This window comes from Pelobates fuscus, chromosome 2 (genome assembly GCF_036172605.1).
Source record: "Pelobates fuscus isolate aPelFus1 chromosome 2, aPelFus1.pri, whole genome shotgun sequence".
Classification (NCBI taxonomy): domain Eukaryota; kingdom Metazoa; phylum Chordata; class Amphibia; order Anura; family Pelobatidae; genus Pelobates; species Pelobates fuscus.
The window spans coordinates 188,817,673-188,878,620 of record NC_086318.1 but is presented as its reverse complement, the minus strand read 5'-3'; the positions used below and the strand labels follow the sequence as shown (position 1 = coordinate 188,878,620).

General features: G+C 41.5%; 1 protein-coding gene across 1 annotated transcript; it reads left to right on the top strand.

The window, feature by feature from the left end:
- Positions 1-6,591: 6,591 nt before the first annotated feature.
- Positions 6,592-49,466, top strand: SH3BGRL2 (SH3 domain binding glutamate rich protein like 2). The gene is made up of 4 exons (XM_063441142.1): positions 6,592-6,980; positions 21,286-21,471; positions 48,510-48,590; positions 48,948-49,466. The coding sequence occupies exons 1-4, from the start codon at positions 6,936-6,938 to the stop codon at positions 48,960-48,962; spliced, it is 327 nt and encodes a 108-aa protein (XP_063297212.1). The 5' UTR covers positions 6,592-6,935; the 3' UTR covers positions 48,963-49,466.
- The last annotated feature ends 11,482 nt before the right edge of the window (positions 49,467-60,948 follow it).

Below are 60,948 nucleotides of genomic sequence, written 5' to 3'. Positions count from 1 at the left end.
TTGTAAATCCTCAAATGAGCGTCAGCCCCGAATGTCACAGACATAGTAATACCCTCTGTATGACTCACTGTAACATGCAATTGCAAAGTCTACTGCTACTTGGGAGGCACATGATAGCCTTCATTAATGTATATACAACTTACGCAAAAACAGGCAGCGCTCCTCATTATACGTAATTGCTACAAGCTCACTAGATAATAAGCTTCTGGTCCTTATCCTTATCCTCGCTACTTCCGAGCTAAACTCATCAATGTTTCTATGAACCAAGCAACTCACTAAACTATGTACAAGTTTCTTTCCCACCACAAATATGCTCGTACACTTGTAACCAATGCGCTTGTTAAGGCTGTTGTGGCCATACAAGAAATGTTGTGATCTTTCATGCACCATAAAAATAAAAAATATGAAGTATGAAAAAAAAAAAAAAGAAAATGGAACGTTCTATATTTGACCCTGTAACTTTCCAAAACACCATAAAACCTGTTAATGGGGGGTACTGTTGTACTCGTGAGACATCGCTGATTACAAATATGTGCATTTTGTTGCCGTAAAACCTAACAGTATTATGACATTTACAGCTAAAATGTGAGGCGGAACTACAAATTTAAAAAAAAAAAAAAAATTCTCAGTTTTTTTAAATTTTATTCATAATAAATTGTTTCAAATACAAATATTTTATATGAAATGAAAGCCCTGTTTCTCCTGAACAAAATGATATATAATAAGTGTGGGTGCATTTAATATGAAAGAGGGGAACTACGGGTGAACAGACATATAGCGCAAATTCCAGTTTTTGTTTACGTTTTGTTTTGATCAGAACGTGTACTATTTACTCCGTCCTGAAGGGGTTAAATTCTCTGCACTTTCTCCCTGTGTTGTCAGGCATGTCAATCAAATTTTAACCCCTTGAGGACGCAGGACGGTTCAGGACCGTCATCGGCATTTTTGCGTTGCCGACCGACGACGGTCCTGAACCGTCCTAAATTTAAAATGTACTTACCCGATCGCCGTCGTTCCCCCGGCGGCGATCGGCGGTGCTCCCGTTGTGGGGAGACTGCCTGCAGCCCAGACAGTCTCCCCATGGCGGTTTAGGACCCCTGGGGCCATGTGATCGCCCAACAGGGCGACCACATGGTCACAATAGGTGTCCTAGACTCTGCCTGCAGGGGGACTGTCTGTGCTGACAGGCAGTCTCCCTGCAACTGTAAAATCAAAAAAAAATTTAAAGTTATAGTTAATAAAAAAAAATATATTATTATATATGTGTATATATATGATATATAGACATATATTATACCTATATAATATATGTCTATATATCATATATATAATGTCATGCTAAGTGTATTTTTATATTAATATGTACATATATTAATATAAAAATACACTTATAATTAATTTTCACACGTATATATATAATATATATAATAACTATATATATTGTATATATATATTATTATAAAATACGAATAATAAATAATTTAAATTAAATTATAAAAATTAAAAATAATAATAAAAAATTGAAAAAAAATTATATATCTATACGCAATTTTATTCTAACTGTATTTTGATATTAATATATATATATTTATATCAAAATACACTTAGAATGAAATTGTATATATATCTATGTATATTTAAATAAATAAAAAGAATGCGAACTATTCATATGTCGATATACAAAATTACATAAATAATTATATAAATATACACGTAGACTTCAAATATATAAATATGCATATATATTTAAATTCTACGTGCGTATTTAGGTAATATTTTTACATAATTAAGTTATTTTATTGATTGCAATTTAAGGGACCTGCCTGCCAACCCAGGCCGAAAGACCAGAGAATTTAATTTGCTATCACTGTATTTTACCCTGTAACGTTCTACGACACCCTAAAACCTGTACATGGGGGGTACTGTTTTACTCGGGAGACTTCGCTGAACACAAATATTAGTGATTCAAAACAGTAAAACATATCACAGCGATGATATTGTCAGTGAAAGTGACTTTTTTTGCATTTTTCACACACAAACAGCACTTTTACTGATGATATAATTGTTGTGATACATTTTCCAGTTTTGAAACACTAATATTTGTGTTCAGCAAAGTCTCCTGAGTAGAACAGGACCCCCCATGTACAGGTTTTATAGCGTTTTTGAAAGTTACAGGGTCAAATATATAGGTCAAATATTTTTACATTGAAAATGGCCAGGTTGGTTACGTTGCCTTTGAGAGCGTATGGTAGCCCAGGAATGAGAATTACCCCCATGATGGCATACCATTTGCAAAAGAAGACAACCCAAGGTATTGCAAATGGGGTAAGTCCAGTCGTTTTTAGTAACCACTTAGTCACAAACACTGGCCAAAATTAGCGTTCAATTTAGTTTTTTACTTTTTTCACACACAAACAAATATGAACGCTAACTTTGGCCAGTGTTTGCGACTAAGTGGCTACTAAAAAAGTCTGGACATACCCCATATTGAATACCCTGGGTTGTCTACTTTTAAAAAAATATGTACATGTGGGGTGTTATTTAGCAATTTATGACAGATAACAGTGTTACAATGTCACTATTGATACATTTTAAAAATGTATGTTTTGAAACCGCAATATCCTACTTGTACTTATAGCCCTATAACATGCAAAAAAAAAGCAAAAAGCATGTAAACACTGGGTATTTTTGAACTCAGGACAACATTTTGAATCTATTTAGCAGTTTTTTTCATTCGCTTTTGTAGATGAGTAAAAGATTTTTCACATAAAATTCAAAAAACGTGTATTTTTTTCAATTTTTCATCATATTTTTTCATTTTTTTTAAATTAAGTTAGATGAGATTATATAAATAATGGTATGTAAAGAAAGCCCCTTTTGTCCTGAAAAAAACAATATATAATTTGTATGGGAACAGTAAATGAGAGAGCGGAAAATTACAGCTAAACACAAACACCACAAAAGTGTCAAAAAGATGCCTGGTCGCAAATGTACAACATCGCAAAAAAAGTCCAGTCCTTAAGGGGTTAATTAATCAAATGACATAATTATGTTAAAAAATTACTTAAATATACACGTAGAATTTTAATATATATGCATTTATAGGTATATAAATTCTACGTGTATACTAATGTAATCTTTTATGTAATTATATGTATTTATCTCTATATATATATTTGCAGTTATTTGTATTTTATATATAGATAGATATATATAGAATGTCATTCTAAGTGTATTCTGTTTCCAATATATATATATTAATAACAAAATACAGTTAGAATGAAATTACATATGAATATATAATTTATTTAAAATTTTGTTTCAATATTTTATTTATTTAATTATTTTATTTATTTATTATTGTAATTATATATATGTAGATCTATTATATATATATAATATATATACATATTATATATATGTAACGTCATTCTAAGTGTATTTTAATACTAATATATATAGTAATATTAATATTAAAATACATTATGTATGACGTTACATTTATATAATATGTATATATATTATATATATAATATATATACATATTATATATATATATATATAAAAAGGCATTTAATTTATTTTATAACATTTTAATATTTTTTTTTTACACTTCCTACCAGCAGGGGGACTGTCTAATATTTTAGATTCCCCCTGCTGGCAGATCCATAGCCAGCTATAGGGGGCCATGTGATCGCTCTTTGAGAGCGATCACATGGCCCCCGGGGGCCTCATTTGCCAGAGGGGGGCTGCCTGGGCTCTCAGGCAGCCCCCCAGAAGAGGATCGCAGCGGAGGTGAGTACACAGTACCTCCTGGGGCTGCAAGCCGTTACGGCGTTCTATGCCGCCGCAACGGCTTTAAAGCCCTTTAAAGCCGCGACGGCATAGAACGCCATAACGGCGTTAAGGGGTTAAAAAAGTGTTGATGTGAAGCTTAAGTAAAGAAAGTCTTAAGCAAATACGAATCCTCCTGTCATGTTATAAAATTACATACACCCATAAAAAGGTATACTGACCTAAAAAACAGGAGACGTTTTGGCTCTTAGGCCTTCCTCTGGGGGACCTCTCCCTATTAATTAAAAAAAATATTGAACTCCTAGGCATGAGAAGGACTAATATATAAATCTATTTAGTAGTAAATGTTAAATATCCTAGTTGTTATTTAAGGTATTATAAGAAAGACTTTTATTAATATATTTATTTATTACTTGATAAGATTTCGGTGTAACTAAAACAGCTTAAGTGCCAATATAGCCCTAGTGATAAACACACAAGTGATTAACCCCTTCAGGACCGCTGACGGTTCAGGACCGTCAGCGGTAAAACGTGCGTTTGGACCGCTGACGGTCCTGAACCGTCATAACGGTTTTGGGCTACTTACCTGATCGCCGTCGGTCCCACGGCGGCGATCAGCTCTCCTCCCGGTCCAGGGGGACTGCCTGTCTGCCCGGGCAGTCCCCCCTCGGCAGATCAGGACCCCACGGCCATGTGATCACTCGATCACATGACCGCAATAGGGGTCTTTGTATCTGCCTGCAGGGGGACTGTCTGTGCTGACAGGCAGTCTCCCTGCAAGTGTAAAATCATAAAATAAAGTTAAAAAAAAAACAATCAGTGTAAAAAAAAATTATAATATGTGTATATATATGATATATATACATGTATTATATCTATATATATAATATATGTATATGTATCATATATATAATGTCACACTAAGTGTATTTTTATATTTATATATACGTATATTAATATAAAAATACACTTATATTTAAATTACACACGAATATATACAATATATATAATAACTATATATATGGTATATATATATTATTATAAAATACAAATAATATGTTAATAAAAATAAATAACAAAAAATAAAAATAATTTTTAATAATTAAAAAAAAATTATATATATATATTCAATTTTATTCTAACAGTATTTTGATATTGATATATATATATTTATATCAAAATACACTTAGAATGTAATGATATATATATCTATGTATAAATAAATAAATAAAAATAATACGAAATATACATATGTCCACATACAAAATTACATTATTAATTTCATAAATATACACGTAGACGTCAAATATATAAATATGTATATATATTAAAATTCTACGTGCATATTTATGTAATATTTTTACCTAATTAAGTAATTTTAATGATTGCAATTTGAGGGACCTGCCTGCCAACCCAGGCCAAAAGTCCAGATAATTTAATTTGCTAGCACTGTGCTTAACCCTGTAACTTTCTATGACACCCTAAATCCTGTACATGGGGGTACTGTTTTACTCGGGAGACTTCGCTGAACACAAATATTAGTGTTTCATAACAGTAAAACATATCACAGCGATGATATTGTCAGTGAAAGTGAAGTTTTTTGCATTTTTCACACACAAACAGCTCTTTCACTGAGGATATTATTGCTGTGATATATTTTACTGTTCTGATACACTAATATTTGTGTTCAGCGAAGTCTCCTGAGTATAACAGTACCCCACATGTAGAGGTTTTATAGTGTTTGTGAAAGTTACAGGGTCAAATATAAGGCTTGATTTTTTTTAATTGAAATTTGTCAGATTGGTTAGGTTGCCTTTGACAGCGTATGGTAGCCAAGGAATGAGAATTAGCCCCATGATGGCATACCATTTACAAAAGAAGACAACCCAAGGTATTGCAAATGGGGTATGTTCAGCCTTTTTTAGTAGCCACTTAGTCACAAACACCGGCCAAAGTTAGCGGTTTTTGCATTTTTAACACACAAACAAATATAAATGCTAACTTTGGCCAGTGTTTGTGACTAGGTGGCTACTAAAAAAGACTGGACATACCCCATTGTAAATACCCTGGGTTGTCTACTTTAAAAAATATGTACATGTTAGGTGTGTTTCGGGGATTTATGACAGATAACGGTGTAACAATGTCACTATTGATACATTTAAAATATATATATATTGAAACAGCAATTTCCTACTTGTATTTATAGGCCTATAACTTGCAAAAAAAAAGCAATAAAGCATGTAAACACTGGGTGTTTTTAAACTCGGGACAAAATTTTGAATCTATTTAGCAGTTTTTTTCATTAGCTTTTGTAGATAAGTAAAAGATTTTTCAAGTAAAAGTCCAAAAACATGTTTTTTGTTTTTTTTTTCACCATATTTCATTATTTTTTTTAAATACAATATATGACATAATATAAATACTGGTATGTAAAGAAAGCCCTTCTTGTCTTGAAAAAAACAATATATAACTTGTATGGGAACCGTAAATGAGAGAGCGGAAAATTACAGCTAAACACAAACACCACAAAAGTGTTAAAACTGCTCTGGTCCTTAACGTACAAACATCGCAAAAACAGGCCGGTCCTGAAGGGGTTAATGTGATCATTCATGTGAAACGAATAGCTATAGATATCCACCAGGTGGCGCTCATATTCCATAAAGCCTTACCTGCAAATAGCAATGATGACGCTCTTCGATTTTACCGAAATACAGAAAGTACTATACCCTGTGACACAATAACAAATACTATTGTAGAGCACTCCTTTATTACACAACAGTCCCTTCCACTGAAACCCTGTCTAGAATGCCAATGTAGTGCAAACTCCAATGACCATAATCCTTTGCTGCGGACTCCCCTCCCCTGGGTATGTGTCTGGGAGGAGTTGAGGGTGGTAGCTGTGTGTACACTTTGCTTTTCGGTGTGTTCCAGCGCTGGAGTGTCTGGGTGTTTGAAATATCCCGGCTGTGCACAAGGAATCTCCCCTTCCAGCAGTGATCTCACCAGTGGCACAGACAGAGCTGTGCTGGAGTAGCTGGCTGCATCCTTGGACAGCTGATAATCAGGACCCCTGTCACACCTGCTGCAGAGGGAGCACAGGATCTCCTGTCCTTGCTGGGTTGGCACAGAGGGGGGAGAGAATGGTCATTAGGGTCTTTTTAGCATCCTCATCCTGCTCTGTCTCGGTGAGTAATTGCATTTTATCCCCTGTATTCACACAATTATTTTTTTTTAAATCATTATGTTTTTCCCCCAGTAGCCCTGATGTCTGATTTTGGATTCTTCAGACTGTTTCATTAATTGCTGCTAGTTCATTTCTGTTAAATTGTGAGGTAACAACCTAACCTGTTGTAGATGCACATAATATGATGAGTGAGTTGATGCACAGGTTGCTGTACATGTCTGTACCAGTAAAAAGAGAATGTTTGGATATTGCAATTTGAGGGGTTCCAGTCCCTAATTTACATGCTTCACTGCACCTAAAGACTTACACTTACCAGGGTGGGAATCAAGTCATTAGCAAAGCAGTGTCATGATTCATACTCCGTTTGGGCAGGGTCTATAGAGGCTTGTCCATGGGGTTGGGTGATCACTTCCTCATTGTGTTTTTTAAAATGAAAGATATGGGATAATTTGGAGAATGCACTCTGACAGGTGGCTTAAGTGGCTCCATGGTATACACATAACTGTGTCAGCTGATGTTGAATAATTTACATGTCAGAACTGTTGCTGACATTATTATTCATTTTGTATGTGCATAAAAATCTATGTGAATTGTTTATTTTATTTTAAATTTTTTTTTATTATACGTTTTGTTAAACTAAAAATGTAAAACTAACAATGCTTAGTGAAATTGTATAATCAGAGGCAAAAATATCAGTCATGTTTATCAGTATTGAAGATGTATAATAAAGTTGACTAAATTTAAACTTTCTTTCAGTAACTGTGTTGGCTAACTTCTATTATGAAATTTAAATGTGATGTATCTTTTTTTAATTGAATATAAATGAAGGCTTTAGATATGAATCAGATATATTATCTGGATCTGTTAAGGATAACTGGTTCCTAATACTCATTCACATTATGCAAGGTCCAACCCTTCAGCTAGCAGAGATTTTAATTTTTTATTTTTTATTTTTTTAGCACCATATAACTTATTTTAAGCCCCATATTATCTCACACTGCCCCCCTAGGGTGTGAAATAATAGAAGAACCATAATGCCCAGTTCCTACTTGTATCCTTGCTAATTGTGAAGCCAACCAGCGTTAGTGGCTAGTTTAGGAATTATGCAGGAATTAATTCCTGAGCAATTCTTCAACTATTTTGAGGCACTTTCACGGTCAGCTGGACCAGTTAGGATGGGTTCTAGATCAAAATCTCCTCTAACTTAATTTTTAGGTAGTTTGGTAAATTGTGGAGGATAGTAAATTTAACAACCTACCTCCATATTCTTCTGTATTGTAGATTTATGTTTTGTTGAGGCAAAATAAAAGTTTAGTGAAAAATTACAGGGACTGTTAAACTTAGTAGACCATATATGAATGGGATCTTTGTTTTGGTCTATATTACAAGTAGTGGTAATAATGTGGAGCCAGGGGGTGTCTGGTGGTGTCTTTCATTGATCATGACAAGCGGCATAAGCCTCCATAACAGACTATAAAATGGCCGATACCGCAAAATATATACTTCAACCTGGTGCTTGTGTAACCTTTGATTCTATTAATGAAGCAGAAGGAAACTTGGGGAAAAAAAACCTCTATTGAATGGCAGTTAGAACCAGAATAGTGGGTTTTCAGAATACCGCCTACATGTTTACAATAGAAACGAGTATATCAAGAGCAAGTATATCCTTAATAATTGCACACATTCCACATATGAATGTGTTTAGGCATTGTTGTGGGTAACTGTTTCAGGAGTTATTCTAGAATTGGATATGTTTGGCATTATGTAATACAAGGGGGAGGGAAGATTACACAACAATGTGAAAATATCTCTAAACTTTCTAGATAACAAGTTTTATGTGGGAGTGCCAGCTCTACTGTCTTTATTGCAGATTGTATTGTTTTGTCTGAAGTTGCACAATGTTTAATCCCCGACTGCCCATTGTACAGCAGAAAGGAGTATGTTGGTTCACTGCTTTGTAAGTCATAAATGGCCATACTTGGATATTGAGGGTGTATGTAACAAATTAAATAAAAGAAAATGTTGAATTAAACTGAATTTCTATATGTAGACTAACATAATTGAATTGGAAACACTCTCCAAGTCACTTATGTTTCCAGTCTGACTATATTTTGCCTAAAACTTTAAATTCATTTTGAATTTCAAACAATTCATACTTTCATTTTATAAAAATATTTCACTCTGGGAATACGGATTGGCCAGAATTGTGTTTGGCTCAGCCTCCCCATCCCTGTCCTCCTTGGCTGAGATTATGAATTATGATGATCTCAGCCAAGGAGGTGGATTATGAGCAGAGCCAGCGATGTAATAAGAGGGCTGAGGGCCTAGATCAGGCTTCCCCAAACTCCGTCCCTCCAGATGTTGCTGAACTACAACTCCTGTGATTCTATGAATGAAATAGATAGGCTGGGAACATGGGAGTTGTAGTTTAGCAACATCTGGAGGGCTGGAGTTTGGGGAAGCCTGGCCTAGACTGTGGTTTTTATCATTATAGGGTCAGGAATACACAGTTGTATTCCTGATCCTTTAGCGTTCCTTTAACTCTGTAACTCAGATACAGAAAACCTAAATTGCTTCTTATTTTTGACATCTGTCTTTCCTAAATGCAGAGGTCAAATGTGGGGAAAAAACAAGCCACTATTGGGAATTTGTCCCCTCGAATTGAGTGCAAAACGTTGCCTGCCCCTGGTCAACTTCAACTCCTCTTGTGCTCAGAATTCTAGCCGAGGCTGGTGGGAGTTAGAATACACTTTTGATACAACGGAATAGTGAAAGCAACCAATATCTAAACGGCTTATGTAGAATATAACTCCAGTCAACCTCATCCAGTGGTATACTGAGTGAGATATGAATTTTAGTCCTCAATGGCTTTATATAGCAAGTCACCTTTTTAATGGATGCTAAACATGACTGCTTAAAATTGCACTTAATCTAAAACGGCTCTTAACATATCAACTATTGTATTCATATCCCTGGATCTCTATAATGTCTCCCATCTTTGATAAGTGTTGGAATAGAGGCTTGTCCTCTATTAATTAAACAATGCCAATCACTAACAGAATAGGTGCTGGGCAAAAAGGGATTGTCATTGGCTGTAGAGACCAGTTGATTTTTTGTTTGGGGGGCAGGGGGGTAGAAAACATTTGCAAATATGTAGTAAATGCATATTTATTCAGAGAATATTTTTTATTAAAAAAAAAAAAATTGGTAATTATATACCTTAAAACTGAACTATATATATTTATTTATTTGAGAGAGAATTGCCATTATTGAACTGGAGAGTAATATTATTTATCGTGTGTGTGTGTGTATATGTGTATATATATATATATATATAAATTAGTTTAGCCTGTCAGTCATAAGAAGAAGAAGAAAAATAAACATCACTTGTTACATATTCCAGATCAAAATCATAGCCTGCATCTTTCCTACACACGCACACACTGCTTTTGCTGTATGTTAAGGAATTTAAAATATTTTTGTTTGTGCCGTAGTTTTGCGTTTTGAATGATTTTGATCTGGAATATGTGACAAGTGGGTTTTTATTTTTTTTATTCTTCTTCACGTGACTCTCAAAGGCTGCACTGTTAAATATTATGTACATATAACTAATTCTATATAAATTATGAGTAATATTACTCTCCAGTTTAACACTGATAGACCAAATGATGTAACATTTCACCTAATTTGGAGCTTCCTCTGAAGTCTGCTCCTTCTTATAACTCTGGTATTGTTCACTATTCCCCGTCCTTTGACCGCCAATACATAGGTCCTAACAGTGAGGGCATACTTTTAATATCCTCTCAGTGCTTTAAGTCAGCTGCAAAAGTCTTTCAATTTTTAGTCTGTAATAGCACACACAGCTGAAATCTTGATGTAAGAACTTTTTCACTGACTTCCTGAGTTGTGTTTCAAAGCTGTTGTATACAGCAGACACATACTCCAAGGAATCCATTTATAAAGTGGAATTATGAGTGAGGCAAAAATGTGGTTCTTTGTTGAACTCATTTGCATACACCTACCTAGAATCCCTTGCAGTTGTGCACTGTTAACCCCTTAAAACCGGAGGGCGTACTATTACACCCTATTCTAAGCGGCTCTAAATGCCGCAGGGCGTAATAGTACGCCCTCCGTTTTTTGTTTTTTTTTTACTTACCCGGTCGCCGGCGATCCCAATATAAAAAAATATGTAAATACGTTAAAAAATAATTAATTAGGATGCCTAATACGTTAAAGAATAATTAATTCATGGGCTACTATACAGACTCAAAGGCAACGTAACCAATATGGCGAATTTCAATTTCAAATGTAACGTGCTATATTTGATCCTGTAACTTCCCAAAACACCATAAAACCTGCACATAGGGGTACTGCTTTACACGTGAGACTTTGCTGAATACAAATATGTGTCTTTTATTGCAGTAAAAGCAAACCGTATTATGACATTGACAGTTAAAATGTCATGTAGAACTAAAAAAATAACAATATTTCTTATTTTCTCCCATTTTTTTCATATTAAATTATGTTTCATAGCTAAATATTTGATATTAAATGAAAGCCCTGTTTCCCCTGAATAAAATGATATATAATAAGGGTGGGTGCATTTAATATGAAAGGGGTGAATTACGGTTGGACAGACATATAGCGCAAATGCCAGGTTTTGTTTATGTTTAGTTTTGTTCACGTATGCATTTGGCTCAGTCTTTAAGGGGTTACAGTGGGATTTCTGTGGGAAAAGCAGGTCTTATGGCTTGACTGGTGTGTGTATTTGTGTTTAGCAATGCATTAACTATTTTAAATATTACAAATACGGCATTTTAAAACAATATTAGAGATTACTACTCCTTTATTTTATTTTTTCCCTCTGCACATTTGAGTAGATTTTGGCAACCTAGAAAAGAGCACATTTACAAAGATAAACATGTGCTGTTTGTACTTGCATTATTTTGGTTAAAGACAGCAATCTTCTTTGATAATGTCCATATGCTCCTTCAGCTGACAAATGCTATGTGCAATGGTATTATCAAGGCTCTTGCCCATCCTTACAGAAAAACATATTGATTTTTCTTTAGAGTATATGCTCTCTGTGTCACAATGCAAAAGGAAATAACACTTTGTATTCCGTCATATACTCGTCTAGTGTAGCAGTGAAGGAGACTATACCAGAAGTTAATTAGGAGATTATAAGAAACAGTGTTTATGTAAGTCCATGGTGTATTGGAAATCAGTAGGTGGCTACCACAATCGATTATCCTGTTTTAAGCTAAATAAATTTGGTAAATTAAAGGAACACTATAGGGTCAGGAACACAAGCATGTATTCCTTATCCTATATTGTGAAAACCACCATTTAGGTGGCTTGCTCCCCCCTCAGCCCCCTTTATAGGTAAAAAAAAAAAAAGACTTGCCTTATTTCTGCAACTCCTTAGCCCCCTTGAAAGGGTAATAAAACGTACCTTATTTATGCAGGTGCTGGCCTCATCTCCGATCTGCCTCCTTGCTGACATCATCCGAATTTATGATTTCAGCCAATCCAATGTTTTCCCAAAGGGAAAGCATTGGATTGGCTGAAATCGGCAAGGAGACGGGACCAGGCAGGGACAAACACCGGCTTGACCAATAAGCATCTCCTCATAGAGATGCATTAAATCAATGCATCTCTATAGAGACGTTGAACGGCAGTGCTGCACACACTGACTAATGAAGCATCTTCAGTGGCCCACTGAGGAGGGGCCACTGGAGGTGTCCCTAGGGGGCAATGTAAACACTGCATTTTCTCTGAAAATGCAAAAAGCCTAAAGGGAATGATTCTATTCACCAGAACAAATGCATAAAGCTGTAGTTGTTCTGGTGACTATAGTGTCCCTTTAAAAGGTTTAAAAAGGTTTTGTTTTAATTTTTTTTCCTGTGTGATTTCAAGAGAAATTTAATGTAATCTATAGTTGAAGAAATAAAATAAATAATTTAAGTAAATATTCTTATTTGCCCAAAAGTCACTTCCTTGCAGTGAAATTAATGCAACACTGGGGGGGCGGGGCCTGACGGCTAACTGAACGGACGCACATGGCAAGTGCTCCCGGGTCGCACAAGCCAAAACCGTGATTAAAAGCTGCCAAGCTACGGGAACCGAGCCAAAAACCCACTGGCTACAACCAGGGGAAAGCAGAGATCCAAACGGTACCAAACTCGGTATGATACAACCCCGAACAACCTACCTGTGACCCATTGCGGCCTACGACTACAGTAGGCGTCGGGGAGACGGCCGCTCTCCGGCGCTGATTGCTGATCACCGCAGTGGGTATTGGTATCCCCCCCCCCCCATTGGACAGGGGGGATATCCCGGTCTCAGGAGATACGCTACTATTACCCCTGATGCCTATTGAGCAACACCACGGAGCACGACCCGAGATGGCGGAGTGCCCAAACAAACCCACGTTCGAGGACCAACTGGCGACCACACAAGAGAAGCTGAACCTAATCTTTGATAGGTTCTGGGCACGACTGGCAGCGCGACAAACTGGCGCACCGAACCCAGAACTACACACGGCAAAAACAGCAAAACCTCTGACCAACCAACGTGGAACCACAAACCGCCCCAAGCCATCAAACGCCCAGACTAACCTGCGACACCACCGCAGGAGACCCCGAACCTGGAGACCACACAAGCCTGTTATCCTGCAGAAGCCCGATGAAATCAGCAGGAAGCACAGGGCAGAGAGAACCTATGGCGAGCACCGACACCTGGGGACTCAAGCAATCACAACCCCTCCAGGCGGCAAATCAATATGGCGGAGCACCATGAGGCACACAGAAGGGGTACAGCCTCACTCTTCACTACGACACAGAGCCTCACACGAAACCAGCCTAGGGCAGAGCGCTCAACAGCACACCTATAGACGCGGAATTGGATGAGCGGGCAAGAAGACCCGGACTGCCTGCTGGCCAGCTCCGGTGACGACACCGGCACAGACAACCCTTGAAACCTGACACACATGGCGGACTCCTGTAAATAAGCTTACACTAACGGACACAGACTTTTGCTTGTTAATATTATCCCTAGCACTGCAACCATGCTTAGCCAGACACACTGTCTTAAGATAGGGTGCATAGAATGTCCAACTTGAAGCAAACCCGTAGCCTGTCACTATATTCCATGCCTGTACACCTAGACGAGCTCACTCACTCAGTGCATAGGGCACCCATGTTCGTAAAGACAGCCTGATTATCAAACCATAGAGACTCCCCTACCTACTGACACCTTGCATTAGCTTATCATCACTCGTTTGTCATCATAATACAATAAATATGTAATCCCTACTATGACTAACGACAGTAACCTATAGCAACGCAGTAATCCATTATTTAAGTTCAGCATGTTTTTGTCTAGTTTAAACCTGTACCTAAAAATGCGCACATAGCGCTGCCACTGTTTAGCACGTTGAAATGCACAAATACGCTGTTGTGGCGTTTGCCAATTTTTCTTTTTTTTTTTTTTTAATTCTTTATTTTTGTAGTGCGTGTAAACGTAACAGAGCGTACATGCGGTACCCCAAAGGCAATCCACATGTTTTGGCAAACATTAAGTACAGTGAGGTATATAACAGTTGTTGCACATTTTTTGTGTTAATTCGAGTAAGATTAGGATATAACAGGACTTTACATCATGCTTGGTATAGTAGGTACGATCTAAACAACTGGTTATGCAACAGCGTCTAATAACAGTGGTTCTATCATGTTCTATTCTATTGAAGCCGTTGACTTCGGAGTGTATGCTTAAAATTATGCTTATAATTAGGCTTAGTCTGCTCGTCTGCCTATCTGTTGACAACACAAATCATGCATACTTAAGGATTCAAGTGATTGCTATAGGCTGGCACCAAGAATTGTCTACAACTCTAAGCGACAGGTTATATGGCGCACGTTTATCAGATCTAAGCCGTAGCAGGAAGATTAAAAATTAAGAAAAAAAAAAAAAACCAACAGGTTAAACAATAACGTCTGATCTCGTGGATTCTATTATATACTGCTTACGCTATTGACATTATAACTTGCACATTTTTTATAAGGGTTACTCATAGTGGGTCACTTCATCGCTTAGGTACAGTAGCTTATGATTTAAAATAATGAGTGTCATCGCTTTAGTATCTCGACATTAATATAATTATGCTTAACTATGTTTTACTATGCTTAAGAGAGAGACATGTATTTTGTACAGTGTCAGTAGGTCTAACTAGCCATAGCATACAATAGGTAAAACCGTGAGTTTACATTTCGCTCCACTTGTGTTACTTGCATTACGCTTGGTGTCTGTGTTATATTTGGGGCTATAATGCCTCTCTGTGTAAATATAGGTTGGCTAATGTTTGGTCCCGGGATTTAAGGGGCCATGGGTATCAGCCTGTGTCGTGCGTGATATCGCAGCCTCAGTCGGCAGGGTGTCGAATTATAAGCAGCACCTGGGTGTCATACAGTGAGGTGCGATTAGTTCAGGTGCAGCGATGTGTTATCGCGTGAGTGCCTGTGTGTGCTTGGTGTGTGTCTGTTCTGTGTTGTGGTGCGTCGGTGGGTCTGTGTGTGCAGATATGTATCTGAGGTCTAAGTGGGATAGTCCCTCTGGTTGCGCTTAATTGCCTGTCCCCGTTCATCTGATGTCTCGGCTTGGGATCCAGCTGGAGCTATTAAGTGTCCGCAGGGTGCAGTGTTCCGATGGCTTGTCATTGCCACGGGCAAGGGAGAAGTTCTGCTCCCGGAGGATGAAATAATGTGCCCTCACAAATGAGGTACAGGGCTCCTCTGATAGGGGGTAATAAGATGTCCGGGTATGCTGGGTCTGGCTATAGTGACGGCTTCTCCGTGCCGATGGCTTTTATGCCAGGTACCTCTTTCAGGTGAGATGCAATCTGAGCAGTGCAGCAGTGAGTCTGTGTTAAATGGATTGTCCCCTTAGTTCTCTGCTGGTTAATGATGGGTTGTTCCGGAGTCTGCTCTTTATTGTCAGCCGGCCGATTCCTGGGGCAGGCTGTCATGATGGTCGGTTGGTGTTGGATAGTCTCTCCCGCGTTCTGCTTGTTTGTGCTGGCGCGTTGCGCACATGGCTGACATGCGGTGGCCATTTTGAGGAGCTCTGCCCGATGAGCTTTTCTGCGGCATGGTGGGTGTCGGGCCCAGATCAGCACAGCAGTAGCAGCCCATGGAGACCGGGATAACCCCCCCGGTCCAAAAGGGGGGGGGGGCGGTGAGCGAGACGCCGGCCGGAGAACCGGGAGAGCGGCCGTCCCTTCCCGGCTCAAGCTCCATTGCACTTCGGGCCCAGTCGAGTTACTTTGGGTGCCAGTCAGGGTCGAGAGGGGTATCTCCTTGTGCCCCAGCAGCTGGAGGTCACCGTGGGTACCAGTAAGGGATTATGGTTGCTTTTGGCTCCGATTTTGGCTACGATTTACAGGCCCTGAAGCGGGAGCTCAGACAGGCACGTCTGATCCCGTCGGCGGTCAGGCCCCGCCCCCGTTTGCCAATTTTTCTGTACCCACCTGCACAATAAAAATAAAGAATAAAAAATAAAAAAAAAGAAATAAAAAAGAAATTAAAGCAACACTCCAAGCACCATAGTTACTTAAGTGCAGGGCTTAGCTCATGAGAACTAAACTGACGTTTCTGCTTAGGTTCTTCAGGCTCTCTGTAGTTCGTATTGGAGGTGGGGAGCAGCACTATAACTATTACAGTGAGCTGTAGTAGTTACGGTGCTTGGAGTGTTACTTTAATTAAAGCATACTGCACCCCTCATGACCATAGCTTACTGCTACGTGGAAAGATCCGTATGTGGATTAACACATTGGTGGTGACACTTCTAATCAATGAAGGGGTTTAATCTATATTAAATGTTACCCAAAGGCTAATTTAGTCAGATTTAGAGAGTCCAGGCTGGGAACCCCCCTCCCCCCACAGATCTTAAAGGTTGAATTAACATAATCCCAGGATTTAACATTTTATGCTTACTTATTCCAATATTTAACATTATTTATGTGATGTGAAACATTAAATTAGAAATCCATAACATTTTATATTTTTTTCCTGGGTGCAATCATTTTACCTCCCTGTCAATCATTGTTATAAACTCCGTCCTTTCCACGTGGCAGTCAGCATAGAAAGACTTGAAACCAGGTGGCATATTTATCAAAGTGTTATGAAAAGTGGTGGTTAAGCTCTATTGTCTTCATCATATTTATTAAAGCGATCTACAAATATGATGGTTTTCTTCATAGTAAGTTTGTCAGTTTTTACAGAAATATAAATTTTAGAAGATTGTCAAATTTATAGTGGTTGAAACATTCTGCCACTTTTATGCTGGGAAAATGCATACATCTGTTGGGGGGGTGGGGGGCAGTGGTGTAAAAAAGCAACATATGAGAAAATGTGTCCGATTTTAAAGCATCATTGTCTGGAGACCCCACCATGGTGACATCGCTGCTGGGGTTTTGGTGCCTGGTGTGGGGTCAGATGAGGATGAGACTTACTTACCTGAACTTGCCCCTTGCGGGTGCAGCCATTTTTTTCGGTCTGCTCTGACATCACTGCTGCAAAGAATTGAGGTCTAAAGAGGATTTTTCAAGACCGTAGGATCCCCTACAGACAGCCAATCCCCTGTAGCAGTCACTGGTAACGGCTGTCGTGATTGAATCTTAGACTCCAACCTGAGTCTAACAAAGTCACGTGGAGGAGAAATACAGAAACAAAGTAGTCATTACTTTGTCTCTGTATAATTCTTGACTGGGATGGAATTTCTGTGAAATTACAACCGTCAAAATTAGTATTTCATTAAGATTTATAAATGCCAGTAATTATTTTATTATTATATTTGTGTGGGACTCCTAGTTGTAGGCAGTTTTGTTATTCTGTTCCTTTATGTATTTTATGCAAATACTTTTAGTGTGTTGTGCTTACTGTAAATGTTGTAAAACTGCATAATTAGTGTTTTCATGTCTGTTGTATTTGCACAATTTGCCGTGGTGACATAGTTGTTTTTAGATGTGTCAGCATGTAAATTGTTATAGTTTTAAAAATAAATGTATAGCAGCCATTTAGTCAGCTATGAGTAACAAGGTAAAACCAAATGAGACATTTCGTTTGTCAGAGTCCAGACTTAAATCCTAGTGTAATGTGGTTAAATCCATGTTTAACACATGGTTAGTTTTAAGTTGATTCATCATTTTTTTTTTGTGCCTCCCAAAACAAGGTGTGCTCAGTGATGTTTGTTAGATATTTCTAAAACTACTTTTATTAACCTTTTTATAGCACAGCTTAAATTTGTGAACCAGCTTTGCCAATTCTAATGGGTTGTGACCCTGTAATGGGGGAACCATAAATATTGCTTGCTTATCCCCTATAGTTAATAAATATGTGTTTTTGAGGTCTGAAAATAGAATTAAATATAGTTACTCTGCTGTATTTAGCTTTAGTTTGTAACTGAGCACATCCATCTTGGTTTCCTGTCACTAGTAGCAATAAGCCCTGCACTTTTCTGAATTTAGAATTGTATGTAGAGGTGGAGAAACAGAAACCTTGAGTTATGTATAAAGACTGTTGTGTTCTTAAAAGTTGTCTAAAGTACTAAAAGTTTGCAATTGCCATAGAAACCAGCAGGCTAATTTAATTGGTAACCCCGCCCCTTTTCTATATTTGAACCCATTTCAGAAAACACTTCTTCTTATACATACCAACCAGATTTCCCATTAGGCAACAGCCTGGGGCAAATGCTCAGACAGGGGCTTGGTGGCAGGGCCGCCATCAGGGGGTGACAACCATGATGGTTGTCACGGGCCCGGCGGCTCGGCCCCACGTGTAGCAGCGGAACTGCCACCGGTGCAGTAGCACTGGGACCCACGCGCTGATGCGGTCCATCATGTGGCCCAAGCATTTAGGGTCACCCAATGGGAACCCTGTCAGTGCTGCAGCCGTGTAATAGTGCCATAATCTACACCATTGGGGGCCTTGAGGGGTAGATTCGAACCCATTATTATATAGGTATACACAACCAGTTCTACACAATCAATGGTATGTAATACATTGCCCCAAACAGGCAAACAAGCACAGACAGTTTAACTCACAGATAGCCATGTAGCCCACTTGGCTGAAAGGTGGTCACTTACAGCACTGAAAGTCATCTATAACCTGTGTTCACCTTTTTCCAGGGAGGCTCAGTTTACTTTTAAAAATGTGTGTTTTAAAAGGAACACTCCAACCACAATAACCATCACAACATCCTGTAGCAGTTATGGTGCTTTGAGTTTTCCTTTAAAAGATTTACCTGGGTACACATTGAAAATTAATAGGAAAAATAAACACTTTCATTTATCTTCCTATGAAGTCAAGGGCAAAGACAGGGCTTTTAAACACAATTCACAGGGTACCAAGGACGAGATGCCTGGTTTCATGATAAAGAGAAGTGAATTACTTCCATTTATACATTTTAAAGCTCACAATATACAGATTTAATGGAACGGAACATTATAAATCCTGGAATGGGAGTTCTTTGAAAGACAAGTCAGTCTAGAATGTTTTATAGAAATATGTAATTTTTCTCTGTTATTTAATGCTACAAAAACTTGCTTAAAGGATCACTATAGGGTCAGGAGCACAAACATGTATTCCCCCCACCCCCCTAGCAAATAAAAGTTTTTAAAACTCACCTTAACTCCAGCACCGCGCGGGTCCACCGGCGCTGGCTCTGCCCCCTTTGTGACATAATTGAAATGGCCGATAAAGCATTGGATTGGCTACAATCTGCATGGGTCGGGGCTAAATGCCGTTTTGGCTAATCAGGATCTCTAATCAGGATCTCCTCCAGGATCTCCTCTATGAGGAAAATTCAGCGTCTCCATGCAGAGCGTGGGGATGCTGAACAGCAGGGCTGCTTACTGTGCAGCCCTGAGCCAGGAAGCCCTTCCAGTGGCCATCTAAGGAGTGGCCACTTGGAGGTGTCCCTAGAGGCAATGTAAACACTGCCTTGAAATGCCTGAAGGTAGCTATTATACTCACCAGAACAGCTACATTAAGGTGTGTGTGTGTGTGTCTAAAGTACAGAGAGCAAGCAATGTCCCCCACATTGACTATATCATAATCCTCGTGCCATTAGGGAGCACACAGCCCAGATATAATAATACAGCATGCATTCCATGGAATTATAGCAAACACTCACTTTCCCCTGTCGGGCAGCTGAGCTTCCTGCCGTTTTGCCTGTCATGGCAGGGCAGGGGGCGCCCGATGTCCTGTGGGCGGGATTTGGAGGCGAGCACCTGGGCGCCCAGACCTTGACCTTGTTAGGGGCCCAAAAACTTCTGATGGCGGCCCTGCTTGGTGGACGCCTGTCTGCATCCAAAGTGCCAGCTTTGACTTGAGGGGGAACCCTGTGCACATTGAAGGAGCATTGTGGTCTGCACCTCTATCGGATGCAGATCACTTTAAGAGCTCCTTTGAGGTCCTGACACTTTTCAATGGTGGACCGCTGCAGCGAACACTCAGTCATTGACTGAGCGCCCAGACCATAAGAGGTAAAGTGATCTGAATCTGTAGTGCAAACCACAAGGCGTCCCACCGACCCACCAGGAATCACGCCCAAAATGTCCCGCACTGGAGCACCAGGTATAATATGTGTAAAAATTTAAATATGAGGGGGCACAAAGAACCACCACACAAAGCCACTCAAACTCCCCACCATATACACACACGCAATGTTCTGCCACCACACTCTCATACACCTAACATTTAGTCTTCCCCACAAACAAACTCCAACATCACACACACACAATTCATGGACACGTCACATATTTGTATACTGTAAGGACACATAGTTAAAGGATTACTCCAAGCACCCTGACTACTTCAGTAATGTGCAGGCTAGTGTAAATTCTGTGCATCTTTCCTTGCATAGAATGTCAGTTGCAGAGAGTGTCAACTGACCACTCTCAGCCAAAGAATGTACACTGCCACCGCTTTCAGCTTCTGTAACTCTGCAGAAACCAGAAGCACATTACTGGATCACCACGGTGGCAAACTGTTAAATGGGAACTTACTCATTCTTAGGTTATGGTATAACGCAATGTACATTGTTTCTTTAGCAACGGCCCCCGATCTAGAACTGGTTATTAAATGCTCATTCCAGGCACCATAATCGCTGTAGCTTGCTGTACAAATCTGTACCTTGCATTGTAAGACAAATTTACCCTACATTAATTGGTAACTAATTTATTGTAAGACTTCTTGGTTTGCAAACCTTCCAAATAACGCAACATGTCCATTCCATGTCTTTTACAGATAAAGAAAAGTCAGCAAGATGTGCTGCAGTTTTTGGAAGCCAACAAGATAGAGTTTGAAGAAGTGGATATTACTATGTTAGAGGAACAGAGACAGTGGATGTACAAAAACATTCCAAAGGACAAGTTGCCCACTCAAGGCAATCCTCTGCCTCCACAGATCTTTAATGATGACATCTATTGTGGGGTGAGCATTCATGTAACTGATAACTAACGTGATTTTATTTTCTTGTTTCACCCTGTCTGAGGCGGAACAAGGGTCATTTGCAAAAGATGAAAAGCTGTTTTATATATAATGAATATATGGTTTCCAACATTTTGATGATACATATCCAGAGACTCTTTTCAGCACAGCAATTATGCACTTTACAGCAATGCTGTTCACACCCACTATCCTCCATCCCCCACCCTAAAAAAAAAAAATGCAATGTGACAAGTCGTATAATTTATGGTTCTACCAATATTTAATATTACAGGTCTCCCAGCTGCCCAAACCCTTACAACAGTGTAGGTCAGCTTGGAGGGTGTAATTACAGGTTGACATTAGTAATGTTACAAAGACCCATGTATTTTAGAAAAGACAATGTTACAATTATTTAAAAAAAGAAAAAGCAATAAATTATTATTATTGAAGGTGTAATATTTATATAACACAGCAGGGCATATTGCTGGTCAGATTGAATTGTATATCTTTGTTGTATCCTGATGTACAGTTGGATTACAGTTTTAGTTCATGAACACTCCTCACTGCGCCTTTATAATTAACTTGTGTGAATTTCTCTTCACACAAGTTAATTTCTCCTGTACCACTCCTGTAACTTTTAAACGCAACAGTATATTTCATTCAAATCATATCATGCCATGTCTGCGCATTCACTTTGAAATGGCTTTCACTTTTTATGACCTACGAATCAATGCATTCTTTGCAACTCTTGGTCTGTTTATACCTGGTATCCAAGAGCGGTATAAAACGTAGCTATGGCAGCTATTGTTTTGATACAGTCTGGTGAGTTCTGAGTCTATTGCCCTGACAGCCACTTAAACACCAGGAGGACTAAGCAATCCAAGGTCTGAAAAGCAAGAACTTCTATAAATATAGTTGTTTTTTTTGTGCCAAGCCTCGCTCAATGTGTGCACTACTGATAAGTCCTAATTCATTGACATGCAGATTGTGATGTTGATTCTTGTAGCAATATGTGTGCACGATATTCAAGGAGTTACAAACTGTTGCATCTCCTAAATACTACTAGAAAGGTTGCATATTTCACACCCATGGTGTGAATTAAAGTAATTAAACTTGATATGAAGAAAATATCACTTGCAGTTTAAAAGGACAAGAACAGCATTCCCCCACACGCCCCCCCAAAGATTGCACACATTAATTTTTTTATGTCTGATTTTTATGGTTGTAAGATAAATTATGTACATACCGGTAATTCTATGAATACAGCCATTTATATGATGCATTACATAGTATCTCTAACAAGCCTCCATGGATGTGTAGTGGAATGATGCCCACATGTGCAATGTGAACTCAGTCATCATAGGAATTGTATTTCCGTGCAGCTTCTACCAGTACACATCAGGCTGGTTTCATCTTGTGTTTAGTATAATCCATGAACAGATGTAATCATAGGAAGTATCAGTAGTGAATACTTTATGTGATCTGGTGCTTTATTAATATTATTAATTGTAAAGCGTCAACAAATTCCGCAGCACTGTAAAAAGGGTTTTAGCCTCAAAATTTCTGGATGGTAGTGGGAATTTTTACATTTTATAAAAAATATTTTACACTGATTCTTAGTCGGGTCCTTTATCCATTTAGACAAATGACTGAAATTAACGATTTCTTTAATGTAACATCTGATTTCCAAAGTTGGTTCTAATAATATTAGTGTCATAAAATGATTGTTATAAATGTTATTAATATAGGGACAACTCTTATAATACCACTTATTAAAAGACATTTTCAAGGATTTGTTAAATCTTTTTAAAGGAACATTATAGGGTCAGGAACACAAACCTTTTTCTAATCCTATAGTGTTAAAACCACCACCTAGCCTCCTTTTCCTCCCTAAATATAGTAAAATCGTACTTGTATTCAAGTCTGCAGCTGCTGCCACTGATCTGCCTGCTGGCATCATCAGAAGTGGTGGTCTGAGACGATCACAATGCTTCCCCGTAGTATTGGCTGAGACTGTCAAGGAGGCAGATCAGGAGCAGAGCCAGCACATGTCAAACACAGCCCTGGCCAATCAGCATCTCCTCATAGAGATGCATTGAATCAATGAGGAAAGTTCAGTGCCTGCATGCAGAAGGTGGAGACACTAAATGGCAGTACTGCACAGTGTGCAGCTCTGGCCCAGGAAGCACCTCTAGTTGCCTTCTGAGGAGTGGCCACTGGAGGTATACGTAGGCTATTAATATAAATACTGCGTTTTCTCTGAAAAGACCGGGTTTACTACAGAAAGCCTGAAGGGATCGATTCTACTCACCAGAACAAATACAATAAGCTGTAGTTGTTCTGGTGACTATAGTGTGACTTAAAATTTAATTGAAACTTGATTTATTGTTTGTTTTTATTTTGCCATTATTTCACATATATTTTACTGATGAAATGACTGTTATATTCACCCTGAAAACAATATGAATTTATTTACTGAACTAAGAATTATGGTGAACTGAAAACAGAATTGTAAAAACCAGGCTAAAATAGCAAAGCTTTTTGTGCGTGTGTGTACAGATTACGGTCTACTGTTTAATAAACCTCAGTAGTACAAACAAAAACATTTTTTTCCCCAGGAGAGTTATTCCATAAACATAGTGATTCCCTCAATGCACTAAACGAAGCTTAAAAATAACATATACAACATAATGCATTGTATTACTGATGACCTGAATGAGCCACAGATTCAATTAGAAAATTCAATGACCTTCTGACCATTTGTGGGTCCGGAGGACATGTTTTAAGAATGTTGGAATATGTGATACACATGAAACTCTTATATTGTAGAGACAGTCTCCCCCGTGGTTGGAGGCTGTGAGCCCCAATCTGTTGTCAGGATATAATAAAGTAACCTTGTAATTGAGGGGAGTTTTTGTTTAATTATTTTTTTGGTTGTATTTTTCTCTCCTGCTGTACGAGAGCATTACCACCTTTGTAAATTAATTTTATACTTGAGTGGATATGCATATTTTGAGGCATGTTCAGTTTGGTATACAAACACCGCTCCTGTTGCCATAAGTCATACTAACTGGTGCTATTTGTTTTTTAAGAGTTAGATAAGATATGTTCAGTTGAAACACAGTGTGGATTGATACTGGATGTGCAATCTATATCGGATCACACTCCTCTGTAACATTAAGAATAATGCAATGTTTGGATTTTTTGTATAGCTCATTCTCACTGTAATATCCAACCATTGCTGATGGGCATTATAGAAAATATTTAGATTTGTGAAACACTTTATGCTAATCATGTCACTGTGTTGAGATGGAAAGAACCAGGAACTGAATTGGATGTCATTTTGAAATCTCAATGTCCATTACAATTTTTTTATAACTTTGTTACTTTCCTCATCTTTAAGCTAGAAAACACCTAAACAATTTTAAATGTGTTAGTTTAAAGGGACACTATAGTCACCAGAACAACTACAGCTTATTGAATTTGTTCTGGTGAGTAGAATTATTACCTTAAGGCTTTTTGCTGTAAACACTTTCTTTTCAGAGAAAATGCAGTGTTTACATTACAGCCTAGTGATAACTTCACTGGCCACTCCTTGGATGGCTGTTAGAGATCCTTCCTGGGTCATGGCTGCCTAAAATGCATCCAAACATTCAGTGTCTCCTCCCTCTGCATGCAGACACTGAACTTTCCTCATAGAGATTCAATGATTCAATTCATCTCTATGAGGCGATGCTGATTGGCCAGGGCTGTGTTCGAATTGTGCTGGCTCTGCCCTTGATTTGCCTCTTTGTCAGTCTCAGCCAATCCTATAGGGTAGCATTGTGATTGGATCAGACTACCACTTCTGCTGATGTTAGCAGGCAGTGGGCAGGTCTAAAGGAAACGGGCACAAAGCATGCAGCTGCAGACTTGAATAGAAGTAAGATTTGCTATATTTAGGAAGGAATGAGGGGACTAGGGTGGATAGATGGTGGTTTTAACCCTATAGGGACAGGAATACATGTTTGTGTTCTTGACCCTACAGTGCTCCTTTAAAGAGTTAGTTTCAAGGAACACTGTATTCCTGACACTATAGTTTTGAAATGTAGGGTTAGGTCCCTGCCCCCTCCCCCCCCCCCCCTTCTCTAGAGATTAAAGGTTATTTTAGTAGTGGCTGACCCCGCCAGTTCCTGCCTCCTTCATTTTTATGATCTCATACAATGCTTTTCCATAGGAATACATTGGGAGGCTATTGTACATGAGCAGCAAAATACAGGACTGCGCCAATCAGCATCTCCTCATAGAATCAATGCATCTCTCTGTGGAACATTCAACGCCTCCATGCAGATCGTGGAGACACTGAACAGCAGTGCTGCAAACTGTGCAGGATTGACACAGGAAGCACCTCTACTGGCCGTCTGTGCCACTAGAGATGTAACTAGCCAAAAATGTAAACACTGCCTTTACAGTGCTAAGGCTGCAGAGCCATGCTATAGATAACACAGCCACTACATTAACCCCTTAAGACCGCAGCCAAATGTACAAGTTGTGAACGATACAAAATGTAAACAAAACCTGGCATTTGCGCTATATGTCTGTCCAACCGTAATTCACCTCTTTCATATTAAATGCACCCCCCCTTATTATATATCATTTTATTCAAGGGGAAACAGGGCTTTCATTTAATATCAAATATTTAGCTATGAAACATAATTTAATATGAAAAAAATGGGAGAAAATAAGATTTTTTTTAATTTTTTTAGTTCTACATGACATTTTAACTGTCAATGTCATAATACTGTTTGCTTTTACTGCAATAAAATACACATATTTGTATTCAGCAAAGTCTCACGTGTAAAACAGTATCCCCTATGTACAGGTTTTATGGTGTTTTGGGAAGCTACAGGGTCAAATATAGCGTGTTACATTTGAAATTGAAATTCGCCAGATTGGTTACGTTGCCTTTGAGACTGTATAGTAGCCCAGGAAATAAATTTACACCCATAATGGCATACCATTTGCAATAGTAGACAACCCAAGGTATTGCAAATGGGGTATGTCCAGTCTTTTTTAGTAGCCATTTGGTCACAAACACTGGCCAAAGTTAGCGTTAGTATTTGTTTGTGTGTGAAAAATGCAAAAAACGCCAATTTTGGCCAGTGTTTGTGACTAAGTGGCTACTAAAAAAGACTGGACATACCCCATTTGCAATACCTTGGGTTGTCTACTATTGCAAATAGTATGCGATTATAGGGGTCATTTTCATTCTTGGGCTACCATAGGGTCATAAAGGCAACGTAAGCAACCTGGCGAATTTTAATGTGGAAAAAAATGAAACACAAGCCTTATATTTGACGCTGTCATTTTTGAAAACACCATAACACCTGTACTGAGGGGTACTGTTGTACTCGGGAGACTTCGCTGAACACAAATATTTGTGTTTCAAAACAGTAAAAAGTATTGCAGCAATAATATCGTCCGTGTAAGTGCTGTTTGTGCGTGAAAAATGCAAAATACGTCACTTTTACTGGCGATATCATCGTTGTAATAAATTTTACTGTTTTGAAACACTAATATTTGTGTTCAGCAAAGTCTCCCGAGTAGAACAGTACCCCCCATGTACAGGTTTTATGGTGTCTTGAAAAGTTATAGGGTTAAATATAGTGCTAGCAAATTAAATTCCCTATACTTTCGGCATGGGTTGTCAGGCAGGTCCCGCTAATTGTAATTAATTAGGATACCTAACTATGTAAAATTATTACATAAATATATGTGTAGAATTAATATATGTATATATATATACATATGTGTATATATACGTATATATATATATATATATATATATATATATATATATATATATAATTTTTTTAATATTTTTATTTATATATAGGTATATATATATAGTGATATATACGTATATATTTATGTATATAGATATATATATTATTTCGTTCTACGTGTATTTTGATATAAATATATATATATATTAATATCACAATACAGTTAGAACAAAATAAAATACATCTATATATTTTGTAATATTTTATTTTTAATTATTTTTTTATTTTATTTTTTACGTATTTACATTTTTTTATATTATATATAAATATATATATAACAATAATTATATATATATTTAATCAGTATCAGTCTACGTGTAATTTGATATTAATATATATATATATATATATTATTAAAATACACCTAGACAGTGTATGTGTATGTGTGTATATGTGTATATATATATACTTAGATCATATATATATGATCTAAGTATATATTTATTTTTTTAGTCCCCCTGCTGGCATTGCACCAGGCAGCAATCCCGGCCATATGATTGTGAGGTCCTCGCAAGGACCTCACTCTCACATGGCCCGGGGGGGGCTGAAGAGGGCAGACGTGCCGCGGGGGGCTCCCTGGGAGTCCCCCCAACCGCGATCGCCGGCGTGGGATCGCCGGCGACCAGGTAAGTAAAAAAAAACAGAGGGCATACTATTACGTCCTGCGACGTTTAGAGCCGCTTTAAAAAGGACGTAATAGTACGCCCTGCGGTCTTAAGGGGTTAAGCTGTAGTGGTTCTTGTGGCTATAAAGTCCCTTTAAGCACCATAAGGAGTTTGCATTACTGCAAAGGCATGGTACTTATTGTGGCAATAATTTGTAAAGAAATTGATACTTTTAGAAGACTGCCTAAAACACTTAGTTCTGGGTTATCGGTATCTATTTTGTGTTGTGCATACTAGAGAATACTCTCTCTCTCTATTTCCTCTTTGGAGAGTTAAAACATGGGGCACATGTTCAACATAGACCCCACAGAGAGTTTGTAAACGGTAGCTGTGCTGGTCATTTCCTTCTCCAAGCTGTAACTAATAAAGTGTATGCTGCCTTTTTGATCAATTAGTTGGATCATGATCATTACAAAAGTAATGTTCACACAGTCTTCAAAGTTAAATTATTGTGCATGTGAGATTTTTTTGTGTGTGAATGTGGACTGCAAATTTACTTACCATAGAGAGGAGTCTGGCAGATGATCGGTGAGAGGTAGGAGGCCAGATCAAGATCCGTATTGGAGTGGACTGCAAATGCTGTGGGGTATAAGTCCCCAGATATACAAGTTTCTATCTATCTGTAGATCCTTCCCCTTTTTAAATAAAAGTAGGATAATCTAATTTCTGTGCATTTCAAGGAAGAGTTTTGGATGTTTTCTACTGTTATTAAAACCACAATTTAGCACTATTTCCCCTTGGAGATAATTTGACAGTTCTTTATTTGCAATGAAACACACACAGAACAGACTGTGCTAATATGCCAGATCTAGACACAGCTGACTCATCCCTTTTCATTAACCAGGAAGTCTAGCAAATAGAGCGTGCCCTGTTTTCTGATATTAATTCACTAGCTAAACTTAACACTAAAATAATGATATGTCAGACTGTATTGTGTGATCTTTGTGCAGTTAAAGGTTACATATGGGCTCTCTGAGGCTAACCGTATATAGTTACCAAATTTAAGGGACTCTCCAGGGAGGAGATTTTACTCACCTCGTTCCAGCGCCGGGAGCCTCGTGAAGCCGCGCCCCCTATTTCGTCAAAATGACGAAATAGGCGGGCGTGAGCAGGGAGCAATCAGACACTTCCATTTGGAAGCATCATTGCTCCCTTGTGCGCATGCGCGGCTTCGCGGCACATTTGCACATACTTCAGAGGGCGGCATTTGTGCCGCCCTCTGAAGTGCTGAGCTCACTACCGCGCATGCGCGCGGTGTGCGCGCCCGCGAGCTGAGCTGAATGACAGCTCAGCTCGTGGTCTTTGCCCGCCCCCCTCCTCCGCTGACAGGCTGAAGAGAGAAGGCGCGCACACAGTGCCTTCTCTCTCCTGAACACGTCAGACGTATTTTAATTCGTCTGACGTGTACAGGGCCTTTTTAGGGCCCTGCGTGATAGGAAGTCCCTCTAGTGGCCGTCTGAGTGACGGCCACTGGAGGTATTCCTATCAATTAATGTAAACACTGTATTTTCTCTGAAAATACAGTGTTTACATTAGATTGCCTGCAGGGAGCTATAGATAATACCTGAACAACTACATTAAGCTGTAGTTGTTCAGGTGACTATAGTGTCCCTTTAACTGAAGGTACGCAGACTCACTCAGGGCCGTCTATAATATGAATAGGACCCTGGGCAAAGTATTTTCTTGGGCCCCCCGGGCCCTGTCCCTGCGCCACCCCCCACCCCCACATTACGCCCAACCCCCAATCACACTGACAGACACATACACACACAGACAGACATATTAAAACATTTGCAGATACATACTGACACACAAATATATACTGGCAAACATATTGACACACATTTAGACATACTGATCCATAGATACATACACACAAAGACACATACACTGACAGAAATACTGAAACAGACACATACACACACACACTCTGACATACAGACATATACACACACAGTATGTCTGTGTGGGTTAGTATGTCTGTGTGGGTTAGTATGTCTGTGTGTGTCAGTATGTCTGTGTGTGTCAGTATGTCTGTGTGTGTGTGTGTGTGTAACGCTTTAACTCCTTATGGCTTTGTTACGTACTCATGGCGACATGCTTTCCAGCTGTAACAGTCTGTATTTGACCTCACACGATGTATTGTACACAGCTAGTGAAGACCCCTTGGTGTAGTCATCTATACAATCTAAAACTTTGTGTTCATAGTGTTTCTTTAATGAATAAACACCTTCAAATTACGAGTACAACACCACCCCAGCTTTTAATCAGTCAGGCATGGTGGTTTCTTCCTCTGCCGTTAGCGCCATTATGTCAATGGTAGGTGTGCTTGGCTAGAGTTTGCCTGTGTTCACCCTGTTTAATAAGTCTTGATGAGCTCAATCCAGTATCTCACCCCAAGCTCTGCTGTGTGTGCATGTATATTTTATATATATATATATATAACAGTAATAATTTAGGCACTCACCCCTGAATAGAATACAGATATATCCTGCCTTTGGTGCATCCGTCGTCCAAATATATACCAAAAGATAAATTGGAGCACTCAGAAGGACTTTTCCAAAGTGGGTTTATTGGTGCAAAAAAAGTTACATCAAAGTGTAAATCCTCTGTTTCGACGTTTCGACCCCTCAGGGTCTTTTTTTCATATATTTTATTTATATATATATATATATATATATATATATATATATATATATATATATATATATATATATATATATATATATATATATATATATATATATATATATATATAGTGTACACTGTTACACAGATACGCACACTTATATTCATTTTTGCAAATTTCTAAATTAATAAAATAAGCATCTGGTTACCTTCCCTGCAGCATAATTGTATTCTTCTGAAATACTCTTAATATTCTTCTGAAATACTTTGTTCTTTACATAGTCGAATGTGCTGACAACAAAATCACACAAAAATTAAAAAATGGAAATCAAATTTTTCAACCCATGGAGGTCTGGATTTGGAGTCACACTCAAAATTAAAGTGGAAAAACACACTATGGGCTTATCCAACTTTGATGTAATGTCCTTAAAACAAGTCAAAATGAGGCTCAGTAGTGTGTAATGTGGCCTCCACATACCTGTATGACCTCACTACAATGCCTGTGCATGCTCCTGATGAGGTGGCGGATGGTCTCCTGAGGGATCTCCTCCCAGACCTGGACTAAAGCATCTGCCAACTTCTGGACAGTCTGTGGTGCAGTGTGACGTTGGTGGATGGAGCGAGACATGATGTCCCAGATGTGCTCAATTGGATTCAGGTCTGGGGAACGGGCGGGCCAGTCCATAGCATCAATGCCTTCGTCTTGCAGGAACTGCTGACACACTCCAGCCACACGAGGTCTAGCATTGTCTTGCATTAGGAGGAACCCAGGGCCAACCGCACCAGGATATGGTCTCACAAGGGGTCTGAGGATCTCATCTCGGTACCTGATGGCAGTCAGGCTACCTCTGGCGAGCACATGGAGGTCTGTGCAGCCCACCAAAGAAATGCCACCCCACACCATTACTGACCTACTGCCAAATCGTCATGCTGGAGGATGTTGCAGGCAGCAGAACGTTCTCCACGGCGTCTCCAGACTCTGTCACGTCTGTCACATGTGCTCAGTGTGAACCTGCTTTCATCTGTGAAGAGCACAGGGCGCCAGTGGCGAATTTGCCAATCTTGGTGTTCTCTGGCAAACGCCAAACATCCTGCATGGTGTTGGGCTGTAAGCACAACCCCCACCTGTGGACGTCGGGCCCTCATGGAGTCTGTTTCTGACTGTTTGAGTAGACACATGCACATTTGTGGCCTGCTAGAGGTCATTTTGCAGGGCTCTGGCAGTGCTCCTCCTGTTCCTCCTTGCACAAAGGCGGAGGTAGCGGTCCTGCTGCTGGGTTGTTGCCCTCCTGCGGCCTCCTCCATGTCTCCTGATGTACTGGCCTGTCTCCTGTTAGCGCCTCCATGCTCTGGACACTACACTGACAGACACAGCAAACCTTCTTGGCACAGCTCGCATTGAGGTGCCATCCTGGATGAGCTGCACTACCTGAGCCACTTGTGTGGGTTGTAGACTCCGTCTCATGGTACCACTAGAGTGAAAGCACCGCCAGCATTCAAAAGTGACCAAAACATCAGCTAGGAAGCATAGGAACTGAGAAGTGGTCTGTGGTCACCACCTGCAGAACCATTCCTTTATTGGGGGTGTCTTGCTAATTGCCTATAATTTCCACCTGTTGTCTATCCCATTTGCACAACAGCATGTGAAATTGATTGTCACTTAGTGTTGCTTCCTGGACAGTTTGATTTTACAGAAGTGTGATTGACTTGGAGTTACATTGTGTTGTTTACGTAATCCCTTTATTTTTTTGAGCAGTGTATATACAATTTACCATGTACCTCTTTCTATCTCTTCTTTGTCAGTCTTCTTTCTTGTTCTCGTTATTTTCTATTATTTGCTACCTTTTTTTTTCCACTCTGTTCTGTTCCTTTATCCACTACAGCCACCATACTTATGTGTGCTTCTGTTCAGCTCACAAAATGCATTTGGCATCACATGTCTACAGTACAAGAGCAAAGCACTGGGAGCTGTGCTGAATTTGCACATATGTGACTAAGTAGGAGGCAGACCAGGGCAGCAGTGTTCTGTGCTGCTTAAGAGTAATGAACAGGTTTTTAATTTTAGAACGGGAGTAATTTTGAAGTATTGGAAAGACCTACAAGTGACTTTACAGCTTCCTAAACACTTCCTGTAAAAAAGTGGTCTAATCTTTTAACTTCCTTTATTGCACAGGTTCATTAATTTAGAATTTCTTATCTCCTGCACTGCTACCATAATAGCTTTCTAGACCCTCCAGGAGCCTACTGTATGTAATTAAAGTTCAACTTATACACCAGGAGATACAAATTAACATCAGATTAAAAATGAAACCATTTTGTTTTGTGTCAGTCACAGCAAAGGGAGGTGTGACTAGGGCTGCATGAACAGAAACAAAATAATTTAACTCCTAAATGGCAGAGAATTGAGCAGTGAAATTGCAGAGGCGAAAATTGGCATTCAAATTAGTTTTATGCATTTTTCACACACAAACAAATATTAAAGCTAACTTTCAAATTTCAATGTGAAGTAACTGAAAATTTTGACACGCTATATTTGACCCTGCAACTTCCCAAAACGCCATAAAAAAACCTGTACATAGGGGGTACTGTTTTACGTGTGAGACATCGCTGAATACAAATGTTTTTTTGTTTTTTTTTTGTTTTGTTTTTATTGCAGTAAAAGCAAACAGTATTATGACATTCACAGTTAGAATGTCACGTAGAACTAAAAAAAAAATTTAAATTATTTTCTCCCATTATTTTAATATTTTATTCATATTAAATTGTTTCATATCTAAATATTTGATGTTAAATGCAAGCCCGGTTTCCCCTGAATAAAATAATCTATGATAAGTATGGGTGCACATAATATGAAAGAGGGAAATTACGCCTGAACAGACATATAGCGCAAATTCAAGTTTTTGTTTACGTTTTGATCACAACGTGTACATTTGGCTCAGTCCTTAAGGGGTTAATACAAAGATATTTAAAGTTCAGAAAGTTTTTTTATGTAAAAGCTCTGTTTTTAAAGCCGTATGCACAAAATACATAACAGACGATGGTTAAACATTTCCATGTGGGAAAAGGTGGGCCAGACTAGGGTTGCTCATCTATTGCAGGGAATAAAACAATTCACAACTGTCAATAGTTGGCTATTAACGTTTTTGTAAGGATAGCTACTATTTGCAACTGTCTGCCTGAAAATTTGGTTAGATCAAATTTGCTGGCAGGCAGCTGCTAATTCTCACCATTCTTTTATTTGAGTGTTAGTATATTTCTACCATGCTCTGCGAGACCTCAGCCAGGACAGCATGATATCCAATCAGTGTTCAAGGTAAACTAGAAACAATATTTGCAAAATATCAAGATTGATTGATAGTGTTATCAGTGTCTGGATATTTGTTGTTGCAATGTCTCTTGATGGAACTGGATTACTTATAATCTGGACTGGGGCATTTGGCAGTAACTCCTTTGGAACAGAACTTGAAATGCCTAAAAACTGTTTGCATGCCTTGCGCACCAGGTTGGGAACCATGATTAGCATATCATTTGAAAGCAGATACATTAAATGATGAACTAGTATACATATATAATTTTCAATACAAACTTGTAAGAATCTGTCTTTCTGTACAATAACATCTAGTAAGAAAACGTGTGTACGTGTATATTTGTAGGCGTTCAACTTTTTAAACACATTTGGATGGTTTGTGTATAATATTAAAACACGTCATTTAAAAATCGCTCTTTGATAACTACTAGTTCCCTATGAAATCAGAGGTATTCTGTGGAAAGAGAACCTGAGTAAATTATACCTTAAATTATTTTTTTAATTATAGCTTAGTATTAACTGCCGCTTGCGTCACACAACTAAATAAGTACTGCTGCTGGAAGGCTTTCTGGGACTTAAATTGTGTGAACCATACAATGAGCAGAGACATCTTGGCGAAAAATAGTTTTCAGGAGGGAGTGGAGGAGTTCTCATCAACACATGCTTAGTTTAAATTTTTTGGCTGCAGGACAGTTAAGTTCTCCATTTGTTCATTTAGCAAGTCTGTTTGAAAGATTGCAATGCATACCAAAATTATTCAAACTGGAGCTGATCAAGGGGCCTGTCCCTAGACACCTCCTTGTCAACCGTCCCAGGTAAAGAATTGTGCACAAGTATTTCTATCTACAACTGTCTCCTATTTTACTTTCTTACACATTGTAGTTGACTGGTAATACATAAAACTACGTTATTTCCTGAAGCAGTAACATCCAGATAAATAAATAGAAGAAATAATAAAAAATCAAGTATTTGATCCATCAATAGGTTTTTGTTTTGTTTTTACAGATTTTATACCAGCTATAGGAGTGTAGCTATATTGAGGCAGTTAAGCAGTTGGAAATGTTCATTTGTTCTGAAAATGCATGTCTGACAGCACTGCCCTTTATAGCATCAATTATGGTTGTTTAGTGGAGGGCAAGCATTCAGATGTTACCTGGGTAGAACAGCATATTTTACTATGTGCAACACAACTATGAAAACACATTTTCTCCCAAGACTGTTTCTTTAAGAATTTAGGGGGCGGGGGGGCTGTTATCCTCTTTCAATCCATAATCCTGTGAAATCTTTCTAATGCTGCATTCTTTGTCGGAGTGGGGCTCGGATCAAATTCACAGATGTCTTTTGTATAAGGAAATCCCCAATCCTGTGAAGTTTAAACTTGGCTGTTCATTTTAGTGTTTTGGGCATGAGACATTGACCTGAATAATGCCCTGTTCCTGCTCATTATGTATAGACATGCTGATTGTCATCTAGGCTAAAAGACGGTAATACTAGATTATGGAAGCTGCAAGCAACATGCCTATTTTGCCGTTTGATGCCATAAAGAACACCTACATTTGACAACAAAGAGGTTTATATAAATTGCACATAAGAACCTTGAAAACATATTCAATGTGTAGAGATCAATTTTATTCGGACTGGTTTAAAAAAAAACAAAGGTTTTACAAAGGTATTTTAAGTATTACATCAGAATTATAAAAGAATTTGTTTTCTGAAGCTTTTTACTCATCAACAGTCTGTGGGGAAAATTTTTTAATTAAACTCCTGATGAAACTGCTACTGAAGAGTTATTTGCGTGGACCTAATGGTGAGTTCCCTTTATCCTGCTTGAAATCTGTCCATAGATTAGAATTGCTGGGCAAATTTCAATGTTGGACATGTCCCAAGGACACATTTTTGAAGGGACAGTACCTCACAATGTGTGACTGCCAATTTAAGACTGTTGCAGTGGCGGATCCCGGGGGGGGGGGGGGGGGTGTTGATACCGGAGAAACTGACGGAAGCCAAGCACAGAGAGATGGACACAGGTTTCTTCAGGAAGGAAGAGATTCTTTATTGGATCACCGATCGGGACTCAGAGGGACTAGCGTCACCAAAATACAGCAAAGTCTGAGTACTGAATACATAGAGTACATTCCTTATATAGCACTGTAGCTCCTCCCACAATTAACTACACCCACACATACCCTTAACCTATTTAATGAATAGAGTCTAAACTCATCCATCCGGTCTAACCACGTGGCTCATCTGATACAAAGGAGAGGGACGCGTAATTCCAGTTCTTACATTCCTGCACCTGGTCAGTACAGTGATGACAGTATCTTAGCTACGTGTAATTAAGTAACTGATACTACAAACACATATACATACATATGCCTTGTGGCAATCTTAGCCTGCTAAACTTGTATTTTACTGGAATTACATCACATTCCCCCCTTTGATGCCTCTGATATTTCACAATTACTTGAGGCATCACTTAACCTTGGTTTGCATATACCTCAGGTTACCATGAACCAGACCAGACTTTTCTTATGATGTGAATCTTTTCAACACTCATCTTCCTGCATAGTTTCTCCCTGATCTAAAGCCTTATACTTATATATGGCCATTATCTGTGCAGCAGCCTTCCTCTCTGCTATAGTTCCTATCAGGCTTTGCACAGACCTAACTACTAAGGGTATAAGACACGGCAGGAGTAGACACAACATTAAAATTAGTAGGACTCCACCTACCACTGCCTTAAGCCCTCCAAACCACTCATACCAGCTACCAAACCAACTACTTGGATTATACCCTTTCCATACCTGAGTAGGCACATGCGCTAGTTTAACCATATGGCTAGTAAGCTCAGCTATTGCTTGCCCTTCGTCATCTATTTGAAGACAGCAATTACTTAGGTTAAACTTCCCACATACACCTCCCTCTACTGCCAAAAGGTAATCCAAGGCTAATCTATTTTGGTAGACTGCTGTCCTCATCCTGGTGTTATGCTTCGCTAGAAGATTGAGCGCTTGTGATGTCTCATTTGTGATAATCTCAACCACCGCCTGTAATCTTATAATACGGTTGAGCATATAAATAGGGGTTCTATAACCAAAGGTACCATCCTCAGCCCACGTGGCTGGCCCATAGTAATCTATAATACGCTGGGGAGGCCATTCATCATCTTCCCAGGCGCCTATCTCTATGGGTCCCCTTTTCTTCCTATGATTCACATCATACACTTTAACACCTAAAGTCTCACCTGTTTCAATCGGTAACAAGAAGAAGGATGGTTTGAGCATACCTAACACACATGCCCCTTCCCAGTCCTGTGGCAACTCCGAATAGGCTTTCTTACCACAGATCCAGTACAAATTTGCTGGGGCTCTCCAGGTAGATGTGATGGATAGATCAAACCACACATCCTTTAAATTGGCATATCTAGCAAACGGGTTAGATGGTTCTGAGACATTTGAAGCCGACCACCAAGTTGTATTCTTTGTATCATCATCATAAGCTTTTTGCCCTAGACAAGTTAATTCTCCTACAGAAGTATTATACATTATTCCTTTCCTTGCTATGCAAACATAACCTATGATGGAGGTCTTTAATCTCCACTCAGATTTACCTCTAACACTCATATGATAATCGGCTTGTGTAGATATTAATTGGTCAACTGCCTCAGAACCGGACATTACCTCCTTTGCTTCCCAAGGCCATTGGTCTCCCATGTTAGTACCTCCACACACATAGCAGTTGGTAACATTAAGACTACCGGCAATACTTTCAGCTAAATCGATGAACAGGTTTTTAGCATTATGGGGGATCTTATTATCTATACTCATCTCTGCGTAAAAGGAATGGTATACTTGATGAGTCTGGGAGGATACCGTATCAGTCTCTATTCCTATAAACAATAATGTCCCAGGATCTAAACCCGTCCCGTATATTTGAAACCCAAATAAATTTCCATACTTATCTAAGAACTTGTCGGGGTTATTAATGAGTATATGGACTGGGTTGCATTCCATAGACTTACAATAAGGGCTAGTCGGCAACTTAGTCACTATCATGTCTTTGTCTACTGTCTGTCCCCAAGTTGCCCACCCCACACAAGACCAATATGGGCAAAAGTTATAATCTCTATTTGGGCATCTAGGACTTACATATTTATTTTTGCTACTGAGACAAATATATTTATCGTTAGACCCATACGTCCTCTCCCATCTAAGATCCCCACATACATTCCACGGCTTTCTACCACTCGATATCGCTTTACACGCATCAAATAGCAGAACACCCGAAGAATGTACGGATTCTAACACCGTTTTATTAATTAGGGTCCCCTGAGGATCTCCATTCCTGAGAGTCAACCAGATTGTACGAGGCTGATACTCCGGACTGAAGCACTTAGGTTCTCCTACTCCTAAATGGCACACACTATAATCTATATTTAAGTATCTACATCTCGATACATCTCCTTTACATTCGTATTGTGAATGCCAAATTAGGGTTTGGGAAATATGGTTACCTGTTCTCGTAGTCTTAATGCATACCTCACAGCTAGGAGTGTCGGTACCTCTACCTTCCTGAATATAAAAACACATATAAATAAACACTATCAAAAGCACATCTTTCGCCGTCATCCTCAGTCTTCGTCCGTGCGATGGCGCCTCAGCTTCCAGGATGTGAGGGGCTGCAGGGAATGGAGTTCTGCTCATCTTCACAGGTGTCCCTTCGAGACTTTCCTGGCTTATACACTATGTGATGGTAAGCGGACAGGCTTTATTATGGCCTTCTCACTCACACCTGTAACAATAAAATTTGTAATCCACAATAATTCCTCGTTACTCCGACTGAGTAGTGCGTTTTAACCGGATCTTGCAGGGATTCTCTGGATCTGCTGTAACTTGCCAAGAATCGACTGCTGCTGGTTTAACCCTGGAGTGATGTATCCACGGAGTCACTTCTGCTACTTTTATTGCTGTAGGGGTAGACAAAAGAACAACATAAGGACCTCTCCACTTGGGCCCTAACGGTACAGTATTCCACTCTTTAATCCACACTTGGTCTCCTGGATGGTAACTATGAACAGGGGGATAAATATTCACAGGTAATCTATCTTGTACCCATTTCTGTACCTCCTCCATAGTTTTACCCAACTCTACAACCTGCTGCCGAGTAATTCCTTCTCCCAACTGACTCAAGTCCCCCCTTAAGTTACCAAGTACGGGAGGTGGTTGCCCATACATGATTTCAAAAGGAGAGAGGCCCATCCTTCTGGTAGGGGTACTGCGGATTCGCAATAAAGCTATGGGTAAGAGAACGTTCCACTTAAGTTGGGTTTCCTGACACATTTTAGCCAACTGGTTCTTTATAGTTCTATTCATTCTCTCTACCTTACCAGAACTCTGGGGTCTATATGCAGTATGAAGCCTCCACTTTATACCAAGCATATGAGTCAGTTGTTGTAGGCACTGGTGAACAAAAGCTGGACCATTGTCCGATCCTATAGAACAGGGTAGTCCATATCGGGGTATTATTTCTCGTAGCAGGAATCTCACAACTTCTCCTGCTTTCTCTGTACGAGTAGGACATGCTTCTACCCAGCCTGAATAGGTGCACACAATTACCAGCAGGTAACGATGTCCACCCGATTTAGGCATCACTGTAAAGTCTATTTGTAGATCGGACATGGGGAGTCCCCCCATAAACTGGACTCCTGGTGGCTTTACTGGTCCTTGTCTTGCATTATTTTTAGCACACGTTACACATCTACGTACAATGGCCTGAGTCAAGTTGGACAATCTTGGTATGTAGAAATGTTTTCTAAGAGATTCTTCAGTACTGTCTCTCCCAGAATGTGTCCCGTTGTGATAATTTTGGACAATTTCTACCGCTAGCGATGCTGGTATAACTATTCTTCCATCTTCTAGCTGATACCACTTGTTCTCCAGATACTTTCCCGGTTCAGTCTTTAACCACTCCTCTTCTTGAGCTGTATAAACTGGAGTCCATTGGGACAGTGGAGTTGGTATAAGAGCAGCTATATGCCCCACATACTCCTGTCTTCCTGATTCAGCAGCACGCTTAGCTGCACTATCTGCCATCCGATTTCCCTTGGTTACATCACCATCACCTCTCAGATGTGCTCGACAATGAATAATACCGACTTCTTTCGGCTCCCACACTGCTTCCAATAGTTGTAGGATTTCAGCTGCGTACTTGATTTCTTTGCCTTCTGAATTCAGTAGTCCTCTTTCTTTATACAAAGCTCCGTGGGCATGAGTGGTTAAAAACGCATACTTAGAGTCCGTATAGATATTTACTCTTAAACCTTCAGCCAATTGTAACGCTCGTGTTAGTGCTATTAATTCTGCCTTTTGTGCTGATGTTCCTTTCGCCAGTGGCCGAGCTTCTATCACCTTGTCTATTGTTGTCACTGCATATCCTGCATAGCGGATCCCTTCTTTCACATAACTACTGCCGTCGGTGTAATATTGAACATCGGGGTTCTGGATGGGAAAATCACGAAGATCTGGTCTACTTGAGAATACTTCATCCATTACTTCCAAACAATCATGTTGACTTTCAGTAGGTTGTGGCAAAAGGGTAGCTGGATTTAAGGTGTTTACAGTCTCTAAATGCACTCTTGGGTTTTCACACAACATTGCTTGATACTTGGTCATACGGCTGTTACTAAACCAATGATTTCCTTTGTAATCCAACAACGTCTGTACTGCATGTGGGACTCGTACATAAAGTTCTTGACCCAGAGTGAGTTTATCGGCTTCAGCTACTAGCAGGGCGGCTGCAGCTACGGCTCTTAGACAAGGTGGAAATCCGCTGGCCACTGCATCCAATTGTTTAGACATGTAGGCAACAGGTCTTTGCCATGATCCCAAGTACTGTGTCAATACTCCCACAGCCATTCTTCTTTGCTCGTGTACATATAAGTAGAATGGTCGTGTGTGATCAGGTAGACCTAATGCTGGGGCACTCATCAAAGCCTTCTTCACATCTTCAAATGCCGTTTGCTGTTCTTGGGTCCATAAGAAGGGGTCGTGCTCTGTACCTTTGATAGCTGCGTACAGAGGTTTTGCTAGTATCGCATAGCTGGGAATCCATATCCTACAGAAGCCTGCTGCCCCCAAGAATTCTCGCACTTGTCTTCTATTCTTGGGTATTGGTATTTGGCAGACAGCTTCTTTTCTCTCTGGCCCCATAATTCTTTGACCTTCAGAGATATGGAATCCTAGATACTTGACAGTTGGCAAACACAACTGAGCCTTCTTTCTAGACACCTTGTATCCTGCCTTCCAGAGAATGTGTAGTAGATCGTGCGTTGCTTGCTGACAGATTTCTTTTGTAACTGCTGCTATCAACAAGTCATCTACATATTGTAACAATACACACTCTCCTGGGATGGACTCGAAATCCAATAGATCTTGACTTAGGGCTGAACCAAATAGGGTAGGTGAATTTTTAAACCCTTGGGGCAGTCTTGTCCAAGTCATTTGGCGTTTTGAGCCCGTTACAGCGTTCTCCCATTGGAAAGCAAAAATACATTGACTTTCTGCGGCAATTCGGAGGCAAAAGAAGGCATCTTTGAGGTCTAAAACTGTGAAGTAAGTAGCCCCGCCCGGAATTAAAGCAAGCAGGTTATATGGATTGGGTACAACTGGATGTATGCTAACAACCGCATCATTGACTGCTCTTAAGTCCTGCACAGGTCGATACTCATCTGTGCCGGGCTTTTGAACAGGCAGCAATGGGGTGTTCCAGGGGGAAGTACAGAATTTTAGGATACCATACCGTATGAACTTATCCAGATAGGATTGGATGTTCTTCTTAGCCTTCTGCGGAATGTGATATTGTCTTAGGCTCACTGGATAAACCCCATGTTTCAGTTCAATTTTTATTGGTGGAATATTGCGGGCCAGTCCTGGTGGGTTGTTCTCTGCCCAAACTCCTGGTATGTTAAATAATGTCTCATCACTCCTAGGGTTTTGGCTAGTCAACACTGTATAAAGTCGCCACTCTTCTTCCTTTGGTACGGATAAAGTCATAATACCTGAAGGTCCATTAAACTTTAAAGATGTTGTTCCATCTGGTAGGAACGTAATCTGCGCTTGTAATTTGGATAGCATATCACGTCCCAGCAATTGGACTGGACATTCAGGCATATAAAGGAATTGGTGTTTTACTACGTGGCCTCCCAATGTACAGAGTCGACTTTTAAGAACCGGTCTTTCAGCACTTCTTCCAGTTGCTCCTATCACAGTAATAGTCCTTCCAGATGGAGGAGCAACTAGATTAGTCACCACTGAATGTTCAGCACCAGTGTCGATCATGAACGCACTCCTTTTCCCCCCCTATTGATACATCGACCATAGGCTCCGCTCGACCAAGGGGGATGGAGCCCGGTCGGTATCAATAGTCCTCCATGACCGTGTCAGCCAATCCTACGAAGTCCCTACCTTCTCTATCGCGGGACCTTTGCGCTGCTGGAATATATCTGTCTTCCCTAACACTTCCTCTGTTCCCATTACTCCCTCTATAACCATTACTCCCTCCGGGGCCTCCTCTACCTCTCGCTCTGCCTCTAAAGTTTCCGTAGCCTGCCCTGGGTTGGTCTCTCTCGTACTGCTCTCTTTGCGGACATTCGTTCCTCCAATGCCCTTCTTCCTTGCAATACGCACACTGATCCCTACTCAAAGGCTCCCTACTCCATCTATTATTGCCTCTATCTGGGCCCCGTTTATCTACGCCTGCGATCGCTACCGCTAGCATATCAGCCTTTTTACGCATCTTGCGCTCCTCCTCTTTCTTGCTTTCTGTTTCCCTATTCATATAGACCTTATTAGCTACCTCCATTAGTTGGGAGATTGACATACCTGCAAACCCTTCTAACTTTTGTAGCTTGCGCTTAATATCTCCGTAAGCTTGGCTGACAAAGGCGGAGTTAACCATTCGGGAATTGTCTGCGTCTTCCGGATTAAAGGGGGTGTACAAGCGGTACGCCTCCAATAATCGGTCATAAAAGACACTGGGCGCTTCATCGCTTTTCTGGATCACCTCAACTGTCTTCGACATGTTAATGGCTTTCTTTCCTCCGGCTTTCATGCCAGCAATTATAGCGTCTCTATAGGCTCTGAGTTGAACCATATCAGCACCATTTACGTTCCAATCGGGATCAGTGTTGGGATAATGTGTTGCGGCCCATGCTGCTGGATTAGCTTGGTTCAAAGCACGGGCTCTATCCTCTAATGCTTTAATGGCTGCTTGATTTATTCTTGTCCTTTCCTCATTGTTAAATAAAGTCATTAATAACTGCTGGCAATCAGCCCATGTCGGATTATGTGTCTGTACTATTGAGGTGAACAGATCAGTCATGGCTTGTGGTTTCTCAGTATACGAGGAATTATGGGTCTTCCAGTTTAAAAGGTCGGTAGTGGTGAAAGGGACATATACGAAGACAGGGTCAGCGTGTGCCATTTGACCTGCGGCATCGATATAAGCTGACCCGGGATTTAAGCGAAGAGGCATCTGATAGTGCTTTAATTGTTGGGCACCAGTCAACTGTCGGGTTTGGATGGGGCTACGTAGGGAAGCGTCAGTCATGGGTTCCGGTCGGGGAGATATAGGGTATGGGGATGTGGGAGGTTGGTTTTGGGAAAAGGTAGTGAATAGAACACTTCGGGCCGAGCTAGATGAAGCTTGACCGGAAGTCTGAAGTGGCGCCAAATCAGGATATTCGTTTCTAATGGGGGTGGGTTCTGGTTCCGGAAGGGGAGATTTAGTACGAGGGGGGGTGGATCCTGTACTGGAGGAGGAAGCGGAAGTGGATGAGGGTAATGAGGGAAGGGTTACAGGACTTCCTGTATTTGCGTCACTTCCTCTTACCGGAAAGTAAGGGGGCGGCAAAGGGATCTCGGACTCAGGGGGCGTGTCCAAAATGGGCCTAACACCAGCCCTAGTGGACGAACAAGTCCTAGCTACCATGAGGCGACACTGTTCCTCGTGGCATGTCCGGAGCCATTTTGGCGAGTCATTTACGGCCTGTCTCCAACAATCAATATAAGGAAACTGGCCGTAAAGTTCAGGCCTACCTGATACAGCCACGTGTAAGCGCTGTACCAGAGTTGGATCCAAACTGCCACGTGGCGGCCATGCCGCAACCAAAGTAGGCCACTCCCTAGTGCACAAAGTGACCAAACGTACAGGGGACATCTTAACCCCAAAATCACAAACTTTGAATCCCTTTTTAAAATTCTTAACCATACATCCTAAGGGATCCGGAATCGTTGACTGCGACGCACCCATATTTAACAGTGGAACGTCGTCGACAACGATTACTATACATGCGTACTATTCAACAGTCACACCCGTTTCCTCTGGCAACAGCACCACGTGGTACGGTTACCAAGTGAAACGTACACAATAACAATAAACACTCAGGGAATTCCCGTACACACACAGCTGCTACACCAGTCACTATATAATCAATATTATGCCCTTTGGCGTAACTACACAGTCACCCACGCTATAATTCTCTATATACGAATTACCCGTCTATAACACACCCCAGTAACATCGTCTTTTACAAATAGCGGTTACAGTACGGTTAGCATAGGTCAAAGCACAAGTTAAGGTCACAATACAATTATTAGTGGTTATGGTGTTAAACATGCAATGGACGACAATGATTAGTACTTATTATATAATGTCAGTAAATATACAGGGTTATGGTACCGTGCACTATAATACAGCAACACACTATTAACACTCTCGCTAGACGGCTGAGCTCGCGCTATCTAACAAGATATACACTTTACTAAAACAATCGTTAACACATTTACAATTCCCAACTAAACTATTGGCCAGTACCTTGAATGGACTACCTAAAACTATATACACCCGTTTTGGTTAGCCACACTGCCCAATCACCACATATACATAGCGAGCTAGAGAACCGAATTTACACAGGCGCCTCTTAGTCGCACTATACAACGAGCTAGAGATCCGAATTTACACAGGCGCCTCTTAGTCGTACTATCAAAAGTCTAGTGGGTTCCAAATTTACACGCCTTCCCACTTAGCCCAGATAGGATGAGAACTAGCGAACCGAATTTACACAGGCGCCGCTTAGTCTCCCGGTCCCTCCGACCTAGCGAACGTAATATACACCCTAGAACGCTAGTCTAGACAAGACACCGGTGTCCGGCTAGGGCTATTTACACCAGGACCCCGCCTGACTAACCAAATCAAACGGTCTGACTAAAGAGCGTTCGATCGAGCGGTGCGCCTTCGCTCCTTCCCTCCGACAGAGGGGGCAGATACAGATTCAAAAACCCCTTTGGGCCTACCGCACAATCGGTATACCCCTAGCGGGTCCTGCCGTCTAAAACAGCAGTTATCTTACCTCCTCGTTCCTGAACCTGAGTTCACACTCATCGACGGGGACACCCCAGCACTTCTCACGTAGAGGCCGATGATCTCCTGGACAACAGACCAGTGGCGCCGAGACGAAGGGAGGTCCACGCAGAAGTTCAGGGGTGCAGCCGTAGAGAACGTGGGCAAAGATAGACCGTCTCACGCCTCTGCCTCTCAGCTACCGTTGAACGATGAGCTTCCCGGCCAATGCACCAAATGATACCGGAGAAACTGACGGAAGCCAAGCACAGAGAGATGGACACAGGTTTCTTCAGGAAGGAAGAGATTCTTTATTGGATCACCGATCGGGACTCAGAGGGACTAGCGTCACCAAAATACAGCAAAGTCTGAGTACTGAATACATAGAGTACATTCCTTATATAGCACTGTAGCTCCTCCCACAATTAACTACACCCACACATACCCTTAACCTATTTAATGAATAGAGTCTAAACTCATCCATCCGGTCTAACCACGTGGCTCATCTGATACAAAGGAGAGGGACGCGTAATTCCAGTTCTTACATTCCTGCACCTGGTCAGTACAGTGATGACAGTATCTTAGCTACGTGTAATTAAGTAACTGATACTACAAACACATATACATACATATGCCTTGTGGCAATCTTAGCCTGCTAAACTTGTATTTTACTGGAATTACATCACAGTGTAACGAGGCAATTGCCCCCCTCCGAGAAAACCAACGTTCTCCCTCTCCCCTGCCAGCACATGCAGGCGCTAGCCCCACTGTGCTGGAAGCCGGCAGGGAGAGGGAGGAGAGAGGACCCGGGCTAGAGTTCACTGGAACCACCAGGGATTCCCACCGGACCACCAGGGATCAAGAAATGTCCCCCCTCCTCCCAGTAAGGGTGAGAAGGGAGGGGGGACATCAATATTTATTTTAATTAAATAAAAATATATATGTATATTATTTAAAAAAAAAAAAGCCCCTCTACCCTTATTACACACACACACTCTACACACATACACTGCCCCCCATACCCACACACTGCCCCCCATACCCACACACTGTCCCCCCATACCCACACACTGTCCCCCCATACCCACACACTGTCCCCCCATACCCACACACTGTCCCCCCATACCCACACACTGTCCCCCCATACCCACACACTGTCCCCCCATACCCACACAATGTCCCCCCATACCCATACACTGTCCCCCCATACCCATACACTGTCCCCCATACCCACACACTGTCCCCATACACACGCACTGTCCCCATACCCACGCACCCCCTCACACATACACACACATACACACACACTGCACCCCTTACACATTGCACCACTCACACACACCACTGCTCCTATGCCCTACTACAGCCCCATGTCCCAGCAGACCTCAGGTAAGTTGTCAAACTGTTAATCTACAAGTGCCCCTCCCGAGATCAGGCTCTGGATGCGCCACTGGACTTTTGGCACCTATGGACTAGGCACCCAGACCACTTCATTTCAGTGGTGCAATGCCTCTGTTCCCTTAACCCTGAAATGTAAAAGATTTAGCATTTGGCTCTCCCTAGCGATGACAACGGAGAGGTGGAAAAAAGCATTAAAAAAATTAAATAAAATTTGTAAGGGGGGGGGGGCATGGGTCAGATAGACGCTATAGTGTTTCTTTAACTTTTCTTTATATTTTTTTTGGTCTGCATTCTGTGTTTTTTCTTAACATGAAAATAAGTAATTAGGCATGTTAGGTTTACCACAGCAACGTTCTGACACTTCAAGTACAGGAGCTTGTTGAGACCCCTACCACATGGTCTGTCTGCACCCCAGCAAAGCTGCAGACTGGATAACAAGACCATGGGACTACCAGGGAGGTAGACCCCTGGACCACCAGGGAATTGAATGCTTAAAAGTATTTCAGTGGTAGGTGTGGCAATGTTGGGGGGTTAGTGCGACAAAATTGGAGGGACTAGCATGAGTGTGGCTGGAAGAAGATCAGGTGACAGTGTGTGGGAAGGCTGTGTTTTAGTGACCAGCCTCTCCACACACAGTCACTCCCTCTTCACCCAGCCACACTTACACTAATCCCTCCAATTTTGTCGCACTAACAATGCCACACTTACCCTGTCACATGAACCCCTGCCTCAGTCCTATCACCCTCACCCTGTTACACACGCTCCTCCAGCCACACACCACTCGCTCCTCCAACCCTTCTACACTCACCCTCCCTCATTCTGTCACACTCACCCAGCAACCTGTATTAGTGTGTGCGTGTCTATTGCTGCAATGTGAGGATGGTATGGGCAATGCAAAGATAAAGTGGCAACATATAGAATATACGTACACATTCAATACATGAGGAAACACACAAATAACCTATATGTAAAACGATTATATAATATGTGAGGGAAAGGTTATATGACATAATTTTTCTCATCTGTGACTTTACTATTTGTCAAATTACCTTTTAATTTTATTACATTTTTCCTATTTTTAAAAAAAACTTTTTTGTCAAAACAAAACTTTTGTTTCCAGTCAGAGAGCTCACAACGCAGTGGCACAAGGATCTGCGACACTGCAAGCTTCAGAATTATGAATACAGACTAGCTTTCTGTAGCCAGTGCTGCAAGCTCTCCCTTCAATAAAACTGCAACACCTGTTTATTTACTTTTTTATTTTCACTATGGGTATTATTGGGGGGCCACATGTTTGAGTTTCACCTAAGGCCTCACAATGTCTAGAGCCACCACTGTCTGGTTTTAGCATTTATCCAAGGCATAGCACCAGGTATTGGATGAAATGGCATTTATAAATGTACTGGCATATAAAACTACTGAGTTAGTTCTCCGAATACATATTTACAGTAACTGCACGTTTTTATATCTGTATATGGCTCTCTAATATATGCTGTATGAATGTGATGTTAACATTGTATTTCTTTACATTGATAAGAAAGCTCTTTGAATATGTATTGTCTGTGAAAGCAATATTTTATATTCTATTTTTTGCGTCAAAATATATAATATGCAAGTATACTAAAATAAGTTATTTGTAAAGCTAGGTTTTTTTAGGTTTTTTTTTAGCTACAGTCAAACAGATGGGTCTGATAACAGACGGCAGAGCACAATTTGACCTCTGGGACAGCAAGCTGTTTTGTTTACGTGCAAACTTCGTCTCTAGTCCAACTCACCAGAATTTTTTATGAGTTTTTTTTTTTTCTTTTCTCCCTTTAGGACTATGACAGCTTTTTTGAATCCAAGGAAAGCAATACAGTTTTCTCATTCTTAAAGTTGAAAACAAGGCAAACAACAAAGGTCTGTATGTGTTTTATACCCCACCTCCTCTAGACTGTAAGCTCGTTTGAGCAGGGTCCTCAACTACCTATTGTTCCTGTTAAATTTTGTCTCATTTGGTAAATTCCCCTCTTATTGTAAAGCACTGTGGAATAAACTGGCGCTATATAAATACCAATAATAATAATAATCACATCTTGCTTATTCGTTCTGGAATCTGAGAGCCACAATCTTGCTTCGAATTACGAAGCCATCACTAATATACTCTCTGGGTAATAGGAACATTACAGTACTCAGTATGAATAATGCATAAATGTACATTGTTTGCATATATTGATGATATATATTCTTATACTCTAATTGGTTTTCTCTCCACAGGAGGCCGAACAATAGAACATTTCCATATGGCTGGCCAGAATTAAGCACAGGACATTGTTTTTAGTACAACCAACCATGTTATATCCCCAATCAATATTCTCATTGTCACTGACCTCTTCTCTGAGACTTCATGGATTGTGCCACCAATGGATGTATTTTTTTTTTTTAATTCTATTATTTTGTGCATCAGATGTCAATAGAGAATCTCACACACGTCAGTCGGAGACGCTGCAAATGGCTTTATCCTTGGTTGCTTCTTTGTAAAACATTTATCTCTGTAAAGTCAGTGGAGTACAGTATGCTCCTGTTCCTTTGACATTTGTCTTCTTCCCTCTAAGGACTTTTATTGTGCTTGGGTCTACTTTAAGTAGCCTGATTCCTGAAATTATTTTGATAACCATCAATTAAGTAAGCTTATGTTACAGAGAGAATGCGATCCTGTCTGCATTGTACAACTATGCAGTAATAGAGAATAAATACATCATAAAATATAATAAAAAAAACATGATTATGAATGTATTGAATACCATGACTCATGTTATCATTTCGGCTTGCTAAATATTTTTGCTATTTTGTGGGGGGATTTTAACTTTTGGTTAAAAATAAATGATACCTTTCTAATACCATGCTGGCTATTAACCCCTTAGTGACCGTGGACGTTAACGACCACTGATGTACCCTGTACGTCCACGGCCAAAATGAGCGCTGGAAGTGATCACTTCCGGGTTGCCACACGTGGCGCCCGGTAGTGTAGTGCAGAGCATTGAAAGCCTTCAGGCAGGCTTCCGATGCTCTGCCTGCACTGAGTGCCTCAAGGGGTTGAGGCACTCAGTAAATGTTAAAAAAATAAATAATTAAAATTAACCCCTCCATCTCCTTCCCCATGTACTTACCGATTGCCGCCGTTCCCCTGCCGGCAATCGGTCTTCTTCTGACCTCTGCAGCTGTCTGTCACATGGCCACAATAGCTGTCCATAGTGCTGCCAGCAGGGGGACTGCCTGAGTTGACAGGCAGTCCCCCTGCTGATGAAAAAGTAAAAAAAAAATTTTGTGTATGTATATATATGTGTGTAATATAATATATATATCACATCATACTAAGTGTATTTTTTTATTACTATATACATATATTAATATAAAAATACTAATAGTAAAATTACACACGTGTGTGTGTGTGTGCGCGCATATATATATATATTATAATAATAATGTATATTGTGTGTGTGTGTATGTGTGTGTGTGTGTATATATATATATATATATATATATATATATATTTTAATATAAAATGATAGGACTCTAGGAGCTGCCAGCAGGGGGACTGTCTGAGCTGTCAGGCAGTCCCCCAGGCTGCTAAAAAGTAGAAAAAAATAAAATGTTATACATATATTAAATAAGTATAATATATTGTAAAAATAATTAAAGCATATTATAATATATTATACATATATAATGCATGTATGTGATTTCATTATAAGTATACTATATATACACATATATCTCAAAATACTATATGAAATCATATATATGCATTATATATGTATAATATATTATAAAATGCTTTAATTATAATATATTATACATATACAGGAAATAAGTGTGTTAAAAAAAATATATACACACATATATATGTGTGTGTGTATGTAATCTATTGAAAAGGCTTTTATTTTTTTTTTTTATTTTTTTTTATAAAAATTCCAACTTTGGCCAGCTTTTGTGACTAAGTGGCTACTACCTACCATATGGTCTCAAAAGGCAACACAGACCCAGCAAACCAATCTGGCAAACTGAATTGGGCAAGCCCTCTATTGACCCTGTAACTTTCAAAAACACCATAAAACCTGAAAATGGGGGGTATTGTTATACTCGGGAGACTTCGCTGAACACAAATAGGAGTGTTTAAAACAGTAAAACTGATCACAACGATGACATTACCAGTAAAAGTGCAGTTTTTGTGTAAAATAAAAAATGCAAAAACAAATAACATACCCCATTTTGAATACCGTGGGTTTTCTACTTTTACAAATGGTATGTCATGATGGAGTTAATTTTCATTTCTGGGCTGCTATACGGTCTCAAAGGCAACATAGGCCAAGCAAACTAATCTGGCAAATTTCTATGTGAAAACATGGAAAAAGGGGAAAGCCCTACATTTGACCCCTGTAAGTTTGCAAAAACTCCTGTACATTGGGGGCACTATTGCACTCGGAAGATGTTGCTGAACACATATTGGGGTGTTCTTTGTCAGTAACACATAACAGGAACTGAGAGTCCATGCCTCAAGTACCATGTGAGAGAAAAATAACACAAAACAAATGACTACCCAAAAGTTTGAAAAAGACTAGTGGTAGAATTAGTGCATGGAAAGTGTTAAAAAACCACCATTTGAAATACCCTCGAGTGTCTACTTTTCAAAAATATATGGTTTGATGAGGTAAATTACATTGGCCGACTTCAAAAATATCCCAAATAGGACATGGGTGCATGAGGATCAGCGGTAGAATTCCAAGTTGGGAAAACAGGAATGTGTACCCTCCAAATAAGGTCTTTTAGCCCCCATGGAATTCCAAACACCTGTATATGGGTGGTATCACTGTACTGAGGAGATGTTGCTGAACACATATTCGGGTGTTCTTTGGCAGTAGCCCTTAAAGCTCTCCGTACATGTATTCTTAAATTGCGCTGTGTGTGTCAAAAAAATCACAAATTATTTTATTTTTAATTTGGCATAGATTGATGGTAAAATTATTGCATGAAAAGAGTCAAAATACCCCAATAGACTCTAAAAAATGTCTGAGCATCATGGGAAATGTAGTCCAGAAACCATTTATGGTGTCAATGTTAGCCATCACTGGCATAGGTAAAGAAAAGGGGAGAGGTCCATAACCATGCATTATGGGATGGTATTCTGGCCCGTGGCAGAACAACAGGGGTTGCTAAGGTCATGAGTGCAACTGGACCCTCTGTCTTCCACCTGTCAAAGGAGGCTCATGAGCCGACCAGCCAGCTACCATACCATAAGGTGCTCCACGATGAGTCTGACAATGCAGTTAGTAGCAGCCAGGATATGACTTCACTCCAGCCTCGGCATTACTAAAGAGCTCACAAGGAAATTGTGAAGGAAGAGTATGAAGATTACAGCAGCCCCACTAGACCCCAGGGAGAGGATCCACTCCAGCTCTCCCAAAGAGTAAAAACCACTATACTTAAAAATGTATTTGTGAGAGAATGTGTATGTGTGTTCGTATATATCTGCCAGCCTCTGTGTGTGTTAGTGTGTCAGTATGAGTGAGAGTTTGTGTGTGTTTGTCTGTGTGTGAAGGAATGTGATTATGAGAATGTGTATGTGTGCATGTGTATTACTCAGTGTGATGGACCGCCTGGCACCTCGACCAGGTACCTCCATCAATCACTGCTTCCGAGTAATCCTTGAGTACCATAAGCACTGCACTTGAATACCATAACTACCATAAACCCCACAAACCGCAGCTTGCTTGGGGTCTCACTGTCCTCCACCCACCCTGGACCCAAGACCAGGATCCAGCTTCCAGTGGGTATACCTCTCCTAGTCCAGAGAGCGAAGCAGTCTGCTCTTACAAGAGCAATCGTTGTGATCCAAGGGAGTATAGTGATTATAGCAATCCCCAGAGTGAATATAGCTCTCCAATCCCCCAAACATGAGCCTAGACTTCATGAAGGGTAAAATTAATCTGTTTAATGGCAGCCACAACCGGCTTTATATGCAGGTCCCCGTGCAAGGGCCACTCCCCCCTGGAACTGATTGTAGACTACAGTAATAAGATATACACAATTACATTGGCTCTCAGGTCCAGGACACTCCCATACAAAATAGGTCAATCCCTCCCCTATGCCAGGAAGATAATTGAGTCAAGCACTGTATTACACTCCATTATCTCCAGGCACAAAAAAACACATTTTTACAAAACCTCAAAAATAACTTAACACAAAAAAAAGTTACATCTCGTGATAGCCCTGATCCGGGTGACCAACATATCCAAAAATTACCCAGATCAGTTCAGGGGTTCAGGAATTTCCTGGAAGTCATAATTTGACCGACCGCCTGCATGGTCTCATGCCCAAAACAGTTCCAGAGAATCAGGGCTTGCAGTCAGTCTAGTTCGGTAGTTTAAAAACAAACAAACTACCGAACAGGGTCAATAGTCTTACCCTGGAGTTTGATCCCATTGTTTGTAGGAACGTTTCCACCGAACAGCGACTTTCTAAGTGTTATAGAACCGAACGCAGGCAATGATGAAAGTCCAGCGGTGTTCGGGAGTTTCTGTGTCTGTTTTCAGTTCCATGAGATTCATGCCCAAACACCGCTGCCTGCTTTCATGCGAACAAGATGGCCGCCACCTCACGGTCGTCCATAGGAATTGCGGCCACCCAGAAGAACACTTAGAACACTGCGGTGGAAATTGCTACAAAGTAGCAATTAGGCTTAACCCCTTAAGGACCAAACTTCTGGAATAAAAGGGAATCACGACGTGTCAGACACGTCATGTGTCCTTAAGGGGTTAACAAGCTCCAGGGTGGTCTCCGGTTCGTGTGGCTGTTCGGTTCCCGAACCAAATATAAAATCCCATGAACCCAGTCTGTTCACATAGTTTTTAAAGGGCCCATAGTCTTTTGGTAAGAGGCTGGCCAGCAGGCCCCTCCGAGCACACGTGACAAGGCTCAGTTCGTCACACTCAGTATTAGTGTGTGTTAAATCATTGATTGTGTGTGAAAGAATGTGTATTAGTGTGTGTTAAATCATTGATTGTGTGTCTCAGTGAGAGGGTGTGTGTGTTGGTTAAATAGTGCATCAGTGAGAGTGTGTGTCTGTGCTGGTTATATATAGAAAGGTGGAGCCTGTAGTTGTTGGAGGGGTTTAATTGGCCTAACAATTCACAGGCCTCCCCTTCCTCTGGGCTGAGACTTCCTGGTTCAGTACAGAATCATCTACTTCTGCTTCAAAGGTCATCAACATACACTACCTGAACTCCAAAATAAGAAACAAGCAAGCTGGTCTTGGCCTAGTGAGGTCTATTCAAGTATGAATTTTACCTCATTTGAGAGAAAAAAAGCCCTCCATCGAAGCTCATGCGGCACTGCCACATCCGGCCCGGCCCGGCCGCGGCTTTTCCTGTTGTTGTTCGCATGTTTTTTTCTTTCAACAAAACCGTACGTTTGTTCGCTTTGGTCTGTGTTGGGCCATGTGTTCACTGACATTCCACACATATTCAGCTCACATTTGGCCTTTCACTAACCAGGGTGGCATTAGCATTTCAGTCCGTATTCCTTCCTCACTCGGATATGGCGAATTTCACTACTAACGTAAATACGGCTTATTTCAATCACAGTGATATCACAATTTGGTTCATGCATTATGCTTACTGTATTTGAACATATCGTATTTTAGAATATGCAATTTAGATAGTCACTCTATGTTCTTTTGTTTAATAAATGCTATGCCATATTCCGTTTTCATATTTGTTGCTTATTATTGTCAGCCCACATGGCCTTGGTTATATGCAGCATTTGTTGCATATGTTCACCAGGCCTCAGTACTTATATGTATTTTTCATAGTTGCCCTCTTAGTATTCAGGCATTCATGGGGCCTACACTGTTTAGTAAATATGTGGCAAAGTGTTGCTACTGGCAGTTTAAATTTACATCAGGCGGGGGGCGGGGCCGGGCGGCCATGCCGACAGGCTGCAGGTTGCTGAAGCTCCTGAGGAATCAAGCTAATTCAGGGGAAAATACCCACCTTGTGCTGCATGAGAACTCTGGAGGTTCGGGGTACAGAGTCCTGGATTGTCCCGGTGTAGCTGGAGCACCTGTTACCGGGTGAATCTAGGCCCTGGAGAGACATTCTGGGGCCTGAGGCCTACACAGGAGGAGAGCGGGGCGGACAGCCGCTGCCTCGTGTTCCAATCTGGCTACTACGATAACTTAGCTGGCATCCTCCCGGTCTCGTTTACCCCCCTTCTGGGCCGGTGGGTGTTAACCCGGTCCCCACCAGACAAGATGTCGTTAGCACACAGCTACAGGGCGACTATACACCGAAGGTAAACGGCTCCCACGTGGCCCCATTAAAATAGCCGCCGGCGGGGCCATAACAACTCCACTAGCCTAAACATGGAGAAACCCCTATGGCACATGGAAGCAGAGTTGGGAAGACAATCCTGATAAATGACCACAGACAGGACAGAAAAACGGTACCTGCACTTTGTCTCTCCACTCACACAGCAGAGGCAACCCCCAGATGAGGGCTCAGTGACTGCTCCACCACAGCACGCCTAACCAGCGCTCCCTATCACCGGGGCCAGAGACCAACCAAGGGGGAGTACCCAGAGACGGCATACCCAAGCATCGACCCTAATATAATGCAGCCCACACCCGAACACTGCGGCTTGAATGGAACCGCGCTTACACACACCAGATGACCGGGAGACGCGGCAATCCGCAACCATGGTGCCCTCTGACAGGACTTTGGAACTCAGAGGACCTTCTCATAGGGACTATCCCCAGGCATGGGAATAAATTGCATTCCAACATGACCCGTATAACCCCCAACATCCCACGATGACTGGCACCCAAGGCACACATCATGGAACCCTCTGACAGCCTCAAAAGTGGTTACTGTGGCTGCATTTTATAATTAAAGGGACACTATAGTCACCTGAACAACTTTAGCTTAATGAAGCAGTTTTGGTGTATAGAACATGCCCCTGCAGCCTCACTGCTCAATCCTCTGCCATTTAGGAGTTAAATCCCTTTGTTTATGAACCCTAGTCACACCTCCCTGCGTGTGACTTGCACAGCCTTTCATAAACACTTCCTGTAAAGAGAGCCCTATTTAGGCTTTCTTTATTGCAAGTTCTGTTTAATTAAGATTTTCTTATCCCCTGCTATGTTAATAGCTTGCTAGACCCTGCAATAGCCTCTTGTATGTGATTAAAGTCCAATTTAGAGATTGAGATACAATTATTTAAGGTAAATTACATCTGTTTGAAAGTGAAAACAGTTTTTTTTTCATGCAAGCTCTGTCAATCATAGCCAGGGGAGGTGTGGCTAGGGCTGCATAAACAAAAACAAAGTGATTTAACTCCTAAATGACAGCAAATTGAGCAGTGAAATTGCAGGGGAAAGATCTATACACTAAAACTGCTTTATTTAGCTAAAGTAATTTAGGTGACTATAGTGTTCCTTTAAACAGACTGTAAAGCCATCCATGTCATAATCACTGTTATAGGAAATGCTAGTTGGTATTTATGCCTGATGCTGTCGATAACATAGCATGCTCTGCTTTGCCTGGTGGTATATTACTTTACTTAAAGCGGCACTGTCATGCCGAAACCCGTTTTTTTTTTTAACCCCCTCCCGCCTCCACTACATCCAATTGACCCCTTAGTCACCCCCAAATGCCCCTAAACCAGCCAGATTACCTATTTATTAATCTGTATTTTCTGCCCCAATCTATATTCAGGGCGCCGCCATCTTTGTGTGGGTAGGTGAAGTCCCTGTGGGACACGTCATCTGCCCACACTAGACAGACTGTGAGATTCCCGAACATGCCCAGTGAAACACCTGGACATGCGAACGGGAATTACATCTATTCATTCATTCATCAGACAGACGAATAAATGAATAAAAAAATCAGACGAACAAACTAACACCGAATATCAGTGTTCGTTTGTTCGTTCAGTTTATTACAAGGAGGGAGATACCGTCTGGCAGCTCCCTCCTTGTAATATGTAAAGATAGAAGCGGCAGGGAGCAGTACTCCCCACCACTTCCTAAACCCCCCCAGGTCCCCCTCTCACTCTATGGGGGTCAATATGACCTCCATAATAGTATAAAGTTGAATAAAATCTCCCCAATGCCCCTACTTGCTATACCGCGAGTAGGGGCATGTCCATGTCCTGTGGCTGCTCACTGTAAAATAAAATCCTTACTATCCCTACTATCCGGCCCCCACCCCTGTGCTCGCTATACCACGGGTGAGGGCCATAATGATAATAAGGGGGGAGACCTACTGTCCTCCCCCTCGGCCCCCACCCCTGTGCGGCGGGTGGGGGCCATAATGATAATGGGGGGTACCTACTGTCCTACCCCCCCCGCCCCCACCCCTGGGCGGCGGGTGGGGGCCATAATGATAGTGGGGGGGGAACCTACTGTCCTCCCCCCCCACCCTTGGGTGGCAGGTGGGGGCCCTAAATCAAATAACCCCCCCCCCTCCGTCAAAGGTGACTAGGGGTCCCCAAGCCCCTAGTCACCCACCCCCCACCCAAATAAAAAAGCCCCTACCTACCCCCTCACCCTAAAAAATAGTGAGGGGGGAATACAATTACTACCCTGTAAAGTAAAATTAAACTTACCATTCAATGTCTTCTTTTTTCTAAAATCTTCATTTTTCAGCCCCAAAAAAGGGCAAATAAAAATCCATTATACCCGTCGAACTTAAAATAAAATAAAAATCCAGAGCGCAAAAAAAAAACCTGACGAAAAAAAAAAGAACTTTCCCACGCTGTGTAAAATGACACAGAGCACTGTGATTGGATGGCTTGAAGTAGGTCCCTCCCCTTCATTACCGTTATGTCCCCCACCCACCGCCCAGGGGTGGGGGCGGGGGGGGGGGAGAAGAGTAGGTCCCCCCCCTCATTATCATTATGGCCCCCACCCAACGCGCAGGGGTGGGGGCCGGGGGGAGGACAGTAGGTCTCCCCCCTTATTTTACTTTAGGGCCCCCACCCGTTGTTTAGGGGTGGGGGCCAATAGGTTTTTATTATTTTTTTACAGTGAGCAGCCACAGGCTGCTCACTGTTTACTAGACATGCCCCTACTCGCGGTATAGCGAGTAGGGGCATAATTTACTAATACTAAGACCTCAAATGCAGAAGAACAAACTAACGGTAAAGCAAGCAGGAGCGATCTCAGACGAGCAGGGGTTATGGGTTCCCGTGTGTCCGGCGGATGAAATACCAACCAAAATAAATTATAACGATTGAAATATTAAACCATTTTGCGTGTTACAAACAGGAGAGGTGTGGCTAGGACTGTTTAAACAGAAACAAAAGTGATTTAACTCCTAAGTACAGGGCCGGCGCCACCTGTAAGGCGACCTAGGCAGCCGCCTGGGCGCACCTTAGCAGGGGGCGCCGGATCCCGGTGCCCGGAGTCCCCGTTGTGGCTCCTCATGCTGCGCCGCCTGAGCGCTTTGGCAAGCCCCAGGCGGCGCAGCACTGCTGTATGGAGGGCGGGCCGGGTTTGAGTGACAGGCAGGAGGGAGGCGCAGAGCGCTCCTTCCTGCCGGTCTCTCAATGTAGTGTGGCCGGGCGGCGCGGAACGCGGGACAGGAACCTCTGTTTCCTGTACCCGGCCGCCGCCGGAATGACAGGAAGTGCTCACTCAGTGTGCACTTCCCTTCAGTCCGCCGGCGGCCGGGTACAGGAAACAGAAGTTCCTGTCCCGCATTCCGCGCCACCCGGCCACGCTACATAGGCAGGAAGGAAGAGGAGGGTAAGGACCATTAGGGAATGGGGGGGGGAGCAAGAACCATTAGGGGAGGGGAGGGGGGGGAAGCAAGGGCCATTAGGGGAGGGAGGGAAGCAAGGACCATTAGGGGAGAGGGGGGGGGGCAAGGACCATTAGGGGAGGGGGAGCAAGGACCATTAGAAGAGGGGAGGGGGGAGTAAGGACCATTAGGGGAGGGGAGGAGAGCAAGGACCATTAGGGGAGGAGGGGGGGAGTAAGGACCATTAGGGGATGGGGGGAGTAAGGACCATTACGGGAGGGGGGGTAAGGACCATTAGGGGAGGGGAGGTGAGGTAAGGACCACTAGGGGAGGGGAGGGGAGGGGTAAGGACCACTAGGGGAGGGGAGGGGAGGGGTAAGGACCACTAGGGGAAGGGAGGGGAGGGGGTTAGGACCACTAGGGGAGGGGGTAAGGACCACTAAGGGAGGGGGGGGCAAGGACCACTAAGGGGTTTGGGAGAGGGAGGACCACTAAGGGGGGAAGGACCACCAGAGGGGGTAAGGAGGGAGGACCACTAAGGTGAGGGGAAGAGGGTAATGACCACTGGGGGGGGATTACCACTAAGAGGGTGGGGGGAGGAGGGGAAGGTTTACTAAGGGGTTTGGGAGAGGGAGGACCACTAAGGGGAGGGATGGAGGACCACTAAGGGGGAGAGGGGGGAGTGAGAAGACCACCAAGGGGGGACTGCAGAGGGACAGGGGGCCAAGGGAGAGCACTAAGGGACAGAAGGGGAGAACACGGAGGGACAGGAGGGAAGGGGACATCAATAATTGACAGGAGGGGAGAGCACTATGAAAATGTTTTTAAAAAATAAAGAGCTGCTCCCCTCTCAGTCCCTATCCTACCCCTCAAAACCTCTCGTTTACACTACACACACACACACAGAAACATACAATGCATTCCTACTCACACACAGACACACCCGAAACACACAATGCATCCCTTACGTTCACACAAACACTCATTCTCTTACACACAGAAACAAAATGCCTAGGGCGGCAAAAATCCTTGCACCGGCCCTGCCTAAGTAGCAGTGAATCGAGCAGTGAGACTGCAGGGACATGATCTATACACCAAAACTGCTTCATTATGCTAACATTTTTGTGCTCTGTGTATCCATTTAAACTATAGTCTGTGGTGGTTAATAATGCATGTCTTTTAAATGTTTAGAATAATGGAACATTGCTGGAAGGATGCAGATAGATACACGCACACACACACACACACACACCCATATATATATATATATATATAAACAACAGCAAAAGCTATACAGCCTGTTAACACAGTAAATAATTATTTCATGTACTCAAAAGGAAGAGAAGGGGGGGCGGGGCCTGACCGCTAAGCCGAGAGGTCGCAGAAAAGAGGTGCTCCAGTTCCTACGGGCGGATCTCCGGTGCTACGAGCCCACCCGGTACCTCAATCACCTCAAACACACGCTTAACGAATCCGCGACACCAAGAGCTACCTGGGGATACCAGACATGTGGCACAATAAACGGGATCCACAAAAATGCTCCTCGAGGTTTACCAGCATGATCAGCGCGGGGGAGACGGCCACTCCCCTGCCGCCTACAATGGCTTTAACCCTGACAGAGGCCCCTCGTTCCCCCCCTATGGACCGGTGGGGGTCATCCCGGTCCCAGGTGGGCCCCCCTGGAGGCTGGGGCAGCAGCAGCACCAACAGAGACAAGCCGACTCCAATATGGCGGAGAACACAAGCGGGCTACTCGAGACCACACAGGAGACAGATGTCCTGGTGAGGCTAGAGGCCACATTTGCAGCATTCTGGGAGAAACTATATGACCGACTGGGTACTACACACGCTCTGGTCACGAAATCGCCTAAGACACCACCTCAACGCTCCTGTCCGATCGGCTCACCCACCAAGATTAAGCGTGCCAAAACATGGCGCCGAAAACGTCGCCCTCTCCCATCGGCAGGGACACACAAGCGGAGACAATCACCAACGGCTACTACCCCGCACAAGACAAAACAACCCTCACCCGCTCATGCAATCAAAGTGCAGCGACTTATGGGAACCGGCAAGAACCTAATCCCCTACCCGAGGGATGCATACAAGCAAGCACAGGGTACAGAGGGGCAACTGGGGAGACTCCCACCGGAGCGGAGCTCGGACTTCGCTGCCATAATGACATCTTGCACCTCACGGAGAAGCTGGCTGCAACATATTGCCGAGTGGATCCACGCTACCCAGTGGCAGGCCGCAAGATCTGGCGTGGGTTAGGTACCTAGGGTGGACTGGCTGCATGTGCCCTGCGTCAGTTTTACACTTTCCCAGGACGCCTGTTGCCTCTACCTGCATGGCTGTCATGCCCAACCCCTGATTGCCGAGGACTACTCTTACTTCAGATGAGCACAGTTTTCATTGATTTATTTTGTTCTGCACATATCGATATTTACATATGTCTGTCTCATTCATGCAGTGTTGCT

Bases quoted from the DNA above. Each gene is read 5' to 3' on its own strand.
- SH3BGRL2 (XM_063441142.1), top strand. From the start codon at position 6,936: ATGGTCATTAGGGTCTTTTTAGCATCCTCATCCTGCTCTGTCTCG. The intron at 6,981-21,285 runs GTGAGTAATTGC...TGTCTTTTACAG, and splicing joins CCTCATCCTGCTCTGTCTCG to ATAAAGAAAAGTCAGCAAGA. The intron at 21,472-48,509 runs GTGAGCATTCAT...TTCTCCCTTTAG, and splicing joins ATGATGACATCTATTGTGGG to GACTATGACAGCTTTTTTGA.